This window comes from Seriola aureovittata, chromosome 19 (assembly GCF_021018895.1).
Source record: "Seriola aureovittata isolate HTS-2021-v1 ecotype China chromosome 19, ASM2101889v1, whole genome shotgun sequence".
Classification (NCBI taxonomy): domain Eukaryota; kingdom Metazoa; phylum Chordata; class Actinopteri; order Carangiformes; family Carangidae; genus Seriola; species Seriola aureovittata.
The window spans coordinates 1,622,420-1,694,025 of NC_079382.1; the positions used below are offsets into that span (position 1 = coordinate 1,622,420).

The following is a 71,606-nucleotide window of genomic DNA, read 5'->3' on the forward strand; positions in this document are numbered from 1 at the left end:
GAACAGAATGAATCGGTAAAACTGGTGTTTCAGGTCCATGTCGCTCAGTGGTGAAGAGAAAAACTATTTCAGAAGCACATTAAGGTCTGACAGCATTAAATGTGTGTCCTAAACCTCCAAACCATAAAAGAAATGGCTTGAAAATCAGTGAGAAATCTCTTTTATTCTTTTAATACAGATGTAATATGAAGAACTATCTCCATCTGGTGGCTGAAAAGTTGAACTGCATTGTGAAAATAATTAAACGGTGTAAAGCTCTTCAGCTGTGTAGGATAGCAGCTTCATCTAGTGCTTATTTTAAGTCATAAATATGCTGTATTTCAAAACTTTATTTTACCCGAAGATGGTGTTAAACTTAATTTCCAAATGGAGTCTTAACATATAAACCTCTGACCTTTTTGGTTATGTTGGTTATGGACCAAACTGGTAGGCCACATTATAGTGTGTGTGTGTGTGTGTGTGTGTGTATGTGTGTTTGTGTGTACTGCCATCTCTTTTGTCATTTTGTCTGGTCATCACAAGGACTGTTTAGGTCAAAGTTAGAGGGTGATGGTCCTTACACTCGAGGCTGAAACAGGCCTCTCCAGGCTGCATGTGAGCGACCGTGTGTCTGTTATATTTGCAAAGACTTCTTGTGTAGCATTAATGAGATTTGAGATGCGTGCCTGTCAGCTCCCACATGGCCCAAAATAACAGCCATCACTGATAAATATATTACACAGTTCTTCTCTGCATAGACCCGCAGGCACATTAACTTGTACAGTATCTAGAGTACCATGATTTCAGCCTCAGGGGCCAGGGAAAGAAGTGTTGATATTCAAGCTGCCACAAATCTTGGATTATTTGGATGTAAACATTCAAACAACTGGATAAAAATAGATTAAAATAAAATGAAATAGAAGTGTACCCAAGAAAGGTCAAATTGTCAAAGAATCACTTTATTGGAGTTTTGGTAATGCTTTGTGATTTTTAGTTTAAAAGAGACACAGCCTGTTGATTGGCATAGATACCAGCTTATGATTTTGTTTTGACATTTTTCTTGACATGGGACAAAAACATTTAGGCCTACTCTTTAAGGCAGTTTTGTTAGTGCTGAACATTCCTGTCAGTATGACCTTTCAACCCCCACCAGACAGGCCAAACTAAGTCTTTATTCAGACAATGAAACTGTAAAATACAGTCAGTTTATTTGTCTGTCCTCATCTGGTGATACTGAAACTTCAGAAAATGGTGGGAGAACACATCCACTACACCAGTTGGGACAAACTAAAGATTTGAACCTTTACAAAAGGCGCTAAGGCACCAAATAATTTCAGTTACCCACACACACTATCCCAAAATAACACCACACACACACACACACCTGCATAGCCTAAACTTTAGCTGGAATTCTTGCCGCCCTTCTTCTTCTTTTTCTTTGGTGCCTGCTTCTTTAAGGAGTCGGCATTGGAGGGTTCAGCTGTTTTTGGTGTGTTTTCAGAGGGTGGAGCTGAGGTTTCTGGTGCTTCTTCAGATGCCTGCACTGGTTCAGCCGGCTGCTGCTGCTGCTGCTTGAACTTCTCATCTTCTGCTGGGACCACTGGTTTGACCTCACTAGGCTCCTTCAAGATTTCAGTCGGTGGATCAATCTCAACTTTCTCTGCTTTTGGTGTTGGTTCCTGTTCAGAAGGCAGCTGCTGGATCCCTCCCTCTGCTTTGACCTGTTGCACCTCTTTGACCTCAGCTTGTGTTTGGACTTTTACTGCTTCTGGTTGTGGGTCTGCTGGTATCATTTCAGAAGTCTTCTCCTCAGTTTTGGGAGCTTCTGGCTTTTGAACCTCCTCAACTTTATCTGGCTGTGGGAGATCGGTTTCTGCCACCTCTGATTTTACACCTACCACCTGCTCAGGGACTGAAACAGGCTCCTTCTTGACCTGAGGTCCGGCTTTGAAGTGGACAAACGCAGAAGCCACCGCGTCTTCTTCGAGGTCTGCGTCACCATTGTTGTCTTCGTCATCGTCATCGACAGGTGTGGTCAAAAGGGAATCGGCGAACTCCTGCAGCCTGGCCTGCTCCTCCCTTAGACGAGCCATGTCCTCTGTCAGGACCGGGTCCTCTTTCTCCAGCTCCTGGACCTCCACAGGCTTCAGGGGGGCAGATTTGTCAGCATCCTCTGAGCCAGGGACATCACAGAAGTCAGAGCTGCCGAAGACGTTTAATGGGACGATTGAGTTAGTTCGGCGAACTTCTTTGATCTTGGCATAGAGGATTTTCCTCTCATCCTGCAGGACATGACACAGCTTCTCCAGCTTATGAATCTTCAGGACAAACAGTTCGTACTCTCTGCCTTTCTCTGTTCTCTGGAATACAAGAACAAGGGATGGAGAAAATGAGAAGTGAAGAAAGTGGGATATGATGAGAATGAAATCTGAAAAGTACATTATTTATTCAGTATTCGCCTCTCAAATGTGGTATTGTTGTAATTTTCTGATCCTCAGACATTGAACGTCCCCAACAACCACATGTCATGTCATTTAGACACTCATTAGCAACTGGCCTTTTTAAGAGAAAAAAAGCTTAGAGAAATCAGGACTGGGGTATTTACTGAAGTGAAACTTGAAAATGTCATGAGCTTGTGTTAACCACAGAACAGTATCCAAAAATCCATTTAAAAAAAACCCATAGACCCCTGGGATGAAGGAACCGAAAGTCTGAAAATGCTAACCACTTTCAAAGTTTTAGGGCTCATTCCTGTGGCACTCTATTTGGAATGAACAATTCTGAAAAGATAGTAGAAATTAGGAATAACGTTGCTAGTTTGAATAATTTTAAATTAATTTCAAAGGATTTTAATCACTTTGTTGTTTTGTTGTATTTTGGTTCCAGACTGTCTTCAGCTGAGTAGTTATTTCAGTCTGTTGCTCGTTCAGACTAATAAGTTCAGTTCCGTACAAAACTAACCTATACAAGCAATGTTTATAAAGGTAACAGCTCAGCAGTCTGCAACACAGTTATCAGATTACGATGGTTGCTAGGGACAAAACTCCTGAACGCTCAAGAGAAAGTTCAGACCGACAAGGGAACATCATCAACATACCTCTTCAATCATGTCAGTCAAAGCCTTGTTGCAGTTTTCAAACCTTGTCTTCCACAGGTTCGACTCTTTCTCCACTTTCTTCATCTTGGCTGACATCTAAAAAGGAAAGAGTTTAAAAAAGGTCAGACAATCGTGGTGGCGGGACTTGAAAAACACAAAAGTTCAAAATGATATTCTAAGATTGTAGAAAACTCAAGACATGTAACTAAATGAAACACACAAGCACTTTTCCATATTTTGGTGTGTTAAGTTTAGTGTTGTGTTGTGTGATGATGATTCCACAAAACTAGTTCCATCAATAACCATTTATTCTCTGAGGCACCTAAAAGTCTTTTTTTTTTACCACAATAAAGGCTCATATACTGATTAATTATGTTCACCACCTACATTATCCATCTCCTTTTTAAAGCGGACGTAGATTTCATTGCTTTTGGCCAGTGTCGCCTGAAACTCATCGAACTTCTGGGCATAGAGGGTCAGCTGTGGACAGATGAAAAGATAGGTCAGTCACACTGAGACAACATGAGAATCATATTCAAATCAGGTTCTTTTTTTTTTTTTTTTTTTAAGTACAGCAAATGTTCAATCTTTTGAATAACAGCCATCAAATGTGTGAATTTAGAGCAATTAACTGAGTAAACTCTGAGCTATTCAACAATAAATCAGTTTAGTTACAGTTTCATGGCAACATGGAAGCTTGCATTTGCATTTTTTTTATAGTGCATCCTATTCCTGTATCCTTGAGGCTGACCAGGAACAAAAGACCAGAAAAATCACTGAAGTTCACTATGATCATTCTACAGACCTAAACTGACTCATTATAATGTTATACTTAATTTTTTTTTCTCTAAATATGGGGAAACATGGGGAATTAGATAATGACCAGGCTTCTAAGTGATGAATTACAAGTTGCATCAGCCATTAATTATGAGCCGTACACACTGCTGGAGGCTATTAATCATTCATACATGCATGTCTTTACATTCAGTATGACAAATGAGGGAGACCAACTTAATGCTCATTTCAAACCCTTGACATGTTAAAATTGAAACAGAGGAAAGTCTTGATGGTTCAGTCAATTCTTGTTTCTACATGAACCATTATCTCAATTTTCAAGACCAAATATTTTGGTTCACATTACTTCCTGCAAAAACCCTTTTTACATCACAGGCTTGTCATGGTTCTTTAAATCGCAGAACCACAAAGTTTTTATCTGAACTTTTTTTATCAAGTAGCCTCAGCATGAAAGAACACTTCAGTCCTAATGTGTTGTTCGTATGGAAGCTGGGAAAGGCCATACTCGCAAATATTTTTTTATCCTGTAATCTCAAGATGACAGAGCTTTATTTTCTCGAGATAACAGGATAACAAACCTTTGCATTGGAGCATTTTTTTTTATCCCATTATCTCAAGATAATGGGATAAAAACATATTTACAATTATGGCCTTTCTTGGCTTCTGCAGTTTTGCGTTTATGCATTTTATTTATTTTTTTTTGGTGGGACTCACATTTAATTTATTTATGCAAATAGGTTTATGCAAATAGGTCGGACTTCCACTATTACTGATCAGAAAACTGCATGAAGTTTGGTTTTTGGTGGACAGTAGAGATAAGGACAGTTTATTTAAACAACTTTTTTAATCTGTGTGGAGTTCTACATTGATTTTTCTTGTTGATTTTACTAGAACTTAATTCCTGGCAGTGTGGGAATGTGAATCTATAGAGTATATTCAAAATCAGATAACTAAATACATCAAATAAGTGCAATTTTAAATTTTAAAGTTTAAAATTTTGAGATGTATACGTCTTTCTGCAAGACGTATAGTAACCTGACCTTCTGCTGCCAGGTGTGTGCTACCTGTCCTCATGGTCAGTATGATAATTTGGTCAGTGAATATTCACCTGCGCCTGCATGACAGTCCCCTGCTCTCTGAGTGTCTGAGCCTGCAGTTTCCACTCAGCAGCCTGAATCAGTAACTGGTTAGAAGAGAACAGACAGAGACACATTACAGATGGTTCTTTACCTTCTTCTTCATGGTCAGCTCCTGCTCCTTCATAGCGAAGCATTTCTTTGTTTTGTCAATAGCCTCCCTAAGCAACTACAGTGACAGAGACAATAGACAGTCAATCTGAGTGGCCGTGATACATTGGGTGTTACTGTTAATGTGTTATGAGAAAATAATACAAATAATATTTAACATGGATGAAGAAACTTTAATTCTAATTCTTACAAGCTTCACAGTCAGTTCAGAATAAGGCACATGCAGAATATGTGAAAAGAATACAGTTGAATAACTGACAATTAATAATAACGATAATAATCAATGTGAATGATAGTAAATGTTCACTGCTACATTAAAGCAGTAATAGCACACGATATTCCTCGATTACATCGTCAGTTTATCAAAAACATGTGTTATTTCATTATAAAGCAGGTGTAGGTTCTATATGTGAAAGTATCAAATCGCTCAGTCCACAGAGAAATGCACACAGACTGTATTCAGAAACTGAGCCTTAAAACCAGCCGTCGGGACTTCTGGAACTTTGTGATGTCACAATAAAACAGTAACTGCTCTCAGCCATGCCCCAAGCCCCGCCCACCCAGACCCACTATCCAGCCTTGCAGGATTTGGTTTCTCTGAGTGTTTTACCTGAAATCTGTCATAGTTTTATTCTATCACTCAGAAAACAGTGAACCAATCAGAAAAGAGACCCTTCTCTTCTGATTGGCTCACTAACCTGTTGTTATGAGAGCTCCAGAGAGAAGCCTGAGAGAGGAGATGTAAAACTACCTTCAGATGGTTTTTGGTTCTCAAAACCACAAAAATATCTTCTTATGGATCGACAGTTAAATTAAAACACTAGAAAACTGTAAAATATGGGACCTTTAAAAACTCGTCATCATGTTTGGATGATAACAGTGTGCACTGAAACGTAGAGGATATAAGACTGCTGTTGTCACTGAATTATTATTATTATTATAAGTGACTGTCTGAATGAGATGTCTGGATGTTTTCAGTGGACATCTCAGTTTGTTTTTACTCACATATTCCTTCTCTCTCTTGTGTTTCTCCTCGGCCTCAGCCAGCAGAGCGTTGGCCTGCTGCAGTTTGGCTTCAGTCAGTTTGTGTTGCAGGTCGCGGTGCTTGTTGATCTTCTCCAAACTCTGCAGAAAGATGTCTTTATTGTATAATCTATCATTAAGTTTTAAAAAATTAAATGATTTGTTTGGTTTGGTTTTGTCCAATTAAAGACCAAAACCCAAAGCTATTCAGTTGATATAGTATAACTATATCCAGTGTACAGTATACAATATATTCATTACTTTTGCAATACTTTACATTTTATATTTACAATGTATTGTAAAAGTTGTGTATAGTTTAAAGACTTATTTGCCATATTGTACAGTAACCACTATTAATTTGTTAATTAATATATATAAATATAACATAACATCATTTTACCTTACTTGAGTAGAAACCCACAAGTTGTTCTTATTAATGACCTGTTATGATCTGTAAAACTCCATTATGTTGACCTTTGACCTTACCTCCTCCCTCAGCTCACACTGGTTCATGAGGCTCTCCAGTTTGTCGGTCAGGTTGGCGTTTTCACTGCACAGCTTGTCGTTCCGGGTGCTGTGCTGCTCGATCTGAGCCTGGATTTCTGTCAGCGTCTTCTGGAAGTGGCTGGTGATCTCCTTCCTCTTCTCCTCATCCTCCCTGCAGCGCTGGAGGGTCTCCTCCTATATATTAGAATCAGTGTCTTATGTTTCTTATAGCTGCTGCCAACACCTATCATTAGTCTGTTGGTCCTCTGCACATACCCTCAGTGTGCTGTAGTGAGACTGCAGCTCCCAGCACAGACTCTCCAGTTTGCTGCGAGCTGCGACGCTGCTGCGACGCTCGGCCTGCAGCTGCTGCCTGTCCTCCAGCAGGACGGACAACTTCTGCTGCAGAACACACAGCTTCTTCTCATCACAGCACCGCAGGGCCGCCTGCACAAACACACACACACACACACACACACACACACACACACACACACAGACACGGAAGGTGACAGGTTTGTTTCCGCTGTGTTATGGCGATAATCACTATATATGACAAGATTATTAGTATCTGAAACTACATGTGTGGGTATAGAACCTTTTCCAACTCATAGCCCACTTGAAAATCACATCACAATACGGAGACCATACCCTCTCAGAGCACTTTTTATTTTAATAATAACAATCAAATAATCAGGACTGAACTGAAACCAAGAGAAGCCAATTCTTTCTTTCCTTTTTGATCCTTCCTATTACAAAGCAGCTATCCATTTTCATCCTCCAGTTTTGGATGTAATGTTTTAGCGAACAAGTTTTAAGATGCTGTCCGGCCAGCGATGACATAACAGTTCGTATCATTGGTTTATCACATTGATAGGCCTTAATACAGGAAAAAAAAAACAATGAAAGGAATTTTAAGACAATTTCGCTTTCAAACAATTAAACACATTAGTTACATACATATTTTTTATAAATACATGTTTGCATCAAAACTCTACTGTTTTGCAAATAATTTGTCAGACCTCTTGTGATACCTTTGTGGCCCACAGTTTGGGGACCACTGTGTTGGGAGTCAAACACTTTTTATAAAACTTAATACATATCATAGTGAGGAACAAGATTGATTCTCACCAGCTCAGCATATTTCCTCATCACATCTTCCAGTTTCAGGTTCTTCAGACTCTGCATGACAAGAGAGACGTCTGTAGAGAAAGAGAGAGAGAGTGGAAGTCATAAAAAATGACATAGTGACAGATAATTTCTTGTAATACCTTGTGTCATTCCTTACTCTGTAATATATGTAATAATATAAGTCAGTATTATTATATAGGCTATTTATTTTTTTCGGTTTTCACTCCATACAGTCTAAAGGTCTCTGTCCATGTGTTGTTTGATTATAAAGCAGGTCTAGGTTTTATATTAATACTGTGAAAGTACCAAAGCCTCAGTCCACAGAGAACACTTTGCATTTTCCGGTCTCACCTGTCTCCGTGGTAACTGTGACGTCATCTTTTGCCTCCTCCTTCATCTTCTCCATCTCTGCCTCTACCACACTCTGATACATTCAAAACAATACACAACTTTATTTGCATTTACACTCCCATACATCAACAGCAGCTAGAAAACTATGGAGCAACAGTTTGGTGTGAACGCTGGTTCTTGACCCACCTGTTTGTCCAGGAGGCTGGCTGCTGAGCCGTGGGTGCTGAGGATGTCCTCCAGCCGTCTGCTGAACTCCAGCATGGGGTCACAGAGGTCAGAGGAGGAGCCGCGGGCAGCAGGCCTCGCCGCCTCGCCTTCTGTGTTCTCGTTGTTCAAGGAAGCCACGTCAGGCTGGGGGGGCACCAGCACCTTTGCTGTTTTCACCGACGTCTCCATCCTCAGTGTTCTGGAAATAATGAAGAGAGGGATTTATAACGTCTTTTCCTTCACAATTCTGACTGAGATTTAATCTGCTTTTACCGAAGCTTGGGTCCATTCGTTTGGGTTGGTTCAACTCTGAGTCAAAGAATCTCTGCAGATTCAAGAGGGTTGGCTGTGATAGATCACAGCATGTCTGCCATGTAATTAAAAGGACATGGATTCAAATGTAGGAACAGACTAAGCCTCTAAACTCCTGTGGTGCTGCAGGCATCCCAGCAGCCTCTCTGATTTTATGCACACAGCTTCTGTGGATGGATGTCAGCTCTGTCATGCTCAACAAAAAATCTGGTTTGACAGTAAAGTGTTCATTTGCCGCAAACAATGTGATGACTGTAACTTTATTCACAACCTTCATGGATAATTACACGGTTGCTTTTGGTATTTCTGAATCTGAAGAAAGAGAAGCTTTTTGTCTAGCAAATCTGTGTGTGTGTGTGTGTGTGTGTGTGTGTGTGTGTGTGTGTGTCTGTTCCTGTGGAATATATTCAGTCTGTCCAGTAGCTGTTTATCCTCACAGCTCTGTTGCAATGGCGGCTGCCACCGTTATCTGTCGAGTTAAAATTAGCCATATGAGCCAGCAAACCCCCACTCTCTCTCTCTCTCTCTCTCACACACACACACACACACACACACACACACACACACACACACACACACACACACACACACACACACACACTTCAGACACACTTCAGACAACACCTGTTGTGGTCTTGTCTATTCTGAGAGCATCCAAATATGGTAGAACTGCCTGTTACAGACGCAGACACACACACACACACACACACACACACACACACACACACATACTATACATAACATGGGACATTGTGTTTATGTAACTTCAGCTACTTTGTCCCTTTATCTGCTGTCATATCACACACCACCCCTTGCTGTACAACCCCATACCCTACTAGGCTCCACCCACAGTGGTATCACAGTCCCGCCCCCTGGATTTCAAGCTGTTGACCACATCAACATAAACAACTCATGCTAATATTTTTACTCGATGAGTATATAAAATCCAAATGTGTGTCCAAACCCTGAAGCATAACAACAGACTTTGGACAAAATCATGGAAACAACCTGATGTTTGAAGTCACCAAATCACAATCGCAAAAACAAATAAAAGTAAAGTAAAATAAGTTTCATCCAGTTTATCTAATTAGAATAAAAACTAAATTAATATAGAAATACTGATGCTAAAAAAGTTGTGACAGTCACCAGTTTTGGATCACTGTTGTCTGCTAAAACGTAATGTTTGTAACTCCAAGAATTTATCTTCCTATCCTTCAAATTAGGTTTTACATAGATATTTCATATCTACTGTATTTTTCCACTCTCCATGTCCATACTTTCCAATGTAACAACATGTGGTCAGGTTGAGCTGAAATAAATGACACAGCTAAACAACAACGAGGATTCATGACTGGTGAAGGTGGAATCAAGTGAAACAAAGATTGTTATTATTTCTAAAACCAGAAAGTTAATGAGTTTTACACCAAGATGGAGATGACTCACAAATGAGGCCAAAAAGTGAACAATCGATATATCTAACTGAAGCAAGGACAGTGATAAAATGAACACAAACATTAAAATTTTACAAAAATTCATAAAATTAAAATCCTCACACACGTAACACTTTGAGTTTAACCACGTCTTGACTCAGTTTTAGTGTCATTTTTGTATAAATTTTTTTCTGTCAACTTCCTGCCATAAGCAACTATACACAGTACCATCAAGTGTAAAAAAAATTAGTATTCAAATCAAATTATTTTAATAATGATTTTTATTCGCAGTGCATCTGAAAGCCTTGGAATCTTAGGACACAGTGACAAGGCAGGATATTTAAAGACTTACAGGCACTGACAGTGACAAAGCATCTTATTGTGCCATGGCGGCCATGATGGAAACCTTCCATGTGTTTTTATATTGAGTGTTAGAACATTAATATCAAACAGTGAAACAAATGAGTACATTAGCATATCAGTATCCACAAAAACCTACTAGAAGGTCAATTCAGTGCCTGAAAAATGAAAAAAAGTTTCCCACCCCCCCTAAACCCGTTGACTAAAGGAAATGAGCCGAAGCACAGAGACAGAAAAAAGTGACACCTCTGCAGATACAGTTTTACAAACATGAAAAGAAACACTTCAGTAAAACATTTCAGAGAGAGGAGAGAATGAAATTAGTCTTACCAGGATCAGTGGAGTAAAGGAGAGGAGGTGAAGAAGAGACAGAGCAAGGCAGAGGAAGGAAAGAGGAGGAGGAGGAAGAGGAGGAGGAGGAGGAGGGTCATGCTGACGGGACAAACGACAGCTGACCCCCAAAATAACCTGAGAGGCTCAGTTCACACTCAGAGCTCAGGGCCATGAGGGTGTGTGTGTGTGTTTGTATTCATACAAGAGTGTGCGGTCTGACCTGGCTCACATTCCCAAATACAAAAAAACCTCAATACATACAGTTTGTGGTTGACGGTGACTGACTGATATCAACAGATCACTGATCACTTTACCAGGTGATGACATTTCTGCTTCTATAAACTGTTTTGGGCCATCTGTTCTGTTTTATGGACCAATCTAAAAGAAAACAGCTACACAAGTTAAATCAAGGAATAAGAAAGGAGCAAATATATATTTATGTTACACCAAAAAAATATATTATGTTATATGTTTTTCTCTGGATGCTTTCACCTGCTCAGGCTTCTAAATATCATCCAGATCAAAAAATTGTAAGAAAGAGGAAACACTCTAGGTCGGTGGTAGATATCGTCTCATTTCAAAGTGAATTGAAAATTCACTGAATAGAAACATCATGGAATTATAACCTAAGATAATTTGCAGCACTTTTCCTTAGATTGCCTTCTTAGATTGCCGTCTTTTGTTTTATTGTCACTATGGTTAAGTCTTTTTTTGAATAAAAATGAATAAAATGTGATTGTCACTTTTTAAACTCCCAACACAGGTCTTCATTTGATTAAATATCAGCAGATTATGGAGGGAAATGTACTACAGGCAGTCAAGAATATGAGAGCTAACAGAAGCTGGTTTCTATAACAGTTTATAATTTTCTGATAAAAATCCATACGTGAACAACAAAATCACGATTTTGGGAAGATGGTCACTCTGGGCTTCAATAGCCACATTTTCAAAAAGATTTTATTTTATTAAAACAATGCTTGAAGCTTTGGTGTTGTCTCTATGGAAGTCCTGAGAGGCAAGTGAAATATATATACATATAACTTTTTTTTTGCTAGGATCATTTTTCTCAGTTGGTGAACGGGGTCAACTTTGATTTCAGCAGCTGACCTACAGTCAGCGGAGTTTCTGTACACAGGAGAGACCTCTCAGACCTTCATGCGACACAATGACACTGAGGAACCAGAACAGATCCAGAACCCAGGATACAGAGGTTCGGTGAATGTGGTGTTGAAGGTGTGGAGACAGTCGGGTGTGTCCGAGGAGACGCTGTAGAAGGACAGAGTGCCGGCAGGACAGTCCACATACACTGCCACTCTGTGAGACACAGAGGAGGAGGTGGTGATAGGTTCCACACTGTTATCGTGACAGACAGAGTAACTATCATCATCATCAGAGCAGATCAGACTCCAGGACTGATCATTTCTTCCAAACAAACAGTCATCACTGTCTCCTTTCCTTCTGATTCCTCTGTAACTCACTGATATATGAACCTCTCCTCTCCATTCGACCTCCCAGTAACAGCGATCGGTCAGACCATTACTACACAGCAGCTGAGGCCAGTGGTCAAATCTGTCTGGATGATCACGATATGACTGATTCTCTTTCACACATGTCACCTCCTTTTCAGAAAGCTTCAGGTTTCCATTTACTGTGTTTGGGTCCATCTCTAGTTCACAGGAATCTGATGGAGAGAAAAAGAATTTAAAGATCACTGGAAGACTGAAAAACACACAATCAGTGATATCGACAACAACATTAACAAACAACGTTTTCTTATTAGGTTTCTATCTGTCAGCCTATTTTCCATTTCCAACTTATCTATAGTGGCCCTGAGAGCCGAACACACAGCAACTTAAGAAAACACATGAAAATAGACAAAACACAAACTAATTCAGACATCTTCATTAGTTAGACAACACATATGCTGCAAATACTCAAGCAAATACAGAAATGTGCTGCAAATAGCACAGGCAACAGTGGCTGGGATCCATTTGATGTTTGAGCTTAAAGGTTTTGTAAAAGATCATCACTGCAGCTAGATGTCGCAATAGACCACCAGCATCTCAGACCAAAACATATGCTTCATCAGCCACACCTCCAGCCTCCGCTTATGAAGCCAGAGCAGTATTGACTCCAAGGTTGGACTGGGAAAGAAATTCAGCAGGGAATGCAGTGGAACAAATGACACTGAAGGAGCGTGTAAAGACACTGATAGAGCTCGTAAAGACACTGATGGAGCCTTCAAAGACACTAATGAAGCTTGAAAAACTTAAAAACTTTCTGGATGTTTTGACAGTCAACAGGCCAACCAGGATTTGAGCTTGTATCCCCCATGGTCACTCCCCCTGTGCTCCAATCTTTTTCTCTGTCTGAGGTTTTACATAAAAAGATTTGATTTATTCGAGGGTTTAACACTGGGGACTCAAACACAGGAACATCCCACTTACTCAGACAAAGAAGAGAGAAGCTTGGAGTGGGTGTGACACATTTTACACCATTACTCCTTGATATACATAGAAAATAGATTAAATAGAAAATTGTGCTATATTATTGTTTATTATTGTTGTTATTGTTTGTTTCTCGTTTACAGAGCCTTTAAGAGCAGCACCTGTGATTTTCTATAAAATCACAGTCAAAAAACCAGAAGAAACAAATTAAGCTTTCTGTTGGCTACAGAAAAAAAAATCATTAGTTCTGTTGGATAACTGTTTTCAGTTTGTCGTGTTTGGGGATTTTAAATTGATTGATAGAATCATCAACATCAACATCTTTAAAACCACAATGACAAAAAAAGAAGTCCTGAATGAAACTCTGGAAAAAATTCATCTTTGTACTTCAGTCAAGAAAATGTAAAACTCTTGTGTAACATGTGAAGTTTTGTTCCCATGAGTCAAACTCACACTTCTTCATATCACGTCTCAGTGTCTGTGGTCCACCATGGTCCATCCTGAAAGAAAAATCAAAGTCTGAATTAAGTTCAACCACCTTCACTCGTATCCACCATGAAACACGACGCAGAGCTCATCAGTTGGTCAGAGAGACAGAGAAACAGTGAGAGCTGCTGTTCTCTACATACCTGAGAGTGTCCAGTCTCCAGTGTGGATCCTCCAGTCCAGCAGACAGCAGCTTCACTCCTGAGTCTCCTGGGTGATTGAAGGTCAGGTCCAGCTCTCTCAGATGGGAGGGGTTGGAGCTGAGAGCTGAGGCCAGAGAAGAACAGCCTTTCTCTGTGACCAGACAGCCTGAAAGCCTGAACAAACACACAAATGCTTGATTTCAGGTCAATTACAATGGATTCACTTGTGATACATTATTAGAGTGAAATCTTCACCTGAGAGTTTCCAGTTTACACTGTTGACTCTTCAGTCCAACAGACAGCAGCTTCACTCCTAAATCCTGCAGGTCATTGTGACTCAGGTCCAGCTCTCTGAGACTTGAAGACTGTGAGCTGATAACTGAGGACAGAGCTTCACAGCTTCTCTCTGAGAGGTTACAGCCACTCAGTCTGAAGAGGAATCAGCAAGACAAATGAAAGGAATTTTAAAAAATGCATTCTTTGTCTTATAAAAGAAAAAACAGTTAATCTGGATACATGTGCACTTACAGAGCTTTGTTGGAGGCTTTGACCACTGGCAGCAGCCTCAGAAGAGCCTCCTCTGAAGCAGAGTATTTCTTCAGGTCAAACACGTCCAGATCTTTTTCTGATGACAGTAAGATGAAGACCAGAGCTGACCATTGAGCAGCAGAGAGTTTCTCTGTGGAGAGACTTCCTGGTCTCAGGTACTGTTGGATCTCCTCCACTAGAGAACGATCATTCAGTTCATTCAGACAGTGGAACAGATTGATGCTTCTCTCTGGAGACAGATTCTCACTGATCTTCATCTTGATGTACTGGACTGTTGACTGATTGATCTCTGAGCTACTTCCTGTCTCTGACAGCAGGCCTCGTAGGAGTGTTTTATTGGTCTCAAATGAAAGACCAAGGAGGAAGCGGAGCAACAAGTCCAGGTGTCCATTTCGACTCTGTAAAGCCTTGTCCACAGCACTCTGGTAGAGAGTTTTTTTAGCTTGTTTTAGTTTTTTTCTAAATACAATAGGTAAACAGGAGGGTGTTTGTTCTTCTGACAACAGATTGACTCCAGAGTTGAAGAAGGTCAGATGGACATGAAGAGCAGCCAGAAACTCCTGAACACTCAGATGAACAAAGCAGAACACCTTGTCCTGGTACAGCACTCTCTCCTCTTTAAAGATCTGTGTGAACACTCCTGAGTACACTGAGGCTGCTCTGATATCGATGCCACACTCTGTCAGGTCTGATTCATGGAAGATCAGGTTTCCTTTCTGCAGCTGCTCAAAAGCCAGTTTTCCAAGAGACCTTATCATCTTCCTTCTCTCTGGACTCCAGTGTGGATCTCTCTCAGATCTTCCATGATACTTGATGTTGACCACCAGGAAGTGGATGTACATCTCAGTCAGGGTCTTGGGCAGCTCTCCTCCTTCTCTGGTTTTCAACACCTCCTCCAGAACTGTAGCAGTGATCCAGCAGAAGACTGGGATGTGGCACATGATGTGGAGGCTTCGTGATGTCTTGATGTGGGAGATGATCCTGCTGGCCTGCTCCTCATCTCTGAACCTCTTCCTGAAGTACTCCTCCTTCTGTGGGTCAGTGAACCCTCTGACCTCTGTCACCATGTCAACACACTCAGGAGGAATCTGATTGGCTGCTGCAGGTCGTGTGGTTATCCAGAGGCGAGCAGAGGGAAGCAGTTTCCCCCTGATGAGGTTTGTCAGCAGCACATCCACTGAGGTGGACTCTGTAACATCAGTCAGGATCTCAGTGTTGGGGAAGTCCAGAGGAAGTCGACACTCATCCAGACCGTCAAAGATGAACACGACCTGGAACTGATCAAAGCTGCAGATTCCTGCTTCTTTGGTTTCAGTAAAGAAGTGATGAACAAGTTCCACCAAGCTGAACTTTTTCTCTTTCAGCACATTCAGCTCTCTGAAGGTGAATGGAAATGTGAACTGTATGTCCTGGTTGGCTTTGTCTTCAGCCCAGTCCAGAGTGAACTTCTGTGTTAAGACTGTTTTCCCGATGCCAGCCACTCCCTTTGTCATCACTGTTCTGATTGGTCCATCTCTTCCAGGTGAGGCTTTAAAGATGTCTTCTTGTCTGATGGTTGTTTCTGGTCTGACTGGTTTCCTGGATGCTGTTTCAATCTGTCTGACCTCATGTTGATCATTGACCTCTCCAGTCCCTCCCTCTGTGATGTAAAGCTCTGTGTAGATCTGATTCAGAAGGGTTGGGTTTCCTGCTTTAGCGATCCCCTCAAACACACACCGGAACTTCTTCTTCAGGTGAGATTTGAGTTTACGTTGGCAAATTGTAGCATGGCTTTCTAGATGAATAAAGAACAAATAAGATAAATAAATAAATTATAAAGTCAATATTTCAACATTTCATTCCCCTAAAGAATAAGTATATTAATATATTTCCCTCTCCCTCTTGTGACTGTTGGAGCCATTAAGAGCTTTAAGTTAAACAAGTAGATTCCTCAGATCTGTGTGAGCAGCATTTTAAGTTTGTGTTTATAATTGCCTGATGCTCACCTGTGTAGGTATTGATTGCTGGATAGGAGCCAGCTGTGTCTGCAGCGCAGACAACCTATAAGTAGGGTTCGGTGTTTGTTGGAGGGGAAGTTAGAGAATGGTGAGCAACAGTTTTCCGACATTTTAATTTGAGAAGAGTCAACCGGAACATATCATTTATTAAATCTCAGTTTCAGTTGCTGCTGCTTTTTGTTCTAAGTGTGTGTCAATTACTCCATCTAACCTCTGGAGGTTACTTTTTTTTTTATTGGAATAACCATGATATAAGTCAGAAAACTTGCTAAAAGACTGTTGGTTTGGTTGGCAAAGTACGGACAAGCTGGATCACTGTGTGAAGGACAGGTTGCAGAGATAAGCTGTGTGCTGTGGAACAGAAGGACACGCTTACCAGTTTGATGAAAGAATGCATCAGTCGTGAGTAAACCAAAGAATGAATGGATCTTGTCTATGTACGACAGGATGTAAATAAACAAGAAAGCGCTGTATGAATAAAATAAACACATGACTTCGTGGGTAAAGTCTGCTCTTGTTGATGTCATGAATGGAAGTTAAGCATGGTATGAGAGATGTCTGTGCAAATAAACACACTGCAACTTGTGGGGGAATGCACAATGGGGCGAAACAGTGACCCAACCCAATATATATTTTTAAAAAATGTCAGAAACAAACTAAGAGTGATGCTGAAGCAGAGGATCTTTTGAAATCAACGCAGAGGAAAACTGCAAAGCATGCACAAGGAAACTTAATGAAATAAAAGCTTTGCTTCTGGAATGTGGAAATGTTGATCATGTCAATGAATGCATGGTCATATTCAAACAAGCTATTGAATAATTCATCAAGGTGCACCAATCTGTGCAAGAACTCCTCATCAGAGGAGGGAAAACAGAATGACCATGTGGATTGGTATGGGCCCAGGATAATGAATTTGAAATACTTTTTACTTTCCTGTTCATGTTCCTTGTGTTTTTCTGTTAGAAAATTATATCTTTCCACCTACTCCCTTGTGTTTGGTCTGCATTTGGGTCCAGCCTACCTTAAACTGTGACAGACACACTACAATATCAATCCTTTATTTAGATCTGTGTAAGCAGCATTTAAAGTTTGTGTTAGTAATTGCCCGATGCTCACCTGTGTAGGTGTTGATTGCTGGATAGGAGCCCGCTGTGTCTGTGGCTCGTGCAGCACATAAGTAGGGTTTGGTGTTTGTAAGAGGGGAAGTTAGAGACGAGCGAGCAACAGTTTTCTGACCAGGCTCACATTTTAATTTGAGAAAAGTCAACTGGAATATATAATTTGACTCTCAGTTTTAGTTGTTGAAAATAACATAAGTCCGTGTGTGCTTTTTGTTCTAGGTGTGTGTCGATTACTCCATCTAACCTGGTGGTTATTATTTTTATTGGATTAACCATAATAGTGATGTTAGTAAATGTGTTGTTTATCCATCAAGTTAAATCTACAGAGAAATCCTCTTACTGCTCTGCAGACAGTCAGCCAGCTCCTCCTGCTTCATGCTCCTCAGGAAGTTGAGTGTGATCTTCAGAAATGCCTCTCTGTTGCTCCTCTGCTCTTCATCCTCACCATCCAACACCTCTAAGCATTCTGGGTAATCTGGTCTCAGGACCCTCTGGACTCTTTGCAGCTCGTTCTTCACAAAAGTGGCAATGTTCTCCTCCAGCATCTGGAACAGATGATAAAATTAATATGTTTATAGGAGACATAGGTAGACGAGGAGGAGCACAGTGTGTGTGGGTGTGTGTGTGTGTGTGAGGCAGAGGGAGTGGTTCAGGTGGGAGTAGGTGTGTGTATAAAGGTGTGCACTTACCAGGTGATCAGATGTCAGAGAGTCAGGGCTGGGTAGTAGCCATAATTTTTGTTGACCGCTAACGCTAAACTCTACCCACTTATCCATTAATCTCCCTTTTGTACCTGTTCAATCTGCCAGTATCATTTTTTCATACATCCATCCTCGCTGCGCTGTGACAGCTCTGAACCTATTTTACGCAATAAATACGACAAAAGTCTCTCTGGATCTCAACGTATCTTTCATCATACCCTCCTGGCGCGTCACAAAACTATGAACCTGAGGACTCAACCTCATACTCTCAGCGGCTCATAGGATTATAGCCGCTACAAACTTTATTTAGAAAACATGTGATTCATGTGTGAGTCTGAAGGCCTCCTGGTCGAAACAGAGCAGCATGGTTTCTGAGTGGTAGTTCAGCATTTAATCTGTGGTTGATGTAGTTAAATAGTAAAAGTGTGATTGTAGATGTACAGACCATAAATATGGAGTCCAGGTCTGGTTGATGCTGCTGGACAGACTGATCACTGTGGACCTCTGAGCTTTCCTGCTGAACTCTGTGGAGAAAACATCAACTTTAAGGAAAATGAATGAAATATAACACAACTTATTAAAGGTGACTGATGAGTTCAAATTCTTCCAGTGATGAAATGAGGATGGCAGACTCGGTCATGAGTCAAAGGCAAGAAGGAAATGAGGATGTTTCACAAGAGGTGTGTGTTTCAGCAACAATCTGTGCTCATCTCAAAATCTAAATAGAGAACTACAAACATCCCGAAGCAGGTGCCACCCTGAGCTGGTAAAACAGGGTCAGAGGAAGGGATGAAGAGCTGGCTGTGGACACATAGAGGGGAGATGTAGAAGTTTTGCTGGCCAATGGATCTGCCTGACCACACTCAATCACGTAATGATGCCACCTACATTTAGCAAACCAAGTTGGTGTTAATGCATGGATAAAATTTTATTTCCCAAAACGTTTGGTCGGAAGGTTGAAGATGAGTGGCTGGCTGCGCTCTCTTTAGCTGGTGGTTTGCCAAAAAATCTACAATACATTTTTCCTCAACTGTGATTTTAACTTTCGATTAGCTATCAATGCTACAGCAGCAGGATGTAAACTTACGAATCCTATCATAAAATTGACATCCGTCTTGCACTGCCTCTGATTGGCTAATGATCGTTACCAGACCTGCTGAAAAAGCCTCCAGATGGTGATGGATAAGAAGATCTGATTTCTTGTATGGTAATACTAGGACACAAGTCAGGGTCTCATCAGTCTTAGGTGGGTCACCTTGTTAAAAGGTCCTAGAGGCCCAATGAGTGCACAGGCACTTTCACCAAAAACAATGTGCAACAGCCAGCAACCAGGATGTTCATGGATGATCTCACAGTGACCACAGCATCAGTCCTGGGCAGCAGAGCAATCATCCAGGGTTTGGAAAACCTTATTAGTTGGGAACAATTACAGCTTAAGTTAAAAGCCTGAATGTCCTCTGATGTCCCTCTGACTAATTTTTTTTTGTTAACAAGGTGTCACCAACAACTGCGGCTACCTAAGCAGGCAGCTTAGTTCTACAACATGACATGATTCCTCTTCTCAGGAGATTCAGATAACAACAAAGTTTAGTTTTAAAGGTTGACCTTCCATCAGCAGGTTGTCCACCTTTTTAAAAACCTCATGGTTTATGTTTTTGCTATGCAAGGCAATAATGGCGTGACTTCAACACTCGGAGCCTGAGAACATGCTTTCTCCCACATTTCACTAAATGTAGAATTATATTGTTTGCTCTCAAGCACCGTCACAAGATCCCCAGTCATCCAGTAATTCTCATGTCGACGTTATTTGGCACACAGTTATCAGGGTTACTGCTCTGTTGTGAGGGAATGCATTGAGATGGTTGGACGCCTGGTTATGCGTTTTAAAATGGGGAAGCAAACCTGGAAGTTACATAATCAGCGGGGGGTCCCAGGCAAACATATTTGGATTTAAAACGGATTTCCTGCACTTTGGCACCACCTAACCTCTCAGATTAAGTTAAATAACAGCTCCCTGCACTAGTCTAGATTAGTTAGACTGAGGTGCTGTGAAAATGAAGAATGCATCAAAAACTGTTTATAACAGGGTCAGGACAGGAAGTGATTATTCGAAGAATGTCTGTTTCATATTTGAAAATATTTATAATATCATATTACAAGCTCAAACTAGACAACTAATTTATATCAATGAAATAGTCTTACAACACATCACAGTATGATCTGAATAATTAAACCTGGTTAAACAATGTTAAACCTGAGGGTTGCTATTCTCAACACTCACAGGGTCATCTTCCAAGTCAGTATTGAGGCACAATCATTATTTTGCAAAGGCATACTAACCAAAAAACCTGTATTAAATTGAGAAAGTTTCAGAGCGACAGACACAGAGTGTCATCGTAGTGAGCGCACCTACATGCACGAGAGGAGCAGCATGGAAATAAACGATAAAAGATTTGCGGATATTCCTCACTCCCCCCCCCAATGGTCTGAATAACTGGCTCCAGCCCAATTTAAGTCCTGGGTGGAGGTGTTTACCTGTCTGCTCTGCTTCCCGTCTTTCCAGTCTGTTTTTAATTCACAGTTAAAAACGGGGACATTTCCGGGCACAGCTCCAGGCCACCAATAACGGGGACTGTCCCCGGAAATCGGGGAAATCTGGTCACCCTACTCCATGGCCCGAGAGAGCGAGAATGCTATGGAACTGCATTTGGCATCTCTATCTGTTTTTAGCTCAACCAAGGTCGTTAACACGTTTTCATAGTTTTCAATAACAGTAACCAGGCACACATAATGGTAAAACCAGCAGGTTAGGGGACTACAAAGGACTACAAAAAAAAATAAAGGATCACAGCAACTGGAGTGGCTACGGTTGCCACCTGTCCCATATAATACCGGGTTGTCCTGTATTTGAAAATAAAATGCTGCTTTCTGTAAAGAAGCAGTACAGAACGCAATTTGTCCGGTATACTGGACTGGAGGTGTAGTGCATTTACCTCCAGTTCTTTTCCATCCTCATTGGCCTGATTTGCATAATCTTCCTGGGACTTTTGGCCAGGGTGGAAACGCAGACAACAATGGGCCACAGGAACCTTTTAATTCCTGTAGAAAAGTATCTGGAACTAAAACTAAAAGTTCTTACCTTCCATCAGCAGGTTGTCCACCTTTAAAGTTAATAGGACGACCCATAGACCAGTCACTCTTCATGGACACACAGCTGGGTTCAGGAGACTCTGGTCTCTGCTGCTGCATCCTGATACAAACAAACAAGTGACTATTCAGTGGTTGGCTCTTTTTCACTAAAACAGTTAGTGGTTGATTATTATTTCTTCTAAGCTGTTATTAAGTGGTTGATGTGACAGTGACTGTGAATAATGATGGAGCAGTGATCTGAGTGCTGAGCTCTGACATGGAGAAGAGTCATGGACAGATAGAGATCCTCATCTCACCTCTGATCTTTAGTCTGGCTCTCATGTTCCCCACACAGAGTGGTTTTAGAGGGAGGGGCTCCCTCCTCTCTGTCTTCACACTGATTCATAGCCGAGCCCCCACCTGCTGGAAGAGCTGCATTCAGTTGTTCCTTTGGACAATGCTCAGATGCTGAATTCACATCCAGTCATAGAGACGCTGTAGCTTCAGCTGTAGAGGAAACAGAGAGAAGACACTGCTGATTCTCCTTCAGTCAGTTTAATGTGAGGCTTTTGTCAGTTTATCATCATTTCACTGTCAAAGTCAAGAAACATCAGGGATGCCGTATCAAATCCACCTTCTACTGACAGCTAGAGGAGGGACCACACCACCATCATGTCCCCATCACAAACAGCCAGGAGACTTCACATGGAGAGAGAATCCAAACGTGACAGGCTGCTGCACAGAAAACTAGCTCTCTGGCTCTGTTTCAGAAAGCAGCTCTAACAAACTCTGACTCGGAAACTCAGAGTCTTCTGTTCCAGATCAGCTGATCAGTCAGTTCAGTTGGCTCTGAGTGTGGGCAGACAAACACCTGCTCAGATACTCCAATTCACCATGTGTTAGTTAACATGTACTCCACTCATTCACCATGTAACAGAGCTACATTTCACGTGTGGATGAAAATGTGCTGGAATCTGACTATAAAGTCTACATGAAATCTTTGAATCTATTTATTCAGCTGTAACATGATGAAAATAATCATCCAACAGATCAACACAGTTTACTTGCACTGTCAATCTGTGATTGTAACCTCACAGTCTGTTTTAGTAAGAATCATTCTTGTTATATGCAGCTTAAAATGAGTCAAAGTTAAAACTGAGTGTAAATATTAAAACTTCTTTTTTATGCTTAAAAATCTTGCTCATTAATAATTAATGACTGTGTTTCAACATGTAAATTTTAACACAGTAGCTGAAACCCTGTTGAAACAAGTTCAGATTACACACAGCAGCTGTATCCAAGAAGGTACTTTTAAAGTTTTTTCAGCTGCACTACAGTCATCCTCACTCAGAAACATTCACATTGTCTCCAGTATGATCAATAACTATGAATGGAATGTTCCATCAGTGACCAATCACAACATCTGACATGATTGTTCATAGATCCGTGTCTCTTGTGATTAATGTTGGGTAAATCTTTCAGTGAAGGGAACTGACCGACAACCTGACAATCATCTTCATGTCCACATAAACGCACAGTGAACAGATGAGGAGAAGAGGTCAGAGGAGGTCACCGTCTCTGTTTGATCATAAAGGAGGTAACGGTAGTAAAGATCGGCCTTTGGTAACAAACTATACCCAACAAAGATTTCAGTGTTTTCCTGATTTGAACTTGTCATGAATTACTGCAGTCAGACGTTTAAAACCGACTGTGTTAATGAGGAAATGAAACTTTGAGTCACGTAGCTTCTTCAGGCTGAGATGATTCTCTTGTAATTCTAATGAAATGTTTCCTTTGTGTTTATTGACAACATTTGTCTGAAGGTGGCACAGAGGAGCTCCAGCTGCATGTCACTGTGCTCTCCTGGATTGTGTGATGACAGTAAAGATGAAGCTTGAACCTTGAGCTCACACGCACTTATAGAAGTGATCAAAAATCAGACAGTGGCGATACAGCAGGCTCATGCAGAGTATTGGAAACATCCTCCATGTTGGATCTGACTCTAAGCTTGAAAAGAATTGCGAACATGACTTCCTTTAAATCTGAATGCTGTCACAAATTGGTTCAATCGATGTGACGATAAGGGAGATCACACAAAGTTATACAAAAAAACCCCAAAAAAACAAGCAGTGCATGGATGAGTGGTACATGTGCTGTGGAGGGGGTGTATGTGCAAAAGCAAAAGATATAACAAAACAAATGGATGACAGCGGTTGGAATAGAGAGGACAAGTGAACACACAGGCCAAGCTTTTATACTGTGAACAGTTATTTGAAGTTTTTATTTATTATCAAAATTTATAATAATAATTTTTTCATAATCTATATAAGCCAATAAGCTGACAAACAACTGAAGGCCCAACATATGATGCCCCACTTGTGAGGCAGAGCACAGCGCCAACCAATTGCCTGCGCATGTGAGCGAGGACAACCTCCAAAGAAATGGGAGGGGCGTCACAATGTGGAATGAAAAACATCAAGTCTGAAATGTTTGATCAAGTCTGTGTCACATGAGCTGCAATCTCTCTCACTTCCTGTCTGATGCCCTCTGCCATCTTTCAACTAAACTCTGGGAGGAAAAGCTGGCATGAGCACAGAAACCCATGCAGGTCTCAGACTCTCTATTCCATCATCTGATGGTTTGATTCTGAACTGAACTCAGCTGTAAACTGTTTGAACTTTTACTCATTTTGTATTTTGAATTTCTTTTTATGTTTTTATGTGCTTTTGTCTTTTTATCCGGTTTCTGCTTCACTGCTGCGACCGACTGAGCTTCAGGACGAATCAGCTGATTGACTTTATTTCAAATGCATGAATTAAACTTTAGTTTTCCCACACAACTACGTTTTTACATACATTTCATTTAGCTTAGAGTTGATAAAATATGATGCAGTGTTGTAGTTCGAACGACCCAACACGATGAAAACTGTCACTTACCAAAGCCTCACATGGAGAAAAGATCTGCAGCATGACAGGAAGCGGTGAAATAAAAAAAAAGGAGGCCAGGCTATGTTCCCACTTCCTGCAACATTGTGAGAAATAAAAGGATGTGAGAGAAAAAGAGAGAGAGAAAATTCTATTTTGTCTTAGACTGTACAAAAACATAGCACTTATTTCTTTAACAAGTCCAGATTCACATCAGCATTGGTCCAAAAAGATCCTTATAGAAAATTTTTGTAACTGATTTGTTATTTGTGTGGACAACAATTTAGTTACTCAACAGTCACCAGCAGCCAGAGGAGCAGGATTGTCCAGCTGAAGTCTGGTCAGATCCATCACCTGTAACAGAGGTCCAGCCCAGCCAGGAGCCTCAAACAGACTCCTTCATCAGATAGTACAGACGAGTTCCTGTCCCTGCCTCTGCTTCTTCAGCAGTAAAAACACAAAAACAAATACCTTTATTTGACATGACAGTGTAGAGACGGAAAATGCAGGGACAAAGAGAAGGGGAATGACATGCAGGAAGAAGTCTGGCTGGCTGGGAGTCGAACCAGAGACTCGCTGCTCAGAAAATGGCATGCTGCTGAACCACTCAGATATCAGGACTCTCTCGGCTGGTATAACTATTTAGACTGGGGAAATTTATGAAGCAGGAGACACCTAAGTGAAATATTGTTGCTAGATAACTGATTACTGTCAGGTCGCTATGTGATTGTCACAAATCAGTAATGTTTTTTAATGTATTTATATTTTCATATTTATGAACATTTATCATACTTTTTTTCATTTTCATATTTATTGTTATGGTAATAGTAAAGACGGACTACTGCTTATTTCCGTTGTGGCTTAACTCCTGTTGTGACTTTGTCTGTATTCATGTTGTGGCTTTTGTATTGTGTTGACCCGTCTGGGCCACCGTAGAAGTGGACTTATAACAGATTCAGTAGATTCACATGGATCACAGGTTTAGATTTGACTGTTTTTTTCAGATTGAGCATCAGATTAAAAACAGTGGATCTGTAGGTCGGATTAATAACAGAAGCAGAAACAAATTTCTTTATTGATGAAGAAGATTTGAGTGACCTGCATCATGGAGAATGTATTCTGAGAGAAGAGGTGTCATGGTTTGTAATGGCAGACACTTTTTGTTAGTTTTGTTTTGGACTTTTGCACTTCCTGTTTTATTTTGTAATTGGTTTCCATGTGTGTCAGTGTTTTTGCTTCCTGTCTTGGTCCTGTGTCTGTGGTGATTGTCTGCCCCGCCCTAATGTGTTTCACCTGTGTTCAATCACCCTTGCCTCCCTTGTCTATATAGTCCTTGTGCTTCCCTTTGTCTGTGTCAGTTCATCTGTTTAGTTCAGGGTTTGTTCATGTCTGTTCATGTCACGTTCACGTTTTGTTAATAAACCTGTCTGCACCGTTCCCCAAAGTGTTGGCTGCATTTGGGTCCTACTTACCCCTTCAAACCGTGACAAGAGGAGAGTCTGTGTCTTTCACTAATCATCAGATTTTACTGAACTGTACAGTTTGATGTGAAATATATTTAGTTCATTTCCACTTTCTCTCAAACATTTGTGCTGACTTCTACATTTTTACAAATCGGGTGACTTTTTAATCCCAACATGGATTAAATCCTGAATCTACAAACTGAATATGTAAACATTTTAACTCCAATAATAAATCAGTTAAAAATATATTGCTGGCAGTAGAAATGTTTCCTTTACATTCAGGAACTGAGACAAAAAAAATGAGACTGAATGAAAATCATTTTACAAAAGTGTTAAAATGTTGATCATCAAAGTGATGAAATCAGACAAATGAATGTTTCGTGTCTGAGTCTAAGACAGATCTGCTTCACAGAGCAGAGTATGTGTCATGGTGAACAGTCAACTGTCAGCAGGGTTTCTGTCCACAGCAGAGACTCTCAGACCTAAAGATCACACAGAGACACTGAGGAACCAGGACAGATCCTGAACCCAGGATACAGAGGTTGAGTGAATGTGGTGTTGAAGGTGTGGAGGTGGGTCAGTGTGCCAGAGGAGACGCTGTAGAAGGACAGAGTGCCAGCAGGACAGTCCACATACACTGCTACTCTGTGAGAGGCAGAGGAGGAGGAGGAGGAGGAGGAGGAGGAGGAGGAGGAGGAGGAGGGAGGAGGAGGAGGAGGAGGAGGAGGAGGAGGAGGAGCGGGAGGAGCGGGAGGAGCGGGAGGAGCGGGAGGAGCGGGAGGAGGGGGAGGGGGATGAGTGTGAAGGGAAGGAGATGGATTTTTGTCTGTTGTTGTGCCAGACAGAGTAACCAAGAACATCAGAGCAGCTCAGTCTCCAGGATTGATCATTTTTTCCAAACAAACATTCTTCACTGTCTCTTTTCCTTCTGATTCTTCTGTAAATCACTGATATATGAACATCTCCTCTCCACTCGACCTCCCAGTAACAGTGACCAGTCAGAGCTTTTCTACACAGCAGCTCAGACCAGCAGTCCATTGGCACTTGTTTATCATGTTGGGTTGGAACAGATCCTTGCGTTGCTCTCACGCGTGTCACCGTCCTGTTGTTGTCAGAGAGTTTGAGGTTTCCATTTACTGTGTTTGTGTCCAGTTCCAGTTCACAGGCGTCTGATGGAGAGAACAAGACACAACACAGCTGCAGTTTATCATCTGTTGATTTATCAGCAACTTTACTGACAATTACTGAAAGTGAATCATTCAAACTTACATTTCATATTCAACTGTGAATAATGTTTGACTACATTTAAATTAATCCAACAATCCAGTTTTAACACCATCAACAGTTACTGAACATGAGAGTCAAGATGTCAGTGATGTTCTGCTGTTTTTCTGCTCTGGACCTGAGGATGACGGCTAATGGAGATCCACATCAATAAACACATGTAGTGAATAAAGTCTCACTAATGAAACTGGCTCATCTTCCACTGCAGCACAAAGAAGCTCTGAACCATCTGCTTTCTAAAACTGTTTCTCAGCTGCAGCCGGCTCTAGAAAACCATGTGTAGGCTGATCTGAGGCCTGTGTAACATACACACATTCTGTTAGAAACACAAATTAATGTATGAAAAATGGAGCATGTCTGGTGTTTGTGAAAATATATCAAATATCTGTCCCCATGTCTGCCATTTTCAACATCTTTGTGACATTGTGTTCATGACTTAGGTTTTATTGATTTATTAAACACATCCAGAGAAGAAAACTGAAAGCTTCCTGAACACAACTTATATCAGTCAAACCTGTAAAGTACAAGCTTACAAGCAGTACCTGAAGGCAACAACTCTCTTCTCTAAAATCAGTGACAGTAAAAAAAAAAAAGAACAATGTCAGTTTTCTGTTGGCTCCACTGTTGATAAAATTGAATAAGTAGTTTTTGTTGGATCACTACATTCAGTTTATTGTGATTGTGGATTTGAAATTAATTGATTGAATTCTAACATCTCTCCAACCACACTGGCAAAAAACAGAAGCTGAATGAGACTCTGGAGAAACTTTGTACTTCAGTCAAGATGTAAAAATCCAGTGGAACATGTGCAGCTGTGTTCTCATGAATCACAGTTCGGTGGAAACTCAGTGAAAACACTCACACTTCGTCGGACCAGGTCTCACTCTCTGTGGTCCACCATGATCCACCCTGGAGGAAGAAACAAAGTCAGAATCAACTTTATCCACCTTCACTCATATCCACTATGAAACATTAAGCAGAGCTCCTCAGTTAGAGAGATAGAGAAACAGAGAGAGCTGCTGTTGTCTGTCCATCTGTCCATACCTGAGAGTGTCCAGTCTCCAGTGTGGATCCTCCAGTCCAGCAGACAGCAGCTTCACTCCTGAGTCTCCTGGATGATTGTAGCTCAGGTCCAGCTCTCTCAGATGGGAGGGGTTGGAGCAGAGAGCTGAGACCAGAGAAGCACAGCCTTCCTCTGTGACCACACAGTATGACAGACTACACACACACACACACACACACACACACACTCACACAAACACACACACACACACACACACACACACACACACACACACACACACACACACACACACACACACACACACACACACAAAATCATGTTTCTAAATGTTGTGTCCAAAAGCAGGTTGATTCCTCACATTTATGTTTATTATTTATGTCCCCATAAAATATGTAGCTACAATTGCACTTAGTATAACACATTCCTCCACTATGGCAAAACATTTTCTTCCATCAAATTGTGTAAACTCATGATCTCAATGCCATAAATATGCCTGACTTTTCACATCAAGATCCACAGGCTATTTCCTGAGAAATTGACACAAATACTGAAAAATGCCATACAGGGAATACACTTAGAGTGGGACAATAAAAATGATGTGTTTTAACAGTGGCACCAACCTGCGCCTAACCCCAGTCACTGCAGTTGTCAAGTGTTTTTTTCTCACCTCTATTTAACCAGGAAGTACCTTTTAGATTAAAATCTCCTTTTCAAGGGAGATCTGACCAAGATAGCACACCATTATAAGGTTCCAAAAACCACAGATTAGAGCATATCAAATACAGACAAGGAACAATTAAGAAAAAGGGAGCATGTTAGGAATAGGCAAGGACACAAGCATCCTTATCCCATCCCCTACCCACAGGAGTGCCCCAAGGACCTCTCTTATATGGGCCACGACCTCCTTGGGTCCCATTATACACTTGCATGGCTTCTCATATCGCTGCTATGCAGATGACACCCAATTATATCTGTGATTCCCGCCAGACAATCCCATGGTCTCTGTGTTGATCTCAGTCACTGTGTCTCTCTGACATATTTGCATAGATGAAGGAACGCCATATTCAAATAAACCGCTGTAAGACTGAATTCCTAGTTATCCTGACAATCAGTCTCTCCGTAATAATATCAATATCTAAATAGCCTCTTCATCTATGACCCCAACCAGGTCGCAACCAAGGTTGTTATGTTTGATGACTTTTCTGACCATGCTGCATCTGTCTCCCACTTGTACCAGTCTCCTCTATACAACATCAGAAAAATCAGGCCTTACCTGACTCAGTATTCCACCCAGCTCTTGGTCCATTCCATGGTTATCTCTCACCTCTCACCTCAACTTCTGTAATGCCTTTCTGGCAGGCTTCCCTTCGTATACCCCTGATGAATATGCTTCATGGTTTTATTAGGGTTGAGTTGCCAATCAGTCTGGGTTTATATGTTGCATATCATGTTCTCTCTTTGTGTGGCAAGCTCAAGGGATTTTTAGATGTCCCCATCATGTATGGAATGGTAAACACCTCGTGACTGTATTAGCAGGTGTATTAAGACTTCATAGCAAAGGTATAAATGTCAAAGTCTTTGTGCTTACTTTCTCCCACAGGTGACAATCTCCTGAGTATGGATATGTCTTCAGAACAATATTACTACTTCATTTAATGCAAGATCATAAAAATATATATATTTTTTAAAATTACATTTAACTTGAGTGTTTACAAAAATATGAGTCTGGACCTGAGAGTTTCCAGTCTGCAGTGTTGACTCTCCAGTCCAGCAGACAGCACCTTCACTCCTGAATCCAGCAGGTTGTTTTTACTCAGGTCAAGCTCTCTCAGACTAGAGGACTGGAAACTGAGAACTGAGGACAGAGCTTCGCAGCTTCTCTCTGAGAGGTTACAGTCATTCAATCTAAAGAGAAATCCCAGGAAAGACACACAACACAAGTAAATCAACACAGAAGGACTTCAAACAAAGAAAATCCTCCTTCTGGAGTGGCCCAGTCAGTGCCAGACCTTAATCCAGTACACATGCTGTGGAATGACATAACAAGAACCGCTAACACCCGAGATCCTAGGAATATGGTTGAGGTTAAGCACTTCTGTCATGAAGAATGGTCCAAATTGTGCAGGTCTGATCAGCAGCTACTAGAAGGGCTTGTTTTCAACGAGTTACGATATCCAAGAGCTAACTTACTTTTTCCACCAACATTGTGGATGCTTCATGAGTTTCTTTAACAAAGATAAAAGATTATAATCATTTCTGTAATATTAACATGAACGCACTGTGTTAGTTTATATTTGTGACTTTGGTGAAGATCAGATTACATATTATGACCAACCAATGCAGTAAACCAGGTCATTTTAAGGCTTCACTTACCTCTTTTATCATTGTATTTTAAGTTAATAACAGCTCAGTGAGTCATAAAAGCAAAACATCTGAATATTAACCTGAGACGTTGTATTATGCAGTGTGGACTCTCCAGTCCAGCAGATAGCAGCTTCACTCCTGAATCCCGGAGGTTGTTGTTACTCAGGTCGAGCTCTCTTAGACTAGAGGACTGGGTGCTGAGAACTGAGGACAGAGCGTCACAGCTTGTCTCTGAGAGATTACATCCACTCAGCCTGGAGATGAATTCCAGAGAAACAATTCATATTTTGCCTATTTCAATTAAATAACACTTCATTGAGTCATACATGAAAAATACCTGAACACTAACCTGAGACTTTCCAGTCTGCACCATGTATTCTCAAGTTTAGCAGACAACAGCTTTACTCCTGAGTCCTGCAGGTTGTTGCCACTCATGTCCAGCTCTCTCAGTCTAGAGGACTGGGAGCTGAAAACTGAGGACAAAGCTTCACAGCTTTTATCTGAGAGGTTACAGCAACTCAGTCTGAGGAAGAATTCCAGACAAACCATTCATATACTGAACATTTCAAGTAAACAACAGCTCAGACAGTCATGAATACAAAAAAGCTAAACACTAACCTGAGACCTTTCAGTGTACAGTGTGGAGTCTCCAATCCAGCAGACAGCAGCTCCACCCCACAATCCTGCAGGTAGTTGTTACTCAGGTCCAGCTCCTTAAGACTAGAGGACTCAGAGCTTAGAACTGAGGACAAAGTATAACAGCTCAACTCTGAGAGGTCACATCCAGTCACCCTAAAGAGGAATCCCAGAGAAAAGCATTCACATACTGAAAATTTAAACTAAGCAAATGTCAGCGAGTCAGAAATATAAAACAGCTGAAATCTAACCTGAGAAATTTCAGTCTGCACTGTGATTGATTCTCAAGCAGCAGGTTCACTCCTGAATCTTGTAGGTTGTTGTCACTCAAGTCCAACTCTTTCAGTCTAGAGAACTGAGAGATTAGGACTGAGGACAGAACGTCACAGCTTTTGTCTGAGAGGTTACAACCACTCAGTCTGAAAAGGAATTCCAGAAAAAACATTCACATGCTGAATCTTTTGAGAAAATAACTACTCAGAAAGTCATGAATACTGAAAAAATTAACAATTACCTTAGAACTTCTGTTGTACAGCATGGACTTCCCAGTCCTGCAGACAATAGCTTCACTCCTACATCCTGCAAGTTGTTGTTACTCAGTTCTAGCTCTTTCAAATTAGAGGACTGGGAGCTGAGAACTGAGGACAGAGTTTCACAGCTTCTCTCTGTGAGGTTACAGCCACTCAGTCTGAGAGGAATCAGCAAAACAAAAGAAACCAATTTTAAAAATGTGGATTTTGTCTCGACAAAAGATAAAGATACAATTAATCTGGATGGATACATGGGAACGTACATAGCCTTGTTGGAAGCTTTGACCACTGGCAGCAGCCTCAGAAAAGCCTCCTCTGAAGCAGAGTATTTCTTCAGGTCAAACACGTCCAGATCTTTTTCTGATGACAGTAAGATGAAGACCAGAGCTGACCATTGAGCAGGAGAGAGTTTCTCTGTGGAGAAACTTCCTGATCTCAGGTACTGTTGGATCTCCTCCACTAGAGAATAATCATTCAGTTCATTCAGACAGTGGAACAGGCTGATGCTTTTCTCTGGAGACAGATTCTCACTGATCTTCTTCTTGATGTACTGGACTGTTTTCTGATTGGTGTCTGAGCAACTTCCTGTCTGTGTCAGCAGACCTCGTAGAAGAGTCTGATTGGACTCTATTGAAAGACCCAGGAGGAAGCGAAGAAACAAGTCCAGGTGTCCATTTGGACTTTCTAAGGCCTTGTCCAAAGCAATCTGATAAAGACGTGAGAATTTGGATTTGTCTCTAAATAGTTCCGACCACCATGTTGCTTCTGACAGCAGATTGACTCCAGAGTTGAAGAAGGTCAGATGGACATGAAGAGCAGCCAGAAACTCCTGAACACTCAGATGGACGAAGCAGAACACCTTGTCCTGGTACAGCCCTCTCACCTCTTTAAAAGCTTCTGTGAACACTCCTGAGTACACTGAGGCTGCTCTGATATCGATGCCACAGTCTGTCAGGTCTGATTCATAGAAGATCAGGTTTCCTTTCTGCAGCTGCTCAAAAGCCAGTTTTCCCAGAGACTCAATCATCCTCCTGCTCTCTGGACTCCAGTGTGGATCTCTCTCAGATCTTCCATGATACTTGATGTTTTTCAGTTTGGACTGAACCACCAGGAAGTGGATGTACATCTCAGTCAGGGTCTTGGGCAGCTCTCCTCCCTCTCTGGTTTTCAACACATCCTTCAGAACTGTAGCAGTGATCCAGCAGAAGACTGGGATGTGGCACATGATGTGGAGGCTTCGTGATGTCTTGATGTGGGAGATGATCCTGCTGGCTTGTTCCTTATCTGTGAACTTCTTCCTGAAGTACTCCTCCTTCTGTGGGTCAGTGAACCCTCTGACCTCTGTCACCATGTCAACATACTCAGGAGGGATCTGATTGGCTGCTGCAGGTCGTGTGGTTATCCAGAGGCGAGCAGAGGGAAGCAGTTTCCCCCTGATGAGGTTTGTCAGCAGCACGTCCACTGAGGTGGACTCTGTAACATCAGTCAGGATCTCAGTGTTGGGGAAGTCCAGAGGAAGTCGAAACTCATCCAGACCGTCAAAGATGAACACGACCTGGAACTGATCAAAGCTGGAGATTCCTGCTTCTTTGGTTTCAGTAAAGAAGTGATGAACAAGTTCCACCAAGCTGAACCTTTTCTCTTTCAGCGGATTCAGCTCTCTGAAGGTGAATGGAAATGTGAACTGTATGTCCTGGTTGGCTTTGTCTTCAGCCCAGTCCAGAGTGAACTTCTGTGTTAAGACTGTTTTCCCGATGCCAGCCACTCCCTTTGTCATCACTGTTCTGATTGGTTCATCTCCCCCAGGTGAGGCTTTAAAGATGTTTTCACATATGATGGCTGCTTTTAGAGTTCCAGGTTGCCAGGATGCTTTTTCAATCTGCCTGATCTCATGTTCCTTGTTGACCTCTCCTGTTTCTTCCATCATGATGTAGAGCTCTGTGTAGATCTCATGTAGAGAATTAGAATTTCCTGCTTTTGTGATTTTCTCAAACACACTTTCAAATCTCTTCTTCAGGTTGGATTTGAGTTTATGCTGACACTCAGCAAGAATCTCTGAAGGGATAAAAATTACATAACAATGTGAGTCATCAAAAATATTGCCAGATAAGTGTGCACATTTCACAACTTTAACTAAACAAATTTGCCCTCGATCAAGATACTGTTTGTGTCATGCTGCAAGATACAACCTATAGCTTGAGGTTATCCAGCATATTGCTGCACTGTGGCATTCAAGCAAAATCTTTCCTTTGTTTTTTTTCACAGATTGAAAGGCTGAAGAGCTGGTTTACTGATCCCTTGCCTGGAGTCAAATAGGAGCTTGCTGTTGAGCTCCGTTTATCAGGCCTGGCTCCAGGTCAGCCAGGTCAGTCCAGTCTGCCTAATCCAGGTGAGATAACCTGCTTCAAACGTTCATACATTTTAAGGGTTCTGAAATCATTCTTGGTCTGAACCTTCACCTGGAAGGAGTACCAGGAGCTATTACTCCGACAATACAGCTTCCAGTGTCACTGGGATACCCAACCCTCTCCACCATCTTAAGGTGGCATTTTTTTTCAACAGCATTTAATATCTGCATTTCCATTATATCTGTTATCATTGTCATATAAATTATAATTTCATTGTTTAAAAATGACATCTGATGCGTGACCATTGTTTACTGACCTGCAGCTTCTGTGGTGGAGTTTGATAAATTCTCTACTAGGTCATTCTTTTTCATCTTCCCTAAAACCATTCTGACCACCTTAATAGTGTTAATACAGTAGGTCTGGAACATCTGGTCCACTATGTTCATCCGGTCTGCATTTTCTAGTCGACTCTCTGGGATTGCCTGGAAGCCTTGCAGGACCCCCTGCTCCCGCAGGTACCACTTGAATTTTTTGAAGTCCTCTTCTCCCAAATCCTCCAAAGTTCCCAAGAGAACCTCTTTAGGTGTCACCATTTTTCTCCCTGCCAAGATTCAAAAGATGGTCTTTTAAGGTACTTCAATTAATTTTAGTTTTTATAACCACTTAAAGAAAGTATAGATTAATGATCAGTGTCAAGAAAATTGAGTGAAATGTGTCCGGTATGCTGCACATAAGTAACTGACAATTTGGTGTATAAATTAGACACTGTGCAAGTCCTGTTTGACTGTTAATGTGTAATGTATATGTGAGGAATCATTACATGCCTGGGAATTATTCTAAGATATCAAATGTGATTTGAGACTGATCATTAATCACATAATGGCAGAATGTACTAAAATTGGTTACAGTTTTTTTAGTGTTTGCATTCACCAGATACATTTTACCCATTGTAAACTCTTAAAAAAATGTCTGCAATGACAGAAAACTGGTAAAGGTGTAATGAATTACATAAGTTTAAATGAAGTTTGGAGGTAAATGTTTGAATGAGTATGGGGTTGAATAGAGATTGAAGATGCTTACCACTTACCTTAACTTACCTGACCTTACCATACCTTACACTACACCCTGTATCAACTGCAAGAGCATCCCCTAGGGTAAAAGTACCCCTGGTTGGAAATCCCTTTCTTTTTTTATGTTGTAATATGATGCAGTTTTCTAAATAAAGTCATTTTTCATCAAATTGTAAACACAACAAATTAATAACACAACTTAACTTACATGCAGAAAATGTGATGCCAGGAAATATTCCACTTTAGGAGCACATAAATGAAATTTGGAGAAAAGAGGCATCCAACAGCCCCAGGGCCCCAATAGAAAAAGTGTTAGACACCTACATATATTTGAGGGCATTTAGTACAAAATGTCTCTACTACAGTTTGTCCTTCAGAGATCACTGACAAGTTTATTTTTAAACTCCTCAAATCATTGTCCTTTAACTCCAACAGATGTTCTTCAGAATATTTGTTCATATTAAACCTCCATTAAGCATTATAAACGTTTTTATTGCAGTCCATTCAAACAGTGATGTGAAACACGATGTGATCACCGTGATCATATTCATCAGACATTGACAGATTCTCACCTGCTGAACTCATTTCAGGTCGATTTACAGACGTTTTCCACCTTCATTTGGAAACATTTGGAGAGAAGCTGCTCATTCTCCAGCATCAGTCGTGGTTTCTGAGTGTGTTTGGTCTCAGGTGGAGTCACATCCTCATCACTTCAGAGTACAAGTCTAAAAAACATCAGAGTGCTGTCAAAACCAGTCTAACTTGTGGAAGAAATCCAGTTAGTGTCAAAGAAATCACATCAGATGGTGTAGTTCTACAATCTGTCCACTAGATGGTGGCAACTGACCATCTAACGAGCTAAAGATCAGCTCAGTACAGAAAGATGTGACAGAGCAGCAGTCACATTCAGGTCTCACTGATGATCCCCGGGTGGGACTCTTCAGTTCTTCAGTCCTAACCACTAACAAAGGGGAACCATTCTTTTTCTGTCAGGCCTCCCAGCTGATAAACTCCCTGCTCCAGACCCATAGGTCTTTTATTTCTGTAAAGACTTAGTAACAGTAGTTGTATTGTTGCAGTTAATACTATAATATAACAGTAATCAGGAGCTAAATTTCAAGAACCATAACAAAGGGTCTCAATACTTATGTAAACGTGACATTTCAGTTTTAGCTTTGATTTTAGCAAAATAACCTAATGTGAAAAAAATTGAAGGGGTCTGAATACTTTATGAATGCACTGTGAAGGGCGGATAAAATATGATGCACTGTTGTAAACCTATAAAAGTAGAGACAATGAGCTGTTGATCCAACATGAAAATAAGAAGCAAACACTTTGATAACTGAGTTGATAACTGAGTGGTTTCAGTTATTTACATATAAAATATCAAACCAGCTTCTTAAAGGTGAAGATATGCAGCTTTTCTGTCTTTTAAATGACAGTAAACAGAATCATTTACTGACTCGACAAAAGCTAAGTGCGGTTCTCACTTCATTCTGGCTTTTAACAGACAACACAATTCACTGATTCACAAAGAAATCGCCAGCAGATTGATCACTAATGAAAACCAAGTGTGACATCATGAGTAATATCACTAAATGGCCCACACTGGTAAACATGGTCTCAACGCAGCAGGCCTGCTCCACACCCCCACGAACGTCTGCAATGATAAACAGATTTATGCAGGAAAACGAATCAACATGAAGCTCTTCGATGTAAAACTGTCAGTACATGCAACTCACGTTTGTTTAAAGTATCGGAAAATCACATAAACAGCAGAGACAGCGAAGCAAACAAAGCAAAGAAAGTGAGGACCTGCCCAGTGGGAGAGAACAGGAAGGGTGATGTGGAAGTGAACGACTGTTGTTGTAACGCAGAACACTTCATTTCAGAAAAAAACCTTTCCATGAAAAAAATGGATAATAATACTTGTGTACTTTTAGTTCAGTTTTCAGAGCACAACTTTGACTGATAAAGTATTTTTTACATGTGGTGCTGGTACTTAGTGAATACTTCCTCCAGAAGCAGATTCTTTCAGGTCCGTGATGTTTGAAATATCAGTAATAAGTTAGTGAGATGAAAAAGATTCTGTTTTATCTGGACAAGTAATTTATTGACAGTCCCTCAGTCCTCCCACCCACTCCTCAGGCCTCCTCCCCTTCAGCCCTCCCTCTGCTGTTTGTGCTGATAAGCATGGTGGCTAACTGCTAGCACAGAGCTGAACTCTTCTCCAGACAAACTGCAGCTTTTCACACACAAACATGTGCAACGTCTGCATTTTACAGTCCCACGAAATTTGAGGGTGAGAGCAGAAAGCAGCTGGGATTCATTCTGATCACTTACCAAAGCTTCAGATGGAGAAAAGATCTGCAGTGTGACAGGAGAGGGAGGAAGCAAAAGAAAAAACACACTGGAACCTAGAGATAAAGAGAGAGAGCGAGAGAGAGAGAGAAAGAGAGAGAGAGAGAGAGAGACATACGCACATATACACAGATATTAGAAAAACACTTTATTTACAAATAAAGAAATTAACCAACAAGGACACATTTATTACACACACCAAAGTAGAAATCGGACACTTTCAAATGGTTTAAAAAACCTCTGCATATACAGGAATAAAGACCAATTCCCCCTCAATTACTGCACAAATAGCTGCAGTGAAACACCACTGTGAAATAAACTCATCTGTCTTCTTCATTAGGAAAAAGGATCTGAAATCTGGCTTTCATTAGTGCAACGAACAAAGTAAGTAAATCCACTAAGAGACATTCACTGTATGATAGTAGAGGAGGTAGCGTGAGTTATAATAAGATGATTGAAAGTGGCAGCACGAGCAGCAGTACCGGCACCATGATGTTATCAATACATTACGCTTAGTTATTATTATCAGTATTTCTGTGAAATATATTCTGTTGTCGATCAGTTGGTGGCAGCAGTGACCCGTCAGATGAGTCTGATTCAAGTTCCTGTTGAGAGACAGAAATACAGCACAGCCTATATGTGTGTGTGTGTGTGTGTGTGTGTGTGTGTGTGTGTGTGTGTGTGTGTGTGTGTGTGTGTGTGTGTTCTTGCATACCTATCTGACAATGGACCTCCCAGTCAATACACACTCACCACAGTGGACCACCACCGTAGAGACGCAGTGCAGGGCCCAAAGGAAAGAGACGGAGGCTCTCAGAAGAGAGTGAAACAGCTCATTATGATGTTATGAGGACTGTTTAGAAGTTCTGAGGTTGAGTTTTTATGAATTCTGACGACCTGCACTCAAAGTGAGCACTCACACACTTTAAGAAATGCAGCTGATTCGTCTCTGAGGAAACCATGCAGACTGTTTTGATGTCCAATTACACGGCTCAAATAGTCCTGACCACAGGGCTCAAGCAGTCAGGTCTATTGACAACTTTTGAGGTTGGATCATTGTGATCACCACGAAGTCCGTTGTTCAAAGGAAAGAGTCAAATAAAAAAGACAGAAAGTGTGTCTGGTCAGAAAGCTGAGGATGTTCAGCACAGACAGGTCCACTGCAGCTGTGGAGGTCAGGAGACGGATCAGCCGCTCATCTTTCTTGATGATGTGTTGTTGCGACTAGGGAGGAGTGCGTGACTTCTCTGCAAGCCTCTGCAAACTAAGTTACCCATAAAACATCTACGTGTTTATTTGCAGAAGCATCATTTTAGCCTAAGCTGTAAGTCATGTTTAGTGCTCATTTGAAAATGTGCCTGGTAAACACCATACCTCATCAACATTAGCAGCAGTGACGTTAGCATTACTATAGAGCGTCGATGTGTCTTCATTGTGGGCTATTTAGCGTTGAGCTATAATGATATCCATAACATTACTAATATTAAAAGACACAGCCGGAGAGATGAGCTCCTCAGGTGAGAAATAAAACGAATTAACGCACACACAAAAGAAAAACAAAGTGCTTATTCTAGCACAGCATTTAATACTGTACTTTTCTTTAAGCTGTGCTGGGAGCTACTCTTGACACAAGGCTGTAAAAAACAAGCCCATAAGTCATCTGTGCAGCAGCTTATAATAATAGTTATTATCATCATTATTATTATTATGATAATTATTAATATGATTACAATAATAATCTTTACTTTTAGAGCACTTTTCTAAAACCACGTCATGAAGTACTTTAAACAGAGCAACAAAATATGACCCAGTTATGTTTTTTGCTAGGCAACCTCTACCGGCTCTTATTATGATGGGACAAAGCAGGAAGTCAGGTGACGTGCTGTTGGTTTGCATTAGGAGGACGGATAGATGCTCTGAGAGCGCAACACAACTCATGCAAATAGAATAAAATCTCCATCAATTTGACAAAACATGTGCTACAAATACTCACAACACAAGCAAACAGAAAAAACACGCTGAAAATACTCAACAGCACAAGCAAATACAAGAACGGCTGCAAATACTCGCAGCTAGGGATGACGTGATCACGTTATACTTGACGCCGATACTGATAAAGATCATCTATGAGTGAGATCGGCCGATCCACAGCCGATACCGATCATTTTTACCATGCACTGCACATGGTGTACGTGATATCAGTCTCGCTCACTCTGTAAAAGTTCCACACGGTCGTTTTGGTGGCAGTGAACAAGGTGTGAGGCGGGTATTAACCACAGGTGATCTGACTGGAAGCATTCATGCCGATCTACCCATCACTTATTTTTAATGAAAAAATACCAATATGGATCGGCGGCCAATCAATCGGCCGCATCCCTACTCTCAACACAAACAATTAAAAGAAATCCGCTGCAAATAGCACAGAGTGTTTCAGAATAAAGTGATGAATCCAGCTGGGACACACTTCAATGCTTTGTGACTTTTGAAATTAAAAGCACTGAACAACAACCGTGTCCCAGACATGTTCATCACTTTCTTGTTTTCCCCTGCGAACACTTTCATTATGGTCTGTGCTACTTGCAGCGCGTTTCTGTATTTGCTCGTGTTTTGCAGCAAATTGATGATTTTTGATTGATGAAGATGTTTTGTTAAGTGTCTCTCAGGACCACTGTACAAATCAGACCACAGAAATGAAACGTTTCAAACATTTATTGCAAAATGTGGGAAAAGAAAACAGTTGTTTTCATTACTTCATGTTCAGGTGTGGTATTGATTTGCAGTGTTGCTCACTGTCAGAGAAAGCTGAGATTAATGCATCAGCACCGCTGTGACAGGCTTTCTGAGCGAGAGCGCTCTGATCTTGTCTCAAACTAAAAGTCCCAAAGCAGTTACCTATCTAAGCCCTCTGTGATCTTCTTTCAAAATAAAAGCTTCCCAGGAGTAAGCAGTGGTTAAAGGGCTGTCTGCTGCTCTTTTTAAAGTAAAAGTTCCCCAGCCGCTCGCTGTGAGCAGCTCTACTCTCTGTTCAATGACCAGGCTTTGGTTATTTTGATCTTCTTGTGTCACCCTCTCTCGGTCCCTTCCCTCTCTCGGTCTCTTCCCTCTCTCGGTCTCTTCCCTCTCTCGGTCCCTTCCCTCTCTCGGTCCCTTCCCTCTCTCGGTCCCTTCCCTCTCTCGGTCCCTTCCCTCTCTCGGTCCCTTCCCTCTCTCGGTCTCTTCCCTCTCTCGGTCTCTTCCCTCTCTCGGTCTCTTCCCTCTCTGTCACACAACTCTCCTCCTCTTCTTCTTCTTTTACTGTTTTTTTTCTTTGGACCTCTGTCATTTTCCCCATTTTGGTTTCTGTCAATCTTTGTTCTCTTTTAGTCCCTCTTGTACTCCTATTTTATTAATGTTTATTAAATTCTTTTTTCTATCTCTGTTCTTTCTTTCTGTCATTCTTTCTACCTTTTCATTTGATTCTTTCACTATATCCCTTCCTTTATCCTTACTTTCTTTTTTTATCCACTTTGTTTCCTATTCCACCTCATCCCGTCTTCCCTGTTTCCTTCTCCTCTCTTTCTTCCCTCTGTCCTTTCTTCTCCTCTTCCCTTGATAACGCTGACTGGATTTCCTTTTCTTCTCTTCTCTTTGTGTCATTCTGTGGTAAAAATCCTTTCAGTATTTTTCACCTTTCACTTTGAGCATTAACAGGGACATGTCTTTCTTCTGTAACTCAGTGGGTGTGATTCTGGCCTTTTCCCTCTAAAATGAAAATAAAATCCTGGCTCGTTTCCACCATCTACGTCTCTGCCCACATCTACAGTGTGTTCAGTGATTCATGTGGCTTCTGTGTCGCGCTCACCGACATCTGTTTTCCTGGCGGGAAAATCAACCAAGCCAATCAAAACTGTGTAGGCGCGTTAAAGATTGGGACTTCATTGTTCTGCACCCGGAGAAACCCAAATAACATCCGAAGAAACGATTTACACATGGTGATGAACATCGACCATACAATGCCAGGTCTCCACAGCACTCCTTTCACTACCATAGTTATTTTAATAGTCTCCTCACAGAGGAGGGTTCATGTCAGTCAGAGTACGACAGTAACTGTATGTGGCTCCCAGCTCTAATCCATCAGAACCACAGTACTTAACACTGTAACATGCTTCATGGCCACGCAAGATGTTAGGCTGATAATCAGAATCAATTATAGCCTTATAGTAACTTATTAATAAATGGTGATGTGTTTCACTTTACAATAAGCCTCATTATACCAGTTATAAATGGTAGTAACTCATTAGTAAGATGACCATGACTATGTTTCCCCTTTTTCTGTCTCTCTACCTTTGCATTTCCATCACAGAATCACTTGCAATCTGCCTTTTTTTTCTGTCTCAGTATCTTTTACGCTTTTATCCCTCATTATTTTTCAGTGTCTCAAACTTCCTCTTCCCCTCATTTCTGACTCATTCCCACTGAGACAAATAGGAGAATCTGCTACCAGTTTGCAGCACATTTGTGTGTGTGTGTGTGTGTGTGTGTGTGTGTGTGTGTGTGTGTGTGTGTGTGTGTGTGTGTGTGTGTGTGTGTGTGTACATGCATGGAATCTGAATGGGTCTGTTCGCACAAGTGAAGCAGTGCAGGCATTTGATTGTGAAACGTACTGCAGCGTAGCAGAATATGAAAAACCATCAGAGCTGCCTCGTAGTGAAGATCAAGATACAGAGAGGCAGAGGAGACAGAAAGAGGAGGAAAGAAAATGTTGCACTTCAAGAAACAGCTTGATAAATAAAATCTCATCATATGAAAAAAAAAAAAAAAGCTAAATAATATGGATCATATACTTGACAGTAAAACAGCTTTCTTCAGGGCGACTACGTATTTCCACTGACTTCAGCCCGTTATTAAATGTTGCTGCAGGCTATCCAAGGATGCAGTTCCTTCTCCCGTTGGCGTAGCAAACAAAGCACTACTTTGGCTCTGACCTCCAGCGCTCAAAGACTTATACCGAATTCTTCACCGCACAATTTCCTAAGTGGGCCCTTGTCCCCGGCTGGTCTACAGCACCGCTACTTGTGTGTCCTTGCAAGGATGAATTTTCACTTTCTTACCTGGCTAATTACCTCTTTTCACCCTTCTGCTAAAGTCTTATTACTATTAAACACACTTTAATACTGTGTGGGGTGATTTTGTGGTCTCAGCATGAATGACATTTGTATTCCTTTCGTGACCATGTGAGCTGAAGTAATTGATTAAACACTCCACTGATAAAATAAATCCCTGTAAACAAGGTGGCCTAGGGTTTAGGGCTGCATAAACCAAAGGAAACACTGCATCTAAACTTTATCAGGGTTTTTCAAAGTTGGAACTTTTGGAGGTTTTTTTTGTATTTTTGTCCATTCGTTCACATTTTGGCAAATTAGCACCATTAAAAACAAGCTGAATGAGCTGTGTGCAGAGTGCCCATGGATGTACAGAAAACACTATTTGCGAAGGAGATTGGAGATAATGATGTCTTCAGAAAGTGTAATTCATACTGAATCTAACAATATGTGCATCATGTCTGATTGCTCAGATTTGATTGATGATTATTGACGCAAACTGCAGCAATCGTTCACAAACTGTTGATGCGTGGGTCAGATACAGCAGCCAAAACTACAATAACTAACTTTTGACACCTGCCATTTTCACCCCACACAATATCTTTGCCTCACATGCTTCCCTCCACACTCCCTGGGTAGGCATGTCTCACTAGTTTGAAAACCTGTGCTTTATATGAAAGACAATGATGCAGCTGAAGGTATACATAACTAATGGCTCCTTCCAGAACAACTCCACCTGTTGCACAAAAACAATAATGTCCAAAAAACAACCGCCAGTGTTCAAGACAGTTGTCTGCTGGGTCAAAGTCCTCCTCCCGAGGGTTGGGGGTTAGACCAACACAATAATAATTATATCATTTTTATATGATTTTATATGATCTTTGGATAGAATTGTCTATTAAACTAATGTAATGTAGTAAATGAAATATCAGCTACAGGTGCAAACAGGACACTATGACTGACACTCAAAACAGCGTGAATGCAACGTTAATTTAACAACACAAGATCAATGTCCAATGAGAACCTCATGTTGAGGGTAAGCATGGAAGGAACTAGTTTATACCAAGTGTTGTCGGACCAGGTCTGGTTATAGCCGTTCTGAAAGGTCCGTCCAAGGTTCAGCAAAATGCCTTTTGTTGAATGAATCATACAAATGACGACACTTTCGGAGGCATTCATGGCTTTGCACTTGATTGCACTTACTTAAAGTGACAGACATCCACACAACTGACCAGTCGCTCTGTAAAGTGGCCGTAAGCAGAGATTGTCTGTTTCTGAAAATTACTCAAATTTCCTGACAGAGCCTGTGCAGATACATTGTTGGAGATGTGTGCAGGGAGTCAGTTCAGGGGTTCATTTGAACCAAGGTTGAGATGGTAAATGGGCATCCAGTGAATGTGACTTTCACTCGATAGACCAGTTTGCCATCACAATCTATATGACCTTACCTAAGCTTTTTATTTACCACACCTGATCCATACTGTACCTTAAGTTCATTCATCATAACCACAATTTCCACAACTTTCCTAACCCTGAACCCTACACTATATTTCATCAGTATTGTAGAACATTAGCACAATGTCACTGAATCCAACCTGGCCTTTTGCATTTTTGCAAAAGAAAGAACACGATAGATGACTGATAAAGCAGATGAGAGGAAGAGGAGAAAGGAAATGAAATGGAATCAAAAGAGATGAAAAAGGAAAAGCAGCAGAGAACCTGTGATAGATGACAGGACAGGAGAGAGAAAGATGAGGGCGGAGAAACAGAGAAAGTGAACGACGAGTGAGTTCGAGGACATGTCGTCTTTTAGAGGGCCGAGCCAGGTCCATCTAATCAGCAGTAATACAATTTGACCCATTCAGTGGTTTGATTAAGGAGCCATTTGCAGAAGCAATCAAAGGAAAGCAACAGTGCAGATCCTCCTCCATAACTCTCCTGACTTCACTTCAATGATTGATTATTTTAACATCACCCATTTAGGCGACATGTCATCAGAAACCACTTCCAGAAACATGAGTACAGACACAATCAGAATATGGGTGGGGAAGTCAGCCTGAATCCTGGAACAATTAGTGGCTTGCTGTACTAATTCACTATGCAAAGAATTGAACTCCTAACCATGGATTCACGTGTTGTTATATCACCCAGAAAGGCTGGCCTGGACATGTGCAGAAATACTGTATGTGGAGATTTTGGAGCCGACTGAGTTTAACCACCTGCTCAGACCAACCCATTGTCAGAGAAGCTTCCAACTCAGACCTCTACAATCCTGCACAGTGCTTATGCCTTCATTAATTATTCAAATCTTCCCACACTGCTCCGGGATTCAATGGTAATTGACCTTCTGCGCAAGGATTGGCTAAATTCCCAAATTCCTTCAAGTTTATACAGTGATATAACTTGGACTGTAGCTGAAGGCTTGTGCTGTTAAGTAAGCAAAGGTTTTACACCACGCAGAGACATTTATGCTGCTATAAATCAACATAAAAAAACACCAGCCATTATTTTTTATTTTTTAAAATTTTATTCCCTGTTATTTTCCCTTTTCCAAATCATTTTACCCATTTGTGTGTTTGAAGCACTTTTTGTGTTGATCTGGGATGATGGTATCAAGGCTCAGTGACCGTCCCAATGAAACAACCGTGTCAATGACACCTGTCCCAACACCACCAACACCAACTATAATGGGCCAGAGTACAAGTCCTTTTTTTCCAGTTCGAGCTCTGGTCGATGCAATGACTTGCAGTTTGTGATGCATTTCAGTTGCAATGTCTACTTAAATGGTTAATCTTCCACTCTGTTTATTGGTACTGCATCTTGTTTATTTCAACCACTCAAGACAGCATGCTAACACCTGTTGCTGTTGTGATTGGATGTTGAGCCAACACCATAGACTGTAGCCGCCATGATCACCCACAGGTTTCCGAGGTGCACTTCTGAAGCTCAGAGTGAGCTGCTCTGCTGTCACCATGTTGGCAGTGCCTGACTCGGCCTTACTTCCTCCTAATCCAAATATGGGCATAGAGGTGGGGTGTGTGTGGAGCTAAGACTTAGAGAGGTTTGTGGCAAGCATACGCTCACCCACCTGTCACTCAAAGCGGCTGCACCCTCAATTATACATAACTTTAAGCCTTAATAAAATTTAAAGATGTTTATTTCTGGTGTAAATTTTGGCATTTTAACATTGGAGTCTATGGGGATTGACTTGCCAGCCTCAAGTGGCCAAATGTAGTTTTTGTCACTTCTATTTTGGCTTCGTTTTTCAGCCATGACTTTGCCACTTCGCTCACACAGGTCCTATAAGACAAGTCAAACACCTCATACCAAATACAATGGGTTTCTGCTTGTTCTGGAACAGAGTTTGTTGGCTGGTTAACTGTGGAGAGTTTTTAAAAGCATACTAACATTAATGGTTGGATTCCCATTGGATCAGTTGGATAAAGGTGAATGACTCACCTGATTGCACATGCAAATAGATCACTCAAAACAGGCTTATCTTGTAACTAGCTGATGCTTATAGGAAAGAAAAGATGGAGAAAAATAACCCGATGTGTTTCTTTCCCCCTATTGCATCTGTGCCTTTTTCCATTTCTTATAACATCTGTCTCATGCCTTTTAATATAGATTGTGGTCTGAGGGCATAATGTGTGTCATGAGGGGATGAATTTGTCTTTCCTGCCTCAGAGGCCTTTTGTCCTGTAGTCCATCACTGTGACTTTAATTTTGTCACTAAGGATGAAGTGTTAAATGAATTAGGAGCCCTTGTCTCATGACAGATGTTAGCTGGCCCGTGGACTGCTGTGCCACAGTAAACCAACCTATCTCCTATCTCCACTGCCCTACAGTGACACATCCGACTGGGTTTATTGGGCTGGATTTACTTTTGCCTGCTATTGATTGGCCACTTAAAAGAGGCTGCGCTTCCTAAATTAGCTTGTGCTTGACTGGGTTGCAGAGAGGAGATAATGAGGGGATTGATGAGCACAGATTTGTAGCTGTGACTGTTGAGGTGGGAGGACATGGTGGATTATCTCTATTTGTTAAGATGCTCATTGAGTCAATGTGCAAAGCAATGCATAAAAGCAGGTTAATAAACACACTGGAGGAGCAGTGACTGTTCAGGATAGAAGATGTATTTAAGATGCCAAATAACATTTAAAGTTTGAGCTCTGTGGGACTCTTTAGTCCCTTTTAAGCTTATGGTTTTGGTTTTGTAGTGATTTTATTCTTTGGTTCCGCTCTGTCAATAAACCCCTTTTTCCAGCAGCAGTAGCTGTTTTCATCAAAAAGCTGTGATTGAACCTCTGTCCACTACCTGCTCAGCAGCAAACAGCAGACAGACACAGTTAGAGAGCAGCTGGTGAACACAGTGGAGCATTTAGCAGCTGAAGAGCCAGATATTGTTCTCAGATGGTGGTGGAGACCAAAAACAGAGCTAAAAGTTAAAAGGTATAATCCTTAATATTTCACTCCTAATTGATTTGGCACTGATGTGTGTTTACAATACATCCAAACAAACTGTTTTTAAAAAAGAAGTCAATAATTGCAATAATCTAATTTCATACTGCAAATGGAGCCAATATTTATATCCGACAACTGAAAGACAACAGAAAGTTGGTGGTGCCCAACCTGCAGCCTGCAGCTCGTCCTCAAACAGCCCACAGTGGCTGCTCATTCTTCTTTCATTTCTGCCTCAAAAATTTTCAAATTTAGAAATTTGAGAGTGAGCAGTTAACAGTGAGGGTGTTCTCAAGAGGATTAAGTCATTAGATTACATGCTGCATTGTTTGGCATATATCTTTCATGTTTAGACAATTGAGGACAGCAAATATTTAGAATGGTTATTGCAGAAAAAAATGCAGGTTTGGTTAAATTTAAAAAAATATGAAAGGCCAAAAGAAAAAGAAGATGAATACAGCTTCAACTCATCAGTGTCGTAGCACTTCAATTGTACAATCCATAATCACTGTTAGTTGTGGTAGCTGTTACATCAACAAATAGGGTTAGCCTACAGAATTAGCAGTCTGATGGTTTGCATGAGGGAGTCCACCCCATGGTCAAGGTACTGACCACACCTCTATGTTGCTTGTGTAAGGGGAGAAGCTCAGGTGAGCAAAAAGTTCATTAAGAAGTGATGTTTTATATTCCACTGCTCATCTATTTTCAGTCTATTGTCTCACTTTGAAAATAAGACACATCAACTAATCAGGGTGTAAAAAAATAACACATTTCAGCATTGCACTGCAGGTGCAGACTGCACGTTTATTAAAAAATGCATGAAAGCTCACTGCGTATTCCATTGAGAGAGAGGTTCTCAGATTTGGCATGAACAATGGAACAACAAGCCAAAATACAGCCAACCTGAATAGGCAGGCAAAGCTTTTTAATTAAACACAATCACATCCAATCATTCAGGTCTGATTTGTAATCCAGACAAACGTCAGCCTGAAACACACTTCCTCCCGACCCCTCAGCTCATTGTCGTCCGTCTCTCCTGTTCACGGAGAAAACGTGTTCAACCATTTAAAGTTTTCAGTCATTGTGATGCCATTCTGTCATGTGGGATCAGAAGTGGCAGGTTTTAATATTAATACAGATCTGCAATGAGAATTTGGAGAACTGAGGTGAATCTCTCCTCTTCAATCTCAGAAACATGAACACACTCGCTGAAATGTCAACACAAACATGGAACTATTGACTACGAAACTGTGAAATGAGTGATTTCACACAATTCCAAGGCAGCGTATGCACGTCACATTCTCACTGGGGGGTTGAGCCCCCTTGAAGGTCCTAGCTACTACTGTATATTTGTCTTATTGTTTGCAAAAGATTTTGCGTCTCACGGACCAACTGTGAATGAAAAATGAATTGTTTTCACGGTTTTATCGTAGAACTTAGAACTTCTTGTTGTTACTAATGAGAACAGCTCCACACCTGAGCCTTCACCCAGTGATTCCCAACCTGCTGCAAAGGTATTGCCAGTGGGCCGACAAATCATTTGCACAACAGTACAATTTGGGTGAAAAGATGTAATTATAAAGCAAAAATTAAAATATTGTAGCAACCCTGTACAGTTAGAGTTCGGTTTAGTGGAGTCAGACTATTGTGTCCTGTCTTGCTACCAATTATCAGAATGGCATGGCAAAGTCAAGAGCGCATGTTGGTGATTGGTGGAGCTCAGGGGGGGAGGGCTGGCCCACTGTATGCGCTAGTTTGGTTTTTAAGTGTAGTGAGAAGTAGGCTTCTGTGCAAGTTGGCTGAGTTTAGTATTCTGAGCTGTACCTTTGTGTTGCAGGAATCAACCAAGTGGTTCAAGAAGTGAACTCCTGCCTCTGCCTCTTCTGTCAACATTACAATTCAAATAAAGTTTTAATATGTTTTAAAATGAAATGCTCTTTAAAAACATCAAACGATTTTAAAAGGCCTGTCCCTGTGACAATAGGCGATGTGACCACGTCATATACCTGATTGCGCGTTAAAAGATCACATCCATGGCAAAAAGTGGAGGATGAAAATGGAGATCTGGGCATGTATTCACAAAGCATCTTAAGGTTAAAAGTAGCTCGTAACTTGCCAATTTAGGAGAAACTCCTAAACTAGGAGTCCTAACCTTAGGAATCCTAACTTAAGGACTTCTAATTTTTCTGACTAAGATTAATTCACAACCCCACGTAGTGCTAAAAGTGGCACCTAAGTCTGGGAGAAGTTAGAAGCAGCCGAGAGGAGTCCTAACTCACTAAGACTAAATCACAAACAATCATGAAGGTCATGTCATTCCATGTCGCAGTATTCTGGAAACCTTAGCCTCTTACGGCCCACTGGCGATGTGTAATGTGGCAATTAGGACATATTAAACTTGTGTCAATATATACATGCTATACTTCGATAGCTAGGATAAATTCTCCACAATTCAAATGTTCAGTTTATTTTTCAGTAACTATGAGCACAAAATAATAACGAGCGCAACTTCTTGGATTAGCCACTGACAATCTTCCGCTGCTTGTAGAATGCACTGACATTGGTTAGTGGCTTTGTCAATCATTCAGGCTCGTAGCCATGTGTTTACCGTTTCCAATGATACCATGCAAGGGGGATTGGGCATTGTTTTAGCCAGTGTTATTGCCATGCGGATCGACGTCAACGTCAGTGTTTCATGCATGCTATGCAAAGTACAGAGAGAGAGAGAGAGGAGAGCAGAGAGCAGAGAAGAGACAACAGCAAGAAGAAAGAGAAAGAAAGTTTGTATTGGAGGATTTTTGTGTTTCAGAATAGTTGAAATGTCGAAGGCTGAAAGACCTCATTCACCACTGAAGAGGCTCTGGACTACATCGTTACCTCGTCTGAGAACAGCGAGGACAGCGAATATGAAGCTGGAGAGTGAGTTACTGTTTGCAGAAGCTCTCGACGCCATTTTAGACATTTGAATCAAACGACTTCTTTTTTCCTGACTTGATTTTTATCCATTGGTGTTTAGTTGACTTTTGCTGTCTGTACATTTACTATGTGCTACTATTTACAGTTCTGAAATTACAGTACACTATAGTCCAGGTCACAGTGAACGGTTATATTCAGTCATTCACAGTGAACTATATTACAGTGAACTGTGATCTACAATCTTTCACAGTGAACTGTGAAGGGTCGAGAGGGGTTGTTTTACTCACAGCAACTAGCTCTCCGAGTCGTTTTCATCACAGTAGTCGTCATCAGCAGTCGTAGTCCAGACCCTCGTCTGTGGTGAACCAAGTCTTTGCTTGAACCATCGGCATTTCAAAGTTATTTACTGGGGATATTCTTACACTACAACTCCTGTGTATATGCATTTCTTTAGCCGTTGTTTGTATTTCACACATAATTTGGTAATACTGAACTGGATATTTTGCTAACTGCATTACATTTTGTTTTGTAGGCCAGCGAAGGACAGCAGCTCAGACTGGGAGCCTGATGCAGAGCCATCTCCAGGAAATAGACTCCTCCCCTGCTGCAACCAGTGCTGCTGCAACCAGCACTGCCACCACTGCTACACCTGCTGGGGATGCTGCGACCACCCCACCCACCGCTGGACAGGCTCATGCTGTCAGAGGTGCCTGGGGTAGAGCCAGAGACAGAAGAGGGAGAGGAAGACCACAGGGAAGGAAGAGCTGGCTCTCCTCACCCCCCTTTCTCAGAACAGCAGTGGCAGATTGGAGAAGATGAGGATGTGGAGCCCACTCCTCTAGCATTCAAACCAGTAAAGCAGCCAGGACCACAGCAAGCCACAGTGGTTGCCTAGATGCCAGGGATGTTTGGTGGCAAACACAAACATATATGGCCGCCATAAACAGCCGTTTCAATGTTTCAATGCCTGGCTCACACAGAACGGGCTATAAAGAACCCTGCCCCTGAGACAAATTCCAGGATCTGGCATTGCAAGTGTATTACATCATTTGTATGTAGAAATCTTATTTTCTATGTAGTTATTGATATATTTGTTAGTTAGGTCGTCTTGGACAGGTTTGTTTTTTTATTTTTCCATTGAGAGAATTGAATGTAAGGTTTTATAGTAAAATTCTCCTGGGTCGATACAAACCTTATCATCATTTTGGAGAATGCACAACTGTAGTAAACAGCTCCTAATCTGTTTTTTTTTCATTTGTATTGCGTTTATTTCTCAGTGTTTATTTTTAATTATTACCGCAGGATGTTGATCATGTGTTTTCACCAGCACAGACCGTATTTCATCAACAGATCGCTGTGGTTCCTGCAAGCAAAAATTGACGTCAGCCATAGCAACGGCGGAAGACTCTTAGCTGAGGAGTTTTCACTTTTCCTTATTAAAAGTTGGTCTCAGCTGCTTTGTGAAGAGGACTTAGGAGAAAACTTTTAGTTAAAAACTTTTAGCGTGACTTAGGAGTAATCTTAGTGGTAAGATAAATGCTTTGTGAATACGAGCCGTGGTTAGCAAGAGTTAAAAAGGAAAGAGAGTAAAGAGACAGATTGATCGTTACCATTAAAATAAAAAGGTGCTCTGACAGGGCATTATATAAGTGGAAAAGGTTAGGAAACATTGTCTTGACCCAACTCAAACACTCTGAGGGAGTGACAGTTACGTAGACTTGCACTCATTTCCTGGAGACTTTGACTTTGCCCCACTATTTGCCTAACCCTTAACGTAACTCTAATTTTAATCACTGACACAAAGTTGACTTACATGCATTAAAATTCAAGAAAATTCTTATGACACATTCAAATATGAGCTTTTCCCCACAAATAAAACACAAAAACAAACTAACACTAACATCACTGACCATAACAGAAGACAACAAACCAACAATACAGTCCCAATGCAGGAGCTTTATTTTGAAATTACAGTAGGTCACTCCCGCATATAACATCCTAAAAAAGAAATGAGATTCTGTCAAAATGTAAGGAAGGCAGCCTGGAACCTCCTGAGTTACTAGGTCTGCCTGTCAGGAAGTTTTGTTCTAATCATTTCATGCTTTGTCAGCTAGTGTCTCAGGTTTCTGTCACTCATAGTCCTCAGGTATCCTGCCCTCTTCGTCCATCAGCCCTTTCCCCCCTTCTTTTTGCTCTCCAACTTTTCCTGTTCAACTCTGTCTTTTTATAAGTGCATCTCTGCTGCTGGGGGTTTATGGCAGCAGGCCAGCTGGAGGACTGCAAGGTCTGTTGTATGAATAAAAGATGGAGGCAAACAGGGAGATGGAGATCGATAGCTGGAGACAAAGAGGCATAAACCAGGAGAGGTCACATACAATGTACACACACACACCTAAACTGATGCTGATATATTTTTTAACTACGGAGCTGATGGCAAATTTTTATGCTGATGTGCTGTAAATACTTAAACTTGACCACTTTCTTATAAAATATTACTTCATCTTGTAAATGGTTCATTAGCAACACATCTCTGAAACAACATTTAAATTATATTTGGCCGTAAAATTTCTCCTGTCTGGTCTCCTGTTGACTGTGCAATATTTGTATTATGATATAACATGACCTAAATTTAAATATATTCAGGTCTCTGACCAAAGAGGACTTGAGCCGATAGGACTTCCTGTAACTTTGTGATGTCACAACAAAACAGTCATCACTCTCAAGCCCCAGGCCCCGCCCACATGGATCTACCATCCAACCTTGCAGGATTTGGTTTCTCTGAGTGTTCACCTGAGATCTACTATATTTTTATTGGACCACTCCGGAAACAGTCAGCAAATCAATCTTCAAATTCAAATACTAAAAATATTCAAATACTTCAAATAAAACACAGGAAAAGTAAAAATATGGAGCGTTAAAGAGTCGCTGTCTTAAAATTTAAAGCAATTAAAGCATTTTACATAGAAGCTATTCTATGCCTATACTATACTGTTACACCTATCCGGAGAGGCAGAAAAGTGATTAAAAGATCAAGAGTGCAAACCGCAGATTTTCCCACCAGACTACTGGTACAGTACAAGTACAAAACAAGTTAAAGTTAATGTAATACCTCTTGTCACAATACCATTCAATTAATTACCATGAGAATTAGGTTGTTAGTTGCAAATTTAATAATGTAGAAAAAGCCTCTTTGGTAATGTCAGTGTTGTATTTTTCTAATCATCTGAGAAGTCAACTACTGACCCTGCTAAATATGTCATGTTTCCATCTGCTGATTTCAGACACTCTGACTTGAAGCTCAATCCCCTTTTTAATTTTTGGTAACAACTGTGTGAGTGCAACCACATGTGACAGGTGTGTGTAGGACCCAAATGCAGCACAGTTCACCAAAAACAGTTTGTAGCACAGGATTATGCAGACTAAGTCCAAAGTCACAAAAGTAGTTCTGGAGGTCAGGGAGAGAAGCCTGAAGTGATTACCAGGGTTCCTACGAAGAGGACAAGTCAGGGACAAACAGATTCAGCGACGGGGGAATCCGTTGGAGAAATGCTGGTGAGTCTTGCGTGAAGAAAAAGTGAAGAACAATCTGGCAAAGAATGACTGGAAGGCTGGGGTTGGTAGACTGGGTGAGTGTAATCAGGAGCAGCTGTGTGACCAGGCGCTGGCTTGATGAGGTGGGCGTGGCTAATGCAGTGAGGTGCAGGAGAACGGGGTGAATGGGAAATGACTGGGTACAAGGAAATGACGGAAGAGTTGATCTAACAGGCGGCATTCATTCACCAAGATCACAAGTTTTAGCAGTAAGACAGGTTGTGTGAATTGGAAAACTTGTTTGAGGAAACTTGATGCAACTTGGTGCAAATGCAACACAAAATTAGATATAACTGGAGGAGGGACAAAACATATCAACGTATAGTGTATAAAGCATATATATGTGTGTGTGTGTGTGTGTGTATACACACACGCACATATATATACTGTATATATATATATATATATATACACATTGATAAAACACAGGGTATGTTGACATACACTCAACATCCAATATCTAATCAAAGATAGAATTTTGAAATGCTGCTGCATCAACATTGATCTCCATCAGTGGTTTCTCCTCAGCATGTGAAGTGCTGATGTCTGGACAGCAGAGAGATGATGATTCATGTTGATAATTTGGCTGCTACATCGTCATCAAAACAAATCCGAAATCCGAAATCTGGAAACAAACTTTCACAGGTCTTCAAGGACTGTGGAAAGGCCCTGATGCTCCATATTAAAGTGTAAAGTTAACTCATATCTCATTCGGTTCATAGAGACGCCTTCACAGAGAGGATTACATAATATTATAAGAAAAAAACCCAAAACCCCAAAAAACAAACTTGATTTATATTTTCAGCAGCTTCTCCTGAAAGATCCTTGGGAGATGCACACGGTGAATAAAAATGAGATGCTAATCCAAGTTTTTACTCACTGTATTCACTATGAGCACAATGAAAGTTTTACATTGCAGTCCAAGGACTTTGCAGAACACAGGACACACGCTGTCATCGTCCAGGAGGCATCATTGGTTTCAACCCTTTTCCCTGCTTAATTACTGTAACTTTGCGGTTGTTAAAAAAATCTTTTAAGATGCTAGAATATTCTGTATCATCTCGTTCCAACTTTTCACTGAAGCTATATGATGTTTACACTGAGTAAAAAAAATGCATCATTTTATACACATTTTCCAAAAAATTCAGCCTGACATATTTGGCATCTGAAAACGGGGATCTAAGCTGAAATCTGAAATGAAGTTGTGTGGGCTTGAACAAAGTTTTGCTGCGCAGTTGAAGTCGGTTTCAGAGGCTGCACGACTTCATGTGAAGTGAAGGAATCGAGCGGTGAAAACTGAGGTAAACAAGCGTCTGAGAGAGACGATTATGTTTTCAACTTTAGCTAAAGTTTGACTTAATCAATCAAATTCAGACAAGAGCAAAATGGAGAGAAACTACAGGAAAAGATCAGAAACAAATGGAGTCCTTGTTGAATTTTGACAACAGAGACTGAGCCACTGAACGCGCTGACACCTGAGCGAATATACCCCACAAGATGGCGGCGCCGCGCCCAATAATATTAAAAAACACCTTCTTGTTTTTCTATGTCAATTAACACAACAAGCGCATCAAGACTCGCGATGATGTTTTATATTTAAAAAAGTGAACTTCTTTGGGTCTTGGACTGTTTGTTGAAGACGTTTGAAGATGTTACTTTGCATGCTGGGATTCTGTGATGAGCATCTTTTTACATTTCATAGACTAAACTGTCATGGTTTTCCCTAAGAGGACACTTTTGTTTATACACTTTGGACACTTGTTTAATTTCCTGTTTTATTTTGTATTACTTCCCTTGTGTGTCTTGTGGTTACATTACTTCCTGTCTTTGTCGTGTTTCCCTCCTTGTTGATTGTCTGCCCCGCCCTAATGTGTTTCACCTGTGTTTGATCACCCTTGCTCCTGTCTGTCTATTTAGTCTCTGTGCTCCCGTTTGTCATGTTTCCTGTGGAGCTCCTGTTTTGTTCCTCTGTTGCTCAGTTGGATTTCTGAAGTTTTCCCTGTGTCTTTTTTTCTCCAGTGTTTCCTGTGTTTAGATTCTCTGTTTTACTCCTGTTTAGTTTCCCTGGTTCTCCTTCTGTTTCCATTTTTGGACTTTTGTTTTTCAGGCCTGGATTCACTTCAAATGTAAGACTTTGTTTTGTTTTTTGTTTTGGGGTTTTTTCCCCATTGTTAATGAATCACATTTTGCAAATACAATCTTTTGAATTGTCTGCATTTGGGTCCTTTTTTTAAATCTACAAAACCTGACAGAACCGACTGACAAAGACAAACGGGAGAACCTGTGTCTCATTCCCTAGTCACCAAGTCCTGACTCACCTGATTCCCACTCCCCAATCCGCTCACAGTGTGTATATATATATTCCTACCTGCTGTCTTCAACCACTCATTTGATAGATCATGGTGCCATTCATGTTCTGCATGGTGTTGTGATTTTGCCATCCCCTTACATATTGAGTCCCTACACCTGCTTGCGACCCTGTCTTTCTGTAAGCCTTTACCACTCTAATAAAAATGACTGAACTGTTCCACCCTGTTATCTTCACTTAAAGAGGAGCCCCAAGCTGAGTGATTACCTCAGGTGTTTATCAGCAGGAATGATGATGAAGACAACAGCCAGAAATGTAGAGCCAGGACAGAGGCTGAGTGATGGGTGGATAAATCAGCAATAACTTAATGCGTGACCACCATACAGGGCCAAGCTAGAAAGATGAGGGATGAAGGAAAGTCTGTGATTACTGCAGAGATGAGAAGTAGATGGAGTGGCTGAGGACAGAGGAAGAATGAGAGGTTTAATGGCTCCTGCTCAGACAGTGGCATCATGGCGTGAAGGAGTTTGTTCCTCTTTTTTTCAATCCTGACCCTCCAACCTCGCCAGCAGAAACTGAAAAGCACAGTTCAAAAAGGGGAAATATAACAATAATAATTTACAGTTGTAAATGCACATCAAGGCCAGAGTCACAGAAGAAAACCCTGCACGTGCTCTCAGCAGTGTTTCTATTTCGCATCTTGTCATTTGTAGCTGCTACAAAGAAATTTACAATGGAAAAAAAGACATTAAAGGTATAAAATATCTGGTTTTGGTGTCAGTTTGAAGATGATTTTTTAGATTTTACTCCCGGAGCTGCAGTTTCGCACAAGAAATCCATCAAGAGTCACAGTAGCCACAACTCAGTACAGAGGCTGCATTACAAAGAGGCCAGGATCCTGTTGACACGCCCACCTTTGATTTGGAGCAACACTGAACAGCAGAATCAAATGTATCTGTTAATGGCATGTTTTCCTCTTTGTAACGTCTCTTTTTTTTTTTTTTACAGAAATGGTAATTTAATACATTTCCTACTGCACAACACTGGGTGTAGTTGCTACTCTGCTACTCTTTGCACTTTGCACTTGTAAAAAAGAGAAATTCAGTTTGCAACAGGCTGTTACAAACCATATGAGAACAAAGTGTGGAGGCACTTAAGATTTGACACTGTAGATGGGAAATTGTGGTTAAAAGCTGAGGTGTGTTTACACTCCAAATTTGGGTAAAAGTGCTAAAAGGGTCAGTAATTGTTGAGATAGATTGTCTTTCAGTAGCCCCCACCCCCCACCCCCACTGCTGGACACTGCATCCAACTGTATTCAGTGAAGACTAATTGATCAGTTACGTGTGTGTGTGTGTGTTTACCGGATTTGGTGAATATTGATATTTAGGAAGGATTCTTTTTGTTCTTTTTTGATATTTGATATTTTTTTATTTTTTGGTCTGCTGTCAAATCGATCATCTCTGAAGCAAAAACTCTGATGTGAAAAAAAAAATCATGGCGGTCATCAGTTGATCAGCACAGTATCATTTCCTCTGTTTATTTTCAACACAGTCTCATGTCCGTTTGTGTCCAAGAACACGAAAATTAATCTATTGACTTCATGTAACTGGTCACGAATTGCCCATGTTTCTCATGACTCAACACAAAATGGAAATGTATATTTTGAATGAATGAAGCGCTACAGTCATTAACGGCTGCAGAGATGACAGGAGGCAGGTTCGGGTACAAAGTGCACAACATTCACACCCAGGTTTAGGCAATAAAAGCATTTTGGTTACGGTTGGCCATCAGTGTCGGTGAATAAATGGAAGATTAAAATAAATATAGAGGATAGTACAGTTTGTGTTCTCTAGATGCGAAATTGCATTTGGTCTGATTTTACCCTCAGTCATAATCTGTTACCTCCAAACAACATTTGATTGACAGGTTAATTTGCAGTTTAGAAGCCAGATATCTTTTATTAGAAATGTGTTAATGTTGAAGTCAACAGCCCTGAAGTCTTGGGTGTTGGTTTCCTCTGACACTCAATCAGCTGTGCCACATCCAGCTGTGCTCCTCTGTCTGTCTCTGTCTGTTCCACCAGCTGGAGGCACTTACGAGACATTTGCTTGATTGTGTAACTGAGAGCTGTTCGATCAGTCTTTCTCAGTTAGATGCCTTTTTTTGATTGTGGAAGTCAAAGTGCTCATGGGTCCTTGACTTTTCTGGCCGGATCACTGATCCTCTTGTAAAACTGACTGTTTTTTTTTCTTTGTCTGAACAGGATAGGTTGGGTTTTTTTTTGTGTGTGTGTGTGTGTGTGTGTGTGCCAGTTTGCCAATAATGGCAAAATGTAATCCTAGAGAGAAGTTGAACATGAATCTTATTGCCAACTTGAAATATTTTGATTAGGCTAACAGGTGACATACTGTGACTGAAGTAAGGTAAATTAATGTGCCTGATAACAAATCTTTTATATTACACAGATGCTTTTGCTTAAGTCTTTTTAGACTGTGAAGGTATTGCAAGAAAAAAAAATCATTTGCAAAACAGTTCATTTTATATACACATACACACGTGTGTGTGTGTGTGTGTGTGTGTGTGTATATATATATACATACGTACATACATACATACACTTGTGTGTATATATATATATATATATATATATATATATATATCTGTGTGTGTGTGTGTGTGTGTGTATAAGTGTACTTTTTTATGCTGCAGTCTGCTGGGGCAGCAGCATGTCAGACATCAACACAAAGAGACTGGATAAGCTGGTCAAAAAGGCTGGGTCTGTGCTTGGCAGGACTCTGGACTCACTCAGGACTGTTGTGGAGAGACACATGCAATGTAAGATGGAGGCCATCTTGGACAATACCAACCATCCTCTCCACAACATTCTGGCAGGACAGAGAAGCAGCTACAGCTGCAGCAAACTAAATGCTCGACTATGTTCACCAGCTGCTCTCTAACTGCATCTTTCTGCTGTTTGCTGCTGAGCAGGTTGTGGATTTAAAGCTTTCTCTCTGAAAACAGCTGCCTGCTGCAGCTGATAATGACACTCCGAGAACAGTGAGAGTGAACTAGAACTGTAACATTGTGGTCCAGACACATAAACCAGGAGCTGAAATTCATTATACAGTTTTGTAAAGCCAAGGGAGCTGCAAATTCAGCTAATAATTCTCTGTAGGTTCATGTAAGATTCCTTTTTTTTACAATGTCACATTCTTTTCACACTTGAGACACACTGAAAATGACAACTTTGATGAAGATCTGGATCGTGTGAACACACAGTCCACATACGTCTTTGCTGCTTTTTGTGGCATTTTCTTTGGCATTTTGATGACGGTGCTCACCTTCCCACGGGGGATTGTTACACCAAAGCAAGTTCCCTCTGCGACACTATTTTGCAAGGCAATTGTTACTGATAAATACTGGTGTCAGCTCTGCTTAAGACAATTGTGATTGGTTTAAAAAAACGCAAAAAAGCCAAAGTGCTGTTATTTTGCTCTCTATAGCAGAATTGTAAAAGGGTGGAAACCTGGTTATACGAGACCAGATAAACCGACCAACTTGACTAAAACTGAAGATGTTGACAAAAACAAACAGGAAACGGGAACCATTTTACTGTTTTAATACTCAACCGAAACAATGTTTTCCTAAACTAAACCACAGTGCTTTAGTAAGCCCTCTCCTGACTACGTTAATGGGTGTGTCACTGCAAAGCCATCAGTGTCGTTTTAAATTCTTTACGCTCTCTATCAACCACAAGCTCTGACCAAGTCAATAACTTCCAACACACCCATGCTCAGTGGTATTTTAATTACTGTGATTGGTGGAGATATGCCCATATCATCCATTCCCCTGTCTGTTTCAATCTCATAATACATTCTTCAACTACCAGGAAATCTAATTGTATGGAAAAAAAATACCATCTTATTAAAATGATGGCAGTGATGGGAAAGCATAACAAAGCTTAATGTCTCATTCTTATCATTTTCTCATCTACTACAGCTCACATGTATGAAGACATTCCCTTCTTACACGATTAACTTTTTTTTTTTCTTCTTTTTACAGTAGGTATGTTTTCCATCTGCCGTCTCTAATTTGATTGGTGTGCACTGTCAAAGTGTGAGTACATAGAACAGATCTGCTGTTGTTACTTTGATTAAATCTTGTGTAACCAGCACCAAGCCTCTGCAACATCGGCTCAACAAACTTTTCCACTTTCTGTCATCAACATCAAGCCAAGAGCGGAGAAACTCAGGGTGCATTTTCTCAACTCTGCAACAAATGGTGCTATATAACCTGAAAATAAAGGTCTTTTTATGTAACAGTGCTGAAAGCTGGTGGGAAAACAAAGATGACATGAAAAGAAAGAATTCCACAGTAGGCTTCTGGTCTTTGGTGAATAAAGGATGGGGCACTGGAAGAGTTTTGTAACGTTCTTTAATTTTGATAGACTTGCATTTTTGGGCTTAACAAGATTACAACCCTGGAATTGGACAGAAAACCAAAACCAAGGTAATCAGTGGTTTTTTTAAAAAAAGGTAGAGGACACTGCAAAGCAGACCACATCCCCATGGTTGCACAGATATGTTCTACTCCAGGAAAAGAACCTAAAGAATATTATGATTCTAACTTTGGGAGAGACTCAACATGTTGCAAAAGACAAGGTGCAACAGAAGGAGTTCAATTTGGCCTTAATTTTCCACTCCTAAAGCGTCATTCCCACCGATATTCTATCCAAACGGAAGCTGATATGTAGTGGTATCTGACATTTAGTCGTATCTGAGACCATGTTTCCTTAAACTGAACCAAGTATTATAGTTTCCAGACTTGAACCATGTGACGAAAAATGACAGGATCATCAAAACTGTTAGGAGAGATCATCTGGGGACCATGACTGTCTAAAAAGAAATTTGCCCCAATCAATCCAGTAGATGTTGAGATTTATCACTAGTTAACTGAACACATACCTGCTGGAGGTGCTAAAGGTAAAATCAGGGGTTGATCAAAGTCAGTAGAATTAATCCTCTGGGCACCATGAATGTTTGTGCAAAACCTTTATAGCAATCCATCCATACTTGTTGAGATGTTTCAGTTTGGACAGATTAACCAGTATTGTTATCCTGGGAGTCATGCCTCCAGCGTGGCTAATAGCAACAATACTGAACATTCAAAAACATTGTCATTGTATGTAATCTTGGGTTTTGCAAAGGGCAGAATGTTTGGTGTTGCTTTGGTTTGCTTCTTACAGTTTGTATTTATTAATTCATAACTAAGATGCTTATTGGGAAACATCAAAAGCCTTTCCCATCTCCCCATTCTCTAACTCAGTCTGTTTTTCTGCTTTGTGTTTTTCATGAGCACATTCACTGCATCTGATCACAAACCTGAATCTCACAGTAGGCACGAATATTCTAACGAGAGCATGCAGTGAAGCAGGTACAGACCTGTGTGTGGTGACTACAAGTCATTATGAGAGGCCCTCTGTAAAGCTTGTTTCCAAAAACAGCTAAGAGGGACAATCGTGTGTTTCACGCTTGTTCTTATTAACATTATTCCCTCTCCCTCCTTTAGGCCAGTGTGCTCCCAAGTTCAAAACGTCCCTTTCCATCTCTGGTGCTTATTTCCTTAACTGACATTGTCGTACTAAAGCCACAGGAAAGTTGTTTTTTTTTTTTTTTTGCCACCTATTCATCCATTAACCACCACTTATTCTGGGTCCAGATCACAGTGGCATCAGTCAGGGTTCAGTAGGACTGGTATTCCTTTATCTCTAATTTCAATAAACCCCATGTTGACAAAATTAAAAAGTTTAAGACCCTGCCAGCAGTCCATAGAGCCTGCAGCGTTGTGCCCTGTAATGTGAAAGTATCTGACAGAACAGGAAACTGTTGACTGTTGATTTACCTGTTCTCAGAGCCTTGATTGCAACACACAGTGGTCATCATCATAGGTGCGGCCACGTGGTGAGACTCTATGAGGAAATGCGGCTAAAATTATGAAGTTGTGAAGGTTGTTGATGGATATTCATCGTTCCCATTGGAAGATAGATGTCATGTTGAAATGTAATATGGCTAGATCAGACGGTGGTGCTAGAATTAACATGAAATGGAATAGTTCATCATCTTGGGAATTTTCCTGTGTAAAGGTGAAAGTATTGCCCTGGGGGTGTGTTGAAGGAATGGTCAAGGGGTCACCAGAATCATTACAATTGATCCTCTGGTGAACATGACTATCTAAAGTACATTTCATGGCATTCCAGACATTACTTCTCAAGGCATCTTGTAATCAACCAAATAGTTGGTGAAGGAGACACTGGGCCTGATGGAGTCCAAAATGCCAGATCACCAAAATCAATAGGAATCATCATGTCAGCCAAAAGCTAATCCCATATCAGTATTGAGGGGAGTTTTTGAGTTTCCTTTCTCTGTTGCCAGAACAAGTGATGAATCAATAAATGTCCTTATCTTGAGGCACCACTGTTAAGGCCATGTTTCCCTCATTCATTTCAATGGGTCCACTCCAATGATGAAGAAGGAGAGCAGACACAGGGCAGGTCCGGCAAAACAAATTGAACCTGGCTTAACTTTTGCCTCAACCCAACACGATGTCATCAAACAAGGATGGCGTTGGCCACTCAAATACGTGCACACACACATTGCTTGTAGGTTACTTTGAATAACCGTATTTCAACATCCCTCCACCAAAGAAGCCCCTTCCATTCTTTTAACACAGGGCTATTTTCAGTCTTCTAAAATGATATCCATGTGGTGTATCTGATCAAGAAAAGTCTTACAAGTCGGGAAATGATCATGGCAGAAGTGTAACTTTTGATCACTTTGTTACCTCCTACCCGCCGAAGGCTCTGAACCATGTTGGCAGCGCCCAGGTTGTTTGGCCTCATAACTTAGCTGCAAACTAGCTTCCAGGTTTCTCTACTTAAGAATGATAAAGTAATGTTCCAAACAACTTTACTCCCTTGCTGGCAGCAAGCAAGCATATCTTGACACTTTATACTGACTACCTGTAGCATGTAGTTTTTCTGTGGCATGCGGTACCTTCTCACTCACAGACATGAGCGAGATCTTCCTCCAATAACACCTTGATAACCACATCACACACAGATAACCTACAAGACCACTGCCCTTAAAGGAGAAGGCTGGGCTGGTAACAATTTATAAGTGGAGCATGTTTTAAACTTAAGCTTTAAACTTCCAAAAGCTACTTTCTAACCCTAGTCTGTTAGGTGGTGGGGAAAAAAAAAAAAGCCAGCAGTAATAGTTCCTCCCAATCCACGAAAACAAAAGTTGTTGACTACTTTTATGCTTGTTGTTAATTACATATTGGAGCTGAGCCTCCCACACTGAGTATATAGGTCAGAATGGATTTACAAAACTGACAGTATTAATCTTAAACAGACAATTAATTCTTGAGGGAATAACACTCCAATTCATTACAAATCAGTACTTATGTAAAGTGCCTTAGTTCATTTTCAGCATCAAATTTTCCACTAATTATTCCTGTGCATACATAATTAAAGTTCTGCTCTTTATATAGCTCAGTTTTCGCTCACCCTCCTGTATCTGTCGGCCCGAGATAAAAAGACACGAGTGTCGTGTTGCATGCAAAAGGCATTCGGTCTGTGGAGGCAGCATCTGTTAATGTTAGAGTAATCTATGGTAATGATGGATCAAACCACGGCTCGGGGCTTTTAATTTGCGTTAGTTGGAGGGGGGGAAAGGAGGGAAAGGGATGGTGATAGAGGAGGTTGAGTGTTAGCAGGCAAAGGCATGAATTGGGGGGGGGGGGGTGTATTCCATCTTTATTTTCCATCTCTCCGTAATCTTGTCTTGCTCTTGGAGAGGTCGGAGCCTTGAGGGAAACTTCAGCCCGTTAGATATTTGACAGCAGTTATGGGGAGTTTGGCTTCATAACACTTTGAGAGTCAAAGTGCTTTTTGTTCGAATTATGAAAATTGATTCTTCTGCTGGGATACTGGGCTGATTTATTCTCCATTCATTCATGGAGTCAAGATTATTATAAATGTTTCAGAGCAGAGACATGTGTATATGAGCTGCTGCCTCATGCTCATCTCTCAGCATCGAGCTCTTTTGCCACCAAGGAACCCTCACAAAATTGGTCACTCATTACTGCTCGTATACATAATTATCAGCAACTTCAAATAGCTTTGACTGGTTGGAAAACTATGAGCCCTCCCTTTTTAATTATCAATATGAATTTTAAAATGGAATCAGTTTGTTGTTTCCCCAGCACCCAATGGATAAGAGAAAACTATTCCCCACTAAATGGAAAAAAAAGAATGTGTGTAATGCTGTTGTAAAAAGGCAGATTCTGAACAGGCAAATTAACTTTGTGGTGCACACTTGCCATCAGTTGTGATTGTTGCCTCTTCCCATGGAGCCTGGATTTGCTCCTTTCAGACTAAGTGATTGGAGCTCTCATTATCCTCCTCACAAAGTCCTATTACCACCACTGCTGAGGCAGAGATGGTCAGTCTGCGGGACACCACAGGCCTAATCAGATATGCTTGTAAGGAGAACCCATGTTTGATTACATGATTATATAAATAAATACATAATCATTATATAAATAAATACATTTAAACCCAAAGCCTCTTTTTAAAAAATAAGTAATTTTCCTTGGCTTTGCACACTTGCAAACCTTCATTATCACATTGTAAAGACTGGAACACATCACATAGCTTGTGCATGCCTCTTTAAATCTGAAACATCATGGCATGCAACCACAGTGACTGCCCTTGGCTCCAGGTTGAGGATTTGGTTTGTCTGTTTGTCCTACCTGCAAGGCAACTGCCTTCTTTTCTTTCTCTTCAAAAACACAGGACAAGAGCATACAGGCAGACAGGTTTATAACGGGGACAAACCAAAACTTTGCAAATCTTGCTGCTGTTGAAAATCAACGATAGCAGGAAACGTTTTTTCTCTTTATTAAACCTTGCTTTTTTTTGACAGTGCTAAGAGGTCTCATGATTCTTAAACAGTGTTTCAGAGAATTAGCAGTGCTAACAGGGGTGGATACAGAATTTACATGTAGTGAGTGATGCTGGGAACACACTGGTGTGTGTCTATGGCGGGATGTCTTGGTTTTTCATTTTGGCGCCCATGTTAACCGGTTAGAGCGGACACACTGCCTGTGGCTGCGTCGTGTGATCTAGAGATTCAGCGTCTTGCCTATTATTCACGCATGACGCGCTCAGATCCCAGCAAAAATAGACGGAGAAAAGACATCGACATCATACCAGCGACATTACATAAAACTAACACCTTTCACTGTGTTTGTCTGTGGCCAGGCTGAATCTGAATGTCAGACATGACAAATATATTTTAGTTACATTTTTTGTCAAAAATAAATCAGAAATTAATTCATAATGAAAAGAAAATCCAACATTCGAGTAGCCTGCAGACTCTATGTAGAGGTATACAGCTGGCAGCAGTTCAGCGACGTGTTCCTGGCATGAGGTCATTGTTCACTTCCCTTTATCTATACAAATGGGGTTGTAGGTGCAAATGTAAAATGTACTCATGGTGCAAAACACAAGATGTTCATCTTTATGAAAACCTATCAGAAAAAAAAGTTTCACTTTATGACCAAATAAAAAGTCAACTGTGCACCTTTTCCTCCTCACATCTTCTTTATATCTTCAATATCATTACGCATTTAACACTGAGATCTTTTAAGATTTTATATTTCAATAAAAGGTAAGTTAATTAAATTAATTGGCAATAAATTAAGTTTAATCCCTAACATTTTAAAGGATAAAGACTGGTTTGTCCTGCCGTTTGTCAGAGCGCTCGCTCAGCTCTGCCTCTCGCCAGGACCACAAGGGTATAAGAACAGCTATAAGACCAGGTTGCAGACACACCCTCAGAGACATAATGGACCATGAGACAAAAGCAAATCAGGTCAGAGAGAGTAAGTGAGACACAAACAGAGGGAGATGTCTCATACCTGTTAGGACTTCTAAGTTTTTTTCTGCCCCGTAAATGTCCCCATTAATTTTTATTACATTGCGCTGTCTGCTAGCTAAGTCTATATTATGTGTAAAAGCTTGTTATGAAGTTTTTATTGGACCCCAGGATCCAGAAGCTGCTGAGACTCCAACTAACAAGAGTTGTAATGAAGACAGAAAGACAAGGAATAGGCAAATTAAATACAAGAGACAGCTCTTTTGATTGACGTATCATTACGTCTCATCAAACGTGTGTGTGTGTGTGTGTGTGAACATTCAGCCGTTACACTGTCTCTCATTATAACTCATCAAACAGAGTGAGCGTGCTTGCTGCCTGCTGACCCATCATTACAGCTTATCAACCAGCTGTCAGTCACTCAGCAGAAAGTCTCCCAGTGTGTATATATGTGGGGGGGGGACCCTGAACATTTTGCTGATATTAATTTCTCAAAGGATATTTACGTTATATTTCTATTTCTATTCATATTATCTGTGGTTATGTTTAGGCTCAGAGCTTCAGTGTTAGGTTTATAAAGGACAGTTATGATTCAGATTCAAATTCAGATTTTTTTTTTCCTTGTTTGCCACAACACTGACCTGTCATACGTCTCATGCTATGAGAGCGGTGAGAGCGAACCAGGACACTAAAGTTGTGTCCATACACACAAACAAACTATAAAGCTCTATAAAGGAGAGAGGAGCTGCAGCTCCCCAGAAGCAGAGCTACGTTTCCATTTCACTGAGCCTCACCTCCATCATGGCAAATGAACATGTACCATGATATCTAAAGGAGGCAGAGGAGAGTTTAACAGTTTGTATTAATGTGTAATGCAGTAACTACAAAAGTGCAAAGGGATCAAAACAAGGCTTTGTACTGAAATACTGGGATGATCTGAGGGAGTTACAAATAAAGATCTGTTACCTTCTGCAGGTGGCCGCTATTTGAGGAAATACAGATGAAAACTGTTGTGGATCCGCTTGGTTTAACAGGAAGGAGATCCACTCACTTTTGTTAGACCTCAAGGAAACAGAGATTGTGTCTTTGTGAGTAAAAATCAATACACATTGTTTAAGAAAACTCAAAACAGTCCACCATTAAATCGATGGACATGCGCACAGGCAGTTGGGGTACACTTGTCACTCTGCCCCTCGCGGACCCCGCCACATACTTGTATAGCCAATTGTGAAAATGTCTGCACTGTCACTGAATGAGGACATGACTGAGAATATACTGTGACATCAACAAGGACTGTTTAAACCATATAAACCTGCTTTTCTACCACTTGTCATTATTTCCTCTTTCAAAGCCTTTTTGCTTTCCAGGACAAAAGTTAAGATGGGGCCTTTTTTTTTTGTGTGTGTGTGTGTGTGTGTGTGTGTGTGTGTGTGTGTGTGTGTGTGTGTGTGTGTGTGTGAGGGAGAACCACCTGATAAGAGGATGCAGCTTGAATAATAAATTGAAACTGAAAAAATCGTCAACCACAATCAGAATTGATATTGATAGTTAAGTACATGCCAGAAACCTGTCCAGTAATTCAAAAGCTGAGAGTCAAAAGGTGAAACAGGTGAAAATGAATTATAATGAATCAGTGCTGTTCACTCTGACCCCAACTCACTTATTAAAACAGAAGTTAAATCATCTCTAATAGTAAATCTTTGGCAGAAACAAGTGTCTGCTGTCATGAGACTTGACAATTAGCAGGGCGATATTAAAGTGTTTATTGATAGCTGGCAGGGATTTAATAATGACTAGATCGTTGCTCTTAAGTCCTTAGGCTGCAGCAGTCCCGAGCAGCTGTAGGATGACATCCTCCCATCTCCCTGGATGAGGAAAGGAGGATAAAAGGTTTTTTCTCCTGGGTATTCCTCTCTAGCTGCAGGGCAACAGCCGGAGCTGAGAGGACCCACCGGGCGTCACGATGTGTCCTCGCTGACGCTGACGGAAAGTGAGAAGAGTGAGTAAGATGCGGGTCAGGGGAAAACAAGTTCTCCATCACTCAGAAGTGCTGAAAGTGGGGCGCCCCAGTGGCTCACCTGGTAGAGCGCACCACGAAGGCTTAGTCCTAACAGCTAGGTCCGACCCGTGGCTCTTTGCTGCATGTCACCCCCCCCCACCTGACTTTCCTGTCTCTTTCTTACTGCAACTATCAAATTAAAGGCAAAATGCCCCAACAAAAAGCTAAAATACTCAAGTACTGCACTTAAGTATAATCATGAGAAACTTGAGTATTTCCATATTATGCTACTCTATACTTTTATTTCATTCTAATTCAGCCTCCACTACATTTATCTGACAGCTGTAGTCACCAGTTACCTGCATGGAAAACATTTTTTCATACAAACCATATGATGCACCTGGCAAAGGCAAGAGTGTGGTTTCAGCATTGAGGAAAAAAACAGGGAATGATTCAAAAGCATCATTCTGCTGCCCTCATTTTCTCTTTTTAACGCCAACAGGTCTTGTTCATTATCTCTTTTTTTCTCATCAGTAGGAAATGTTGAGTTTCAATAATTATGACAAAGTGTAAACTATTAATGTGAGAGAGGACACATCGTGACGTCTGGTGGGCCCTCTCAAGAAAAATCCCTAACTTTCCAATAGCGACTCACTGAAGCCTCCAATCTACCCTGAAGACGTAGTGCTGCTCTGAGAACGTATTATAACGTCTTTCGGCAGCAGAGAAAACTTACAAATAGCTCCATTGTAAATACCCACTGAGTCCATGGATTCTTTATTAGAGTATAATTCAGAGTTGTGCTTCCAGTTCTTCAGTGTATAAATGATCGTAGTGCCCAGTGTTATGCTCGGCTCATTTAGGAGCATAACCAAGAAGAGAGGTTCACACAGCGTCCATTTAAAGACAACAAATTCATTAAGGATAATTCAAGTTAACCTAAGCATGTTCAGAAACTAAAGCCTTAACCAAACACAATATACAACCAAACAAAAATCAAGTTGGGTGCCTGAAAGGCACCAGCCTTCCAAGAGGGCTGAGAGAGAGAGGCCATTTTGAATTCCCAGCCTTAATATACTCCACTCAGGTGAAATCCATCAGGTTTTCAGGAAGTGACTGAAAAAACACAGGAAACAGGAACAAGCCAAAACAAAACAAGGTCATACAGCCCGTGGCTGTCACAACAGTGAAAACAGCTCACACAGCCAATTGTGGGCTATAATCTGAGGCATAAATAGTTCACTGGCGCTAATGGTAGCTCAGCTCCTTCCATCACTTTCATTATCCATTGGTTGCAGGTGTAGTACTTTGATCCACGGCTCCACGTGTCAAAGTGTCCTTGAGCAAGACAAGAGCGTGGGTGTGAATGGCTGAATGACAGGCAAACTGTTAAATCCTTTGGATAAAAGCGTGATAAAAATGCAGTTCATGATCATTTACCCTCAAAAGTCTCTCAAACAGGATCAGCAGCCTGAAAAATAGATGGTTAGATGGATCCCACTGCTAGAAAAACATCCTGATGATACTGCGATGAGAATCTTTAGAGCAAATGATGATGTGCACTATATTCACCAGTGTGTAGTCATTGTGCATTAAGCACAGTGTAAGTGGTGCTCTCTCTTCTTGAATCGTGTGACGACGTAGAGACGTTATCAGAGGCCTTCAGCAGTTAAATGCATCATTAGTAGTTATTATAGCTGACATGGTGCCTGTGCACATACGGGAAGAGAAGATGGAGATATTCATGGGTCACTGCTTCCATGATGACGTTCGGTAACTGTAAGTGCTCCCTGTGAAGAAATCTGTTCAGCGGGTTTATAACTCAAACCAACAGGTTGTCACTGAACTTTTTCCTTCTTAACCCCATGTTCTTAAAACCATACCTCTGTGAAATCTGAAGACAAACATCATTCAAGAAGATCAGTAAACTAAGTGGTGTGTGACGAAAACAAAGATGCAGGCACAACAAAGAGTCTACAACCAGATCATACTCTGTATATAAAGACAGACGTAGTTTCCATGACATCACCCTTTTGAAGAGTGGTTTTGAAGCTCAGAGTGAGCTGCTTCGCTGTCGCCAAATCCAATCCAAAAATGGGCAAAGGGGAGGGGGGGGTGTGGAACTAAGACTTTGGAGCATAATGGTTTAATAACTATGGCAAGCAAACAGTATGTTTCCATCAGCATTGTTAGCCCAGCTGGGTGTCTTGCTTGGAGGCTAATCCAAGGCAAATTAATTTACTGGCTAATTAGCTAGTTAACAAGCTAAGCTTGCCTTTGAGTGAGAAGTGGGTGAGTATATGTTTGAAACTGTCTCGGCTCCGCTGCCCATTTTTGGATTAGCTGGGAGGTAGGCGGAGTCAGGTGCTGCCAATATGGCAATGGCAGATCAGCACACTCTGAGCTTCAAAACTGCTCCTCAGAAACCTGTGGGTGATGTCGCAGCAGATACATTTATCTTTATATACAGTCTATGGTGCTGACTAGTAGTGAAAATGCCAAAAGCCTGTGAATAAAAGGAGTGAAGGTTTGACGAGTTTTCCCAGAAAAGTTAGAGAATACACATGAGAATCACTAAACGTATTGATTTGAAGTCTTACATCATATTGTAAGCAACACCATCTAAGTTTGTTGGAATCACCTGGTTTGAATGCTACCGAATAAATAATTAGACCTTGAGTATCTGGAATACTGGAAAAAAAACTTGGCCAAAAGTTGAATAAAAAAAGACTGGTCAACAGAATCAATAATAAATTTAGCAGTTTTCTCAATTTCTAACATTTGTTTTTTAAACAATAGAGCTGTGATGACTTCTCCATTGTCAGTTTCTTGTAAGACCTGATGAGGGCTTATTGTGTCTGACAATTTTTATATTTATATATATATATATATATATTTTTATATATATATATATATATATATTATATATATATATATATAGATGTTTCACTGTTTGTCTGCCTTGTCTCCTGTTTATATCCTGCATCTGAAAATAGGTTGGAACCGATGATCAATGTGGCCTTTTAATGGCCCTGCAGAGACTGGTACAGTGCAGTATAGTCCGAGACCACAGAGGTGAAGGGTTGTAAAGAACACATTTCTTAATGATGGTAAGCCTTGTAAAGCATAGCACTCCCAGTGTTTTGAGACACCCTCTCTTATTTGTCAGGCTGAAGGAGCATGAGAGCTTTAATGTGACCTCTCGGTTCCTGAGGTCACAAAAGTGACGGGCGGCTGAAAGCAGCGAGTCCTTTCCATTCAATTAATTCTGCCTCCTCTCATCATTGCTGCTCTGTCCTTCAGCCGGTAACCCAGAAATCAATTGAGATCCACCATCATTAAAGGGTGATCTTGTCACCTGAGTGTGACTCAGAAGAGAGAGGATGCTTTGAGAGACACAGTGGAAATGGCAGCAATAATACAACACTGATATCACTGTAACACAGTACTGTAGACCAGAAGAACACCCAACCACAGCTCTAAGTATATTCACATATAGAAGTAATTATGTATAGTAGAAAGTCATTAGGGTAGGCACCTACAAGTTAATATAACCTACAAAAAGCCTCTGCGATAACAAAGGTCACTGTGATGGATTCTTAGCTAATTAGCATAATGTGAAAAACTGTAAAATGAATAGAACTTTCCTCTTTTGACTTCAGCAACAATACAATTGGTATACAGCCTTAGGGGACTGAGATACACATTTCTAGAATAAATGAGCATGATCAGTCAAAAAACATGGCCGCCATCAATTGCAAAGGGTCGGGCTTAGCAAATTTTGACTCATCTCATTAAGCATTTGTCCAATTGTCAAAAATCTTTGTAAATACCTTCAGGCCGTGATTGGGAATAAGCATTTTGAGCCACAGATGTTTATCTGAAAAACTGGTCTAGAAAATTTTACCAAAATTGGTGTGCATGCTCTGGGGGCAAGTCCTAAAGAAAATCTGAAGTGCCATATTGATTGGTGCAAGT

The 71,606-nt window shown here is 40.9% G+C and overlaps 3 protein-coding genes across 10 annotated transcripts; all 3 read right to left on the reverse strand.

The window, feature by feature from the left end:
* Positions 1-917: 917 nt before the first annotated feature.
* Positions 918-10,914, reverse strand: txlnba (taxilin beta a). 3 transcript variants are annotated; one of them, XM_056405117.1, is made up of 11 exons: positions 10,749-10,914; positions 8,296-8,515; positions 8,110-8,182; positions 7,759-7,829; positions 6,904-7,074; positions 6,628-6,822; positions 6,124-6,243; positions 4,980-5,054; positions 3,464-3,556; positions 3,077-3,172; positions 918-2,339 (listed from the first exon to the last, which is right to left on the reverse strand). In XM_056405117.1, exons 2-11 carry the CDS (start codon positions 8,503-8,505, stop codon positions 1,380-1,382), a joined length of 2,064 nt encoding a protein of 687 aa, XP_056261092.1. In that variant the 5' UTR covers positions 8,506-8,515; positions 10,749-10,914; the 3' UTR covers positions 918-1,379. The 3 variants fall into 3 exon arrangements, with proteins under 3 accessions (XP_056261092.1, XP_056261091.1, XP_056261093.1); XM_056405116.1 differs by lacking the exon at positions 4,980-5,054 and adding an exon at positions 5,102-5,176 and having other exon boundaries at positions 10,749-10,913; XM_056405118.1 differs by lacking the exons at positions 4,980-5,054; positions 10,749-10,914 and adding exons at positions 5,102-5,176; positions 8,590-8,610.
* A 593-nt stretch (positions 10,915-11,507) lies between these two features.
* Positions 11,508-37,659, reverse strand: LOC130187476 (NACHT, LRR and PYD domains-containing protein 12-like). 6 transcript variants are annotated; one of them, XM_056405131.1, is made up of 14 exons: positions 35,540-36,451; positions 34,214-34,498; positions 31,813-33,604; positions 31,534-31,707; positions 31,271-31,438; positions 31,002-31,175; positions 30,733-30,906; positions 30,464-30,637; positions 29,751-29,924; positions 28,040-28,213; positions 14,083-14,256; positions 13,828-14,001; positions 13,652-13,698; positions 11,508-12,432 (listed from the first exon to the last, which is right to left on the reverse strand). In XM_056405131.1, exons 1-14 carry the CDS (start codon positions 35,550-35,552, stop codon positions 11,897-11,899), a joined length of 4,233 nt encoding a protein of 1,410 aa, XP_056261106.1. In that variant the 5' UTR covers positions 35,553-36,451; the 3' UTR covers positions 11,508-11,896. The 6 variants fall into 6 exon arrangements, with proteins under 6 accessions (XP_056261106.1, XP_056261102.1, XP_056261103.1 ...); XM_056405127.1 differs by lacking the exons at positions 11,508-12,432; positions 13,652-13,698; positions 13,828-14,001; positions 14,083-14,256 and adding exons at positions 25,288-26,880; positions 27,858-27,904; positions 36,458-36,627; positions 36,710-36,821 and having other exon boundaries at positions 35,540-35,692; XM_056405128.1 differs by lacking the exons at positions 11,508-12,432; positions 13,652-13,698; positions 13,828-14,001; positions 14,083-14,256 and adding exons at positions 25,288-26,880; positions 27,858-27,904; positions 37,311-37,659 and having other exon boundaries at positions 35,540-35,692.
* On the reverse strand, positions 14,352-24,312 carry LOC130187481 (protein NLRC3-like). The gene is made up of 6 exons (XM_056405140.1): positions 24,261-24,312; positions 21,642-21,831; positions 21,335-21,445; positions 18,641-18,719; positions 17,835-18,039; positions 14,352-16,150 (listed from the first exon to the last, which is right to left on the reverse strand). Exons 2-6 carry the CDS (start codon positions 21,728-21,730, stop codon positions 14,352-14,354), a joined length of 2,283 nt encoding a protein of 760 aa, XP_056261115.1. The 5' UTR covers positions 21,731-21,831; positions 24,261-24,312.
* Positions 37,660-71,606: the final 33,947 nt, after the last annotated feature.

Coding starts and splice junctions, on each gene's coding strand:
- txlnba (XM_056405117.1), bottom strand. CDS start 8,505: ATGGAGACGTCGGTGAAAACAGCAAAGGTGCTGGTGCCCCCCCAGCCT. Junction 5,055..6,123: donor ACAAGAGAGAGAAGGAATAT/GTGAGTAAAAAC, acceptor TCTTCTAACCAG/TTACTGATTCAGGCTGCTGA. Junction 2,340..3,076: donor TGACTGACATGATTGAAGAG/GTATGTTGATGA, acceptor CTTGTATTCCAG/AGAACAGAGAAAGGCAGAGA.
- LOC130187481 (XM_056405140.1), bottom strand. CDS start 21,730: ATGAATCAGTGTGAAGACAGAGAGGAGGGAGCCCCTCCCTCTAAAACC. Junction 18,720..21,334: donor GGACAACCTGCTGATGGAAG/GTAAGAACTTTT, acceptor TTTTCTCCACAG/AGTTCAGCAGGAAAGCTCAG. Junction 16,151..17,834: donor GGCTGACTGTCTGCAGAGCA/GTAAGAGGATTT, acceptor TTATTCATCTAG/AAAGCCATGCTACAATTTGC.
- LOC130187476 (XM_056405131.1), bottom strand. Junction 28,214..29,750: donor TGCAGACTGGAAACTCTCAG/GTCCAGACTCAT, acceptor GTGTGTGTGTAG/TCTGTCATACTGTGTGGTCA. Junction 12,433..13,651: donor GAGACGTGATATGAAGAAGT/GTGAGTTTGACT, acceptor TCTCTCCATCAG/ATTCCTGTGAACTAGAGATG.